The following is a 71,665-nucleotide window of genomic DNA, read 5'->3' on the forward strand; positions in this document are numbered from 1 at the left end:
GGCCCTGGGCAAGACACAGGGGGAAAATGCCATCTGTTATCCAAATAAATTTCAATGGGACAGGAAAGGGATCACTATGTCATCTGACCCCCTTCCCCATTTACTGGCCTTGTACCCAAAGCTGGACATGCTGTGGTGATGGGGAGTCAGAGGGGGAAGATTCAGGGGAGAGCCCTGCCAAGGGGGCACAAACAACCAGGCTGACCAGAGCAATGCCTGGCCTTGACTCATGGCCCATGTGTTATATCCTGGGTGTGTTGAATCATCTCTGTTTACTCTTATAAAAAAACCCCTTTCCTATGACAGAAAGATCCCTGGGTTTATTATTTTCAGTTTATGCAAAGTGGATAAGAGGGGTGAGGAGTTCATGTTGATTGTTCAGGAGGAAAAACCGAGGCAGACACCAGAGCTGGGGCTCATTCCCACAGTTGAGGGTGCATCACCCTAGTCTTTAGGCAGAGAGTGCTTCCCATCATGGCCTGGGCCCCAGCTCCCCTCACATGCTCGGTGCTGCTGGGGAGGCTTGGGAAGGGGTGTGGAGGCATACCGTCTGATCTTGGGGAGCTTGTGTCCTATTGAGAGAGAGGACATGCACACATCTGCCTGCACACCAAGAACTTCCAAACCTGGCTGCTTAACGTACTCCAGGGATATTTCAAGTGAGAAGTACAGGAATATGGAAGCAGGGACTCAAGCAGGAACCATGGGTGTTGGGGTGTCCATGAAGGGGTAGCCCTGACTAAAGGAAGATTTAAGGAAAAGCACCACTCTTTGTATCCAAAATAAAGCCAGTGCCTGTTGTTTCTTGTGTTATTACTGGAGAAAAGGTCAGGGCTGGGCTCTCGGGCTCCCCGCGTGTGAGGTTCTTGGGACTGAAGCCTTTGCCTCCAACAGTGGCTTGGGGTCAGAGGCTGTTTTGTTTTTTTTTCCTCATTTAAGCTGCAGTGGTAACAGGCCGACACACAGGAAATCATGTCAGGAGGGCCACTGCCACGCAGGAAGGACTCATCTGAACTGCTGCAAACGGCAAATTGGAAATCATTTACTTAGTCGTGACTTAAATGGCCAGACAGGAAGGCTCGTTTATCCAAGGAAAGATGAAGGCTTATGGGTTCTGTGTGTGTGTGTTGCTAAAACAGAAGTTTCAGCAATCAAAACATACACAATAAATATTTTATTGGTTTGATTCATTTAGATGTTTCTGGGGCTAGTTTTGAACATTAGGAAATGGAATCATTTGATCATTTGAATTTACCAACAATGTGGATATTTCTAAAGTAGCAGAAATAAAAGACTTCAGTATTGGAAGGGGCCTCAGTTTCTCCCTCTCTATAGATAGGGAAGGGCATCAAGACAGATGGCGTGACTTGCCCAGAACCACTCAGCCAGGCACAGAGGGAAGCTGGGTCTGACTCACCACCACCCACAGCTGGTCTCTGCATTTTGTAATGCTTTGCTACTGACAAAGTCTTTTGCATGCCTTATCTCTTTTGATCAGTGCATGTTACAGCTGTGGATAACTAGTCCTTGATTCCTCCTCAAAACACCACAAGCATCCTGTTGTATTTAGATGAGCCTGGTCTTTCCCTTCACCCATGTCCAATATGTGAATGTGCTGCACCATGCACATTAAAGGCCTCCCTGGACCATTACTAGTGAAGTGAGGCAGACAATAGCAGCTACTGTGGATCACACATCTTCTGTGTGACAAGGACACTGTCAGCCATTTCATATTTATTATTTTATTTTCTCCTTACGACATCACTAAGTACTGGTGATTATTATCCTTCTCTCTTTGCAGGGATATAAACCAGGCTTAGAGGAATTAAGTAACTTGCCCAGGTTCCTGTAAACAGGAAGGACAGCAAGTCCTCACTGAATGTCACTGATAGGTTCTTGGACACTGACTTTAAGTGAAACAATGTGCAGCAGGTCCTCAAATAATGTCATTTTGTAAAATGTTATTCATTTTCTTATATGTCATTTTGTTTAAAATTGTGGTTTCCAAGAACCTATTGACGACATTAATAGGCTCTTAGACGCCAGTGCTATTTCTAAGTCAGAAGTGCAAGAATGTGAAGTGGAGACTTGATAAGGGACTGTGGGTGTTGGGGCATCATCCATGTATTTAATCCAATATATTCAAAATGTTACTTACACAGTCAATATAAAAATTGTTAATGAGATATTTTACATTTTTTATTATGTGCCATTTCTTTGAAATTTGGTATGTGTTTTACACTTTACTCTTCAATTCTGACAAGCCAATTTCAAGTGCTCAACAGCCACATGTGGCAAGTGGTCACCATATAGGGCAGTGCCACTCTATAACAAAAGAAAGGGGAAAATATTTCTGGAAGGATGGTTGTTGGGAGTTGATGCCCTGGTTAGCTCTTAAGGAGCTGAGCTTTCAGTATTCCTGGCATGGAATATTGAAATATCAGCAAGAAATTAAATGACATAGTAGTCATTATGCCTAAATTATTGTTATTTTTTGATTGAAAAAAGTTGAATATTTCAAATATCAAGATAGTAGTGAGATATAATAAAGAGAGAGTCAGTTCTAAGTATAGAATTGCTGATTCAGTTAAGCTCTGTTCTCCACCATTTGGGCCACATTGAAGAGGCCATTTAACTGCTTTCAGCCTCAGTTTCCTCCTTTGCAAAATGGGGATTACACTACCTGCCTCACAGAGATGTAAACTTATGACGTGTTATCATGATTGCCGGGGCCCACCTGTTTTCTTTTAAACATTAAAATCACTGTGCCTGAAACAGGAATTTCCCTGCCCTTTGTGCAAGCTCCAGAAACAGGAGTCAGCCTGAGTCCCGCAGCTAAGAACATGGATTCTGGTCATTTTCTCATAGCGAACACACTTCACAGGTCCTTCAAGGCAGTACATTTTCCTATAACTCACCTTAATCTCAGTTGAAGCCTTGTTTCTTATTTTGCATTGTGGCCAAAAACTAAATCTCATTTCTTTCACGTAAACTTCAGCAATTCAATAATAGTACAGTCATTTTATGTTTCAACTGAACCAAGTCAGGGTTCCACTCCTGCCTCCCCTTTCTGCTCTGAGGACATCCATGAAGTGGAGGGGTCTATGTAGCCTGGAGCTATTGGTGAGGGGCGATGGGTCCGTGGTGGTCTTGGGGAACTGCGGGGCTGTGTCTGGCTGGTCTGGTGTCTGGTGATTGGCCTTGCTCCCCGCGGTTCACGCTGCAGGACAGTTCATGTCCTTCTTGTCCTGATGATCAGCTTTTAGGCTCACGGGCCTCTCTCTGCTGAGATATGGAATAGGACAGCCTCTAGATCTTCTTATAAACTCTCGTGGGGCCACAGGGGACTCTGTATGTGTCTGTGCCCACATAGGATGATTCTGCCCAGACCTTTGCTGCCATTTCTTGCTGTTCTGCTGTTTTTAGTCTCTGGAGGGCTTGCAGTTTCCTTGGGGTCCCTGTGGAAGCAAAGCAAAGTCCTCTCCACCCTCAGATGTCTAAATGTATCTGGGTTTTATCATCCACCCATCCCAGAGCTCAGTCTAGAGGAGGGGGCAGCCTTCGGGTTCTCTCCTTCCTCCCAGAGCCTCTTCCTTTGCACCAGGGCAGCCTCTTCCTATCTGTTGGAAAGGGCTGTCTGGTTCTTGAATATAGAGTTGCAGGTTTGAGGGGTGTAGGCTGAGGTAAGGCAAGCTATCACATGGAATAAAAATTACCCTGTATCAAGGAACAACCAGAGCTGGACAGTTTTTAAATGTGAAAACCAATTTTATTCAGGACTATGGTGAGAGATGAAGTGAGACCTCAGTATAGAACTGGGCTCAATTCCGAATGCAGCATGGGCAAATGGGCATGTATAGCCTAGGAGCAGGGTGGGAACCTGTGGATGAAGAATTACTAAAGGGCATATCAGGGGTGAGGGGGCGTCCTGGCTACACCCACTAACGTCTCTTGCTGAAGAAAGACCTGGTGATCAGACATCACTGGGGAATGGTGGGGGATGAAGAATCCAATCAGATGGATATTGAGGGTAAGGGGATCTTGATAAACTGGCTTAGGAGGGTTTTTGCTAAAACTGGTTTTCATAGGTAAGTCCACAGATAGGGCTTGGAGAAAGATCAGGGACCTACGGTTTGGTTGAGCAGATGCTTTGTCATCTGTCACACTGGCACTGTCACCTGGCTTTCCTTTAGTCCCTCCCCCTTTTTTTTTTCTGGAGTAGTTTTGGGAGACCAGAGGAGCAGGGAGTTAGGGAGAGTAGTCAGAAAAGGCCAGAGAAAATAAGGAGGTGTCTGTAGGGAAAATCCTTAAATCCTCTAATTAAATTCATTTAATTTATTTATTTAGGACAAGGTCTCACTCTGTTGCCCAGGCTGAAGTGCAGTGGTGTGATTTCGGCTCACTGCAGCCTCAACCTCAGGGCTCAAGCAGTCTTGCCACCTCAGCCTCCTGAGTAGCTGGGGCTTACAGGTGTGCACTACCATGCCCGGCTAATTTTTTGGGGTTTTTTTTTTTTTTTGTAGAGATGAGGTTTCGCCATGTTGCCCAGGCTTGGTCTCGAACTCCTAAGTGATCCATCCATGTTGACCTCCCAAAGTGTTGGGATTACAGGCATGAGCCACTGTGCCAGGCCTAAATTCTCCAATTTTTAAATGCTTCCCTGCTCCCTGTTCCAGATTTGGGATATTGACTGCCATTAAATCAGCGATTTCTCCCTGTGGAGAGGTAGCCAATAGGAAGCAACAAGAGTGAGGAGTCCTTATACTGAAATAGAGGGTAAGAGAAGAGACAGATGTTATCTTGGTGGTGATTTAAGAACAGCGAGTCTGTAAGCAAAGCAAAGCAAGGCTCCCAGGGGCTGAGAAACAATGGCTTTCTGGGGAAGTGTCTGTGTTCAGAACCTTAAGTTGGGAACATCTCTGAAGATGTTTGCCATGAAGGTTTTCTTCTGAAATTGAGTCTTCCATCACTAGGTAGGCGTGTTTTGGAGGCTTTATCAAACAGATCCTGTGTTTATTAGAAAGCCGTGGTTCATAAAGCCCCATGCTAATTCTGCAGGTAGCAGGGTGGCCCTGGCCTGACCCAGGGACAGAGTGGCTGTCCTCCGTCCAGGCAGGAAACTCTCTCCTGCCACTTAGTGGCTGCATACCCACATTTCAAGGGAGCTTCTGGGTGGTGAGTTTACCAGACTATGGTCTGAGGTAGAGTTAAGCAAAACAAAACTAAACTGAATAAAGAAATAGAAAATCAGGTGTTATAAAAACAATTTGGCATTTGTTTGTGTTTCAGCTCTGTGTTGATTTATTGCTTCCACAAATAGTGCCAATATGCACCAGGCACTGTTGTAAAACTGAAAATATGTTTTTGGATGTGCCCATCTGTGAGTATTAAACGATGGTGGATTTGAAATTTGCTATGATTCATATTTCTGGGGGTAAGATGCAGGATTTCTTTGGGGGAGCCTAGGATGTGGCATTCTAGAATTCTCAAAGAATCAACCCTGGTGGGACCAGGAAGAGCTGAGCTGAGGCCTCTCTGCTCATGTGTACTTACTGGAGATCATTGAGACAGGTGAGCCTGAGTGCACATTTCACCAAAACCACAGCAGAGGGGAGGAGGCGGAAAGAGAGCTATCTCCATTTCTGAGAAGTTAATGGTAAAATGGCATACATACCTACTTTACAGTTGAAATTGGAAACCACAGCATTAAGTGTTTCCAATGAAATTTGGCAATTTGGGAGTTTTCTGAGCTGCATTGGATGTGGTTTTGCATGCTATTAGGATGAGCAAGAGATGATGGAGAACATCTTCCTTTTGAGTTCCTCTTGGACGTGGGTCACTCCCACTCATGGAATTAGAAAGCTTAGACCTAGATTTGAATCTCATCTTCTCAAGGTGCTCCTGGGCAAATCACTTAAGATCCATCTTCTCCTCCTGCTCCTTCTCCTCCTTCTGAGTTTTTTTTTCTTTCCAAAATTCAAATGACATAGTACTTGTAGAAGAAAAGGTCCAAGTCTGCTTTTACAGCTCCCCTCATCCCCAAATGTACTCTGACCCCAAGATGACCATGTTATCATTTGATTGGCATCCTTCTAGTTTCAACTCATTTCTTTGCATGTATATGCACGTACATATACACTATTTTATTTTGCCAGGGGTCACGGTTAGCTGCATTAATTTCTTTTAAAATAATCTTTATTTAGGTATAGTTTACATTTAACAACATACTCATTTAAGTGTATAGCTTGATAAGTCTTCACTGTAAACCAAAAATAAAATTCTAAGCCCCCCCAACCATCTGAATGGACCCCTCCTCTTGGCCAAGAGCATTCCAAAGTTAACCTGAAAAAACTAGCTCAGGTCATGATGGAAGGGAAGGTTGGACATGCCCCAGTATACCCTTCTCCCTTTTGGAATTCAGGAAAAGCTGACCAGCATTAACATCAACACAGACCTTATGTCTGCTAGGAAACTTTGACAATCTATTCCCTCCGAAGCTTGCTACCTGGAGGCTTCATCTACAAGATAAAACCTTGGTCTCCACAACCGCTTATCATAACCCAGACATTCCTTTGTGTTGATAATAATCTACCTTGAAATCTGGAAGCTCCCTTCTTCAAGTTCCCCCACCTTTCCAGATTGAACCAATGTAAACCTTACATGTATTGATTAATGTATTATGTCTCCCTAAGATGTATAAAAGCAAGCTATATGTTGGCTACCTTCAGCACAGGTTGTCAGGATCTCCTGAGGCTGGGTCACAGATGCATCCTTAACCTTAGCAAAATAAACTGTCTAGATTGACTGAGACCTATCTCAGATACTGTTGGGTTCAAATATGTAACTTATGAAACTAATACACAAATCAAGTCATAGAATATTTCCATCACTCCTCATCTACCCCCAAATTTCCTTATGTGTCTTTGCAGTCAACCTCCCACCCCATCCCCAGGCAACCGCAGATCTACTTTTTGTCTCTGCACCTTCAACTGACCCTTTCTGTGATTTCATATGAACGGAATCATGCGCTGAACAGTCTTTTGTGTCTGGCTTCTTTTGCTCAGCATAATGTTTTTGAGGTTTGTCCATGTTTTTGTGTTTGTCAATGGTTAATTTCTCTCCATTGCAGAGTAGTTTTCTATTGTATATGTGTACCACAATTTGTATATCCATTCCATTGCTGATGGACATTTGATTTGTTTCCAGATTTTGGCAATTATGAACAGAGCTACCATGAACACCCAGGTACAAGTCTTTGTGTGGACTTATGTTTTCATTTCTCTTGGAATGGAACTGTCATATCAATAAGCATATGTTTAACTTAGTAAGAAACTGCCAACAAATTATCTGCGATGGTTATGCCATTTTGTTTTTTTACCAGCAATACACAAGAATTTCAGTTGCTCCACAACTTTGCCAAAACTTGTTTTCTTTAATTTGGACATTTAAGTGGTGTACACGGGCATCTCATTGTGGTTCTAGTTTTCTTTGCCCTGATGACCAAAGGTGTTGAACATCTTTTCATGTGCTTTTTGACCGTTTACATATCCTTTTTTGTGAAGTGTCTGTTCAAATATTTTTGCCCATTTAAAACATTTGGGGGTTTGTCTTATTATTGTGTTGGGAGAGTTCCATATTTATTTATTTATTGAGATGGAGTCTCACTCTGTTGCCCAGGCTGGAGTGCAGTGGCGTGATCTTGGCTCACTGCAACCTCCACCTCCTGGGTTCAAGCAATTCTCCTGCCTTAGCCTCCTGAGTAGCTGGGATTACAGGCGTGTGCCAGCACACTGGCTAAGTGTTTGTATTTTTAGTAGAGATGGGGTTTCACCATGTTGGGCAGACTGGTCGCAAATTCCTGACCTCAAGCAATCCACCTGCCTCGGCCTTACAAAGTGCTGGGATTACAGGCATGAGCCACTGTGCCTGGCCCATATTTATTTTTTATTCTTTATTTTGTGTACAAATTCTTGGTCAGATACAATAATACCTGGTCAGATGAGATAATGAGTTGGAAAATGCTTTGCAAATGGGGGAGAATAATTTAAATGTTATGTACTCATTAAGGGCAGAGGCCCTTCCTGTTGTGGTCACAGAAGCCGTTTGCTTCTTCTGCCTTTTATAAACCAGCAGAGTCGAGCTACACAGGCTGTCTGTGTTGTCTGCTATTAAGTTAATCAGAGTTTTTTTTTCTTGCCTTGTCATTCTAATTTGTGACACATAATTAGCCACAATATGTGTTTTCAGTTGTGACACTGGCCTGGGAAACCAAGGGATGTTTAAAGTGGATTTCCTTGATTTTGCAATAATTGTGTGTTTTTCTGCATCTTCTGTTAAACACAAATTCATGGAAGCAAAACATGGAAGCAAAGTACCCTGGAAATCCCCCCTTCTTTATGAAACTGATTTCTCTTAAATGTAATGTTTGCTTGTTCCCTTACTTTAAAAGCAATTTAAGAGTTTATTGAGAAAGTGAGCCCTGGAAACATGGATGCATAGAGAGAAGATTCCACCACCCTCAGGTCCCTATTGTCTTCTCTCATAAAGTATAGTTTCAGGGCCTTTTAGAAGTTTCTTTTCTGCTCTGATTTGCATGTTTGTGAGTGTTGCTATTTTAAGTATTTGGATTTGGTCTGCAAATCCTATGAGAGATGGCAACAGAGTAGGGGTCTCAAAGCCTGCAGGATGTATTAAGTCCAGCAGGACCTTGTATTTACAACAGAGGGTCCTTGAAGACATTCCATACATTATGCTAGGGGAGTGGCCAAGCAAACTTTAATGTGTCCCTATGGTGGGATATCTGGGGTTAATACCTGCCCTTCTCTTAATTTCTTTTTCTTTTTCTTTCTTTCTTTTTTTTGAAATGTAGTCTTGCTTTGTCACCCAGGCTGGATTGGAGTGCAGTGGTATGATCTCAGCTCACTACAACCTCCGCCTCCTGGGTTCAAGCAATTCTCCTGCCTCAGCCTCCCAAGTAGCTGGGACTATAGGCACACGACACCATGCCTGGCTAATTTTTTGTATTTTAGTAGAAACAGGGTTTCACCGTGTTGCCCAGGCTGGTCTGAAACTCCTGAGCTCAGGCAATCCACCTGCCTTGGCCTCCCAAAGTGCTAGGATTATAGGCATGAGCTGCTGTGCCCAGCCCTCTTAATTTCTTTATTTGATTTTTATTTTTCACTTCAATAGTCTGATAAAAAATGATAATCTAATTATCTTAGTCCATTTTGTGCCTCTAGAACAGAATACCTGAGACTGGGTAATTTATAATAAACAGAAATTTGTTTGGCTTACAGTTCTGGAGGCTGGAAAGTCCAAGATCAAGGAGCTGCATTTGGTGAGGGCCTTCTCGCTGCGTCATCCCATAGCAGAAGGTGGAAAGGCAAGAAAGCATGCACAAGAGGGCTGGGGGGAGGAGGCAGAGATCATCCTTTTATCAGGAACCTACTCTCATGATAATAGTATTAATTCATTTATGAGGGCAGAACCCTCATGACCTAATCACCTTTTAAAGGTCTCATCTCTCAACTCTGTTGCATTGGGGATCAAGTTTCCAACACATCACATTTTGGGGGACACATTTAAGCCATAACACAAGTGGACTTAATATGACAGCTAATTATTTCTAAGTAAGCACACCTAGCAAATTTTTGTTTGTTTTACATTTTTATGATTGCAGCCAGTGTTGGACTCTCTACTCCTAATTCCACATTCCTCCCAGATTTGTTCTAATTCCATTTCTATCTTATATTGTTTTCTGCCTACTCTTTTTGTCTTGGAGCAGATGGCTTATTCCAGTTTATATGTAATAAAATATATGTACCAGCTGCCTTGATTCTACCTACTTAAAACCTCGGGAAGCCATCTGCTTCTCTCTGGACCCTGCACCTGCCCCAGTGTTCAGGTGCTCCTCATTTTCCTTGGGTCACAGCTTAGTCTCCTAACTGGTCTTGCAGCCCTGCCCTTCTCTGCAAGGACCCATCTTCCACATTGTCGTGAATGGGAACATTACAAAAGGAAAAACTCAAAGCAATGCTGCCATGCCTAAGGACCCTAACCTCGAGGGACTATGTGACATCCGTGTCCAGAATGCTCTGTGACAGCTCCTCAGCCCCATCTCCAGTCCAACCTGGCACTGAGGCCCAGTTAGATGGAACCACTGTGTGTGCTCAGAACAGGCTGGCTTCTTCCTTGCCCTTGGGTATTTTCTCTGCCTAACAAGCTCTCCTTGATCCCTCCCCTTTGCTGGCTTTCCCTAGATGTGAATGTCACAGTAACAAAGCCATGGTAAATGGGTTCCCTGTCGTGTCTCCAGCACCCAGCTTAGCACCTGGTATGTACTAAATGAAGACCCTCTGGATGAAGGAACTGTAAGCCATTTGGGGTCCAGGTGGCTGTCCTGTAAATGATCTTAAGCACTTTCCCCTCCCACAGGTAGGGTCTAGAGATAGTTTTCTGTGGGTCTTTGCCCAGTTGTCAAGAGACCCAGAGGCCACAGATCCTCAGCACAATAGTGGTAACTGTGCCATTCAGCTTTCTGCGTCCTCAGACTCCAGCCTTCTTGCTGGATCTCTTGGATCTTGGAGTTTCTCTCTTCTTTCTCTTTCCTCCCACATGCAGGGAAGCTCAGGCCTGCACACCCGACAGTTGGCAGTGGGAACTGTGTATTACCTGGTTCCTTTTACCTCCCATGAAGCTGACTTTCCCAGCTAGGTCTTTACTTAGTGGGGGCAGGTTATCAGAGGTCCTGGTTATCAAAGTAATATTAAGGCCTTTGTAGAGAATTGGAAGGCATGGAAAAATGGAAGAAAATCATTACCAACTCCGCGTTTCAAAGGCAACCACTCTTCACACATTTCTAGCCTGTCATCTGACTTCTGTCTGCTAGCCATTTTAACAGGAATCCCCAGATTACAGCCATGTCTTTACATTTTAACATTTCTTAGGTAAAAATAGTCTTCACTTAGGTGATCCTCCTAAAGGGAATTGTAAAATAATATTTTAAAAGGAAGATTGGAAGATGACTAAAGAATCATTTTTATTCATATTGGAATTGGGCCTTGAGGCAATCTACTGTGTGGGGGTGAGATCACACTAAGGGATTAAGAAAATGAGGAGGCTGATGCTTGGAAAGAGGCCAGCTGGTGGTAGGTTTTCCAAGTGAAATCAAGGGATGAGTCGGCAGACAAGCAGCCGGCAAGTATCCTCCACACCTGGACGCCTGGGTGGAGGTGAGAGAGTGGAACACTTTGAGAGCTCCCTGGCTAGGAAGAAAAGAGAAAGCTTTTCCCAATAGCCGGTGGAGCAGGAAGGGTTGGCCTGCACAGTGCTATGATAAAATAGCAACCTGTAGAAACTTCTAGATTTCCCACAGCGACTTTCTGCACTGTCACTAGAGTGCAGTGTGGGACTCTTCTGGCCACATGGTCCACTTTGGGTCTCCCTAACCAAGCGTGTGGTCTCCCCACCCCTGGGATCTTAGATTGTGTCACACTCCTACCTGTATTCAATCTATCGGTCAATAGTTATTGAGCACCTACCACATGCTACTCACTGTATGTAGTGCAGGGTGCTCAGCAGAGGATTTGCAGGTTAAATCCTACTACGTATCTCTTCTCCCCTCTTGGGTTCCCTATAGAGGAAGATGTACGTAGCTAACTCTATATAACAAAGGGCTATTGGATGACTGGACAAGCATCCAATAGCATCCCAGTACAGGGCTCATCCAGTATCTGGGTTGGGTGGGGCCCATGGTTGGGCTCAAGGCTGGAGAAGAGTGTCAATCCAATACTAGATGGTTGGGTGTGTGAAATAGACTCTGCGTTTACCTGCACAGCCAGCCATGTGGATGACGGTTGGAACTGGGAATGTGTGGTGGATGTTTGGGTCTCCTTCCAGAAGGCTCTGACCAGGCACCTTTATTACTTGGGGGCAGGAGAAAGAAAGAAGGCAAGAGGATAGCTGGGCCTTCTCTTACGAGGGAGAGGTTGGCCAGATCTGTCCTAAGAAGCACGTCCTTCCTCTGAGTGCTGCCATAAGGGAAAGTGAGCCTACTCCGCTGGGGCTCAGGAAGTGAGCATGGACCTGGGCACAGCCACGGGCTATCAGCACACCACCAGTCTGCTCCCTGGCCCAAGGTGCCCCAGCACATATCAACACAGCAGATTAGCAACTTCTCCACCTCAGCAGGGTTGGAAAGCAGGCATGGAGGCATAGAGGAGGGATGGAGGGCGCTGAGGGGCAGAAAGAGGATAGCCTTCCTTGGAGAAGAGACATTTAAGCTGGGCCCTGAAGGATGAGTTAAGGATGAGACCAAAGAAGGGCGGTGCTGAGGTCTCAGCATAGGCCTGTCTGGTTGGAAGCTGGGTCTTAGCCATTTGGTGGGGGTTTAGGGACTGGGATTCAGCCTCTGGGGGAGGACACTAAGAGTAAGCATGTAGGTTAGGATTCTAGTCCAGCAAATCAGGACCATAGAACAGGAGTCACAGTGGGAGAGCTGTAGGTTCTTAGGAAACCACAACAGACATACTTACACAGACAAGGAAACACAGTTGGACTACCAGCACTTCATTCATCAAACACATTATTATTGAGCATCTAATGTGTATCAGGTTATGTCACAGCCACTGGGGTGACAAGATAGACAAGGCTCCTGTTCACATGCAGCTTATGTTCTTGTGGTGGAGACAGGCAACAGACCAGTTACAAAAAATAAGTTAGGGAAATACTGGGATGGTAACTCGCTCTGTGAAGAAACTGTTATGTGATTGGGGGAGGGTGGCAGGTATGGAACCTGGAGAGGTGGGGCAGGGAAAGTCTCTGAGGGGTGCTGATGAGAAGCAGCTAGGCGTGAGAAGATCTGGGGAGGAGCCGGGCAGAGACCGTAGCATGTGCAAAGTCCCTGAGCTATTGGAGGAATCTAAGAAGGAACCTGGGGAAGCCCTGTGAATGTGGCAGGGAGAGTGCAAGACTAAGAGTGGAGGGCGTGAGGTCAGAGGCGTAGATGGGGCCATGTCAGTCAGGGCGAGGAATTTTAACTAAGATGGGGGCCATTGAATGGTTTAGGCTGGGGAATGGCAAGATCTAATTGACACTGTAGAAGGGCCATTTTATTCTGGGCAGGGTTGAGGCAGGGGACTCTGTTAGGTCCACAGGAGAAGAGATGGTGGCTTGGAGCTGGGTAGTAGCAGAGGGCAAGGAGGGAAGTGAACAGATTTGGAATATTCTTGGAGGTGGGGCCAATAGGACTGGTTAATGGCTCCCGAGAAGGAAGACTAGAAAGGAAGCAGGTTTGGGCAGGAGAAAGGCAAAAGTTTGGCTTTGGCCATTTGAGGAAGAGATGCTAAGTGACAGTGTCAAGTTGGCAGTTAGGTAAGTCTCAATTCCATGGGAGAGGTGAGGACTAAAGAGGCAAATGTAGAAGGCATTAGTTAATAGGCGGTTTGAAGCCATGGGACTGGATGAGATACCCTGAGTATGCCGGTGCCTGGGCCTCAGCTGAGGGCAGTTAAGACCACTCCCAAATCCTACTGGCTGGTGGGGACTGGAGAGGGCAGGGCAGTGTTCAGCTTATAGGCTGTCAGTCTTTCATAACCATGTGTGGGTGTAGCTGGCTCGGGCTGAGACTGGCACTGCCCCCATGTCTTCTGCATTCCTCCCTGCTTATCTCCACTCAACATGGTTCCTGGAAGGCCCCATTTTCTTCACACCCCACCAACTGGCCACACCAGGTGGGCTGCAAAGGCCAGAGCATAAGTCTAAATGGTCTTTGTTTACACATGGCCTCCTTGGTTGCCATGTCTTGGTGTCTGCCCTCTGTCTTGGCTGGTTGATGGAGTAAAAACCCATATTTACATTACATGGCATCCTCTTCAGTTCCTTTAGGACCCTTCATCTCAAGAATTGCAAGAGATTTTAACAGTCATTCAATCTTCATTTTGAAGATAAAAAATTGAGGACCAGAGAAGAGAAGCAACTTGGCCAAGGTTTCAAAGAAAAGTCAATAGGAATTGTGAATTCCTGGAGGCCAGGGGCCATTAGTGCTGTTCTTGATCAGTATATGGAGATGTGAGTTTCAACAGTAACAGGGACATTTTAAAATTAAAATGATTTAACCTTTAGAAAATGTCCTATTTTGTAATAATGATGGATTCACAGGAAGGTACAAAGGAATGTCCAGAGAGTTCCTGAGCCCCCTTCAGCCAGCTTCTTCCAATGTTAACATCTTGCATTATTATAGCACACCATCGAAACTGGGAAATTGATATTGGTACTGTCCAGATAGCTTACTCAGATTTTGCCAGTTATACTTCCACTCATTTGTGTGTGTGTGTGTGTGTGTAGCTCGATGCAATTTTATTATGTGTGTAGCTTCATGTAACCACCACAATCACAATACTTAACTATGCCCTCATCACAAGACTCTCTCTTGCTATGCTTTACGGCTGTATCCTCTTCATCTCCAAACCCTAAGCCCACCTCACCGCCTCCACCGTCTCTAATCCCTGGCAACCACTATTCTGTTCTCCCCATCTCTGTAATTAATTATGTTAATTAATGTTATACAAATGGAATCATGAAGTATGTGTCCTTTGAGATTGGCTTGTTAATTTTTCACTCAGCACAGTTTCCTTGAGTTTAATCCAACTTGTGTGTAGCAGTAATTCTTTCCTTATTATTGCTGAGTAGTATCCCATGATATGGATGTATCACAGTGTGTTTAATCCTTTGCCCGTTCAAGGACATTTGGATAGTTTCCAGGTTTTGGCTATTATGAATAAAGTGACCATAATACATTTGTGTACAGATTTTTGTGTGATCATAAATCTTCATTTCTCTGGGATATATGCCCAGTAATGAAATTGCTGGGTTGTGTGGTAGATTGATTTTTAGTTTTAAAAGGAACTGCCAAATAATTTTCCACAGTGGCTATGCCATTTTACATTTCCACCAGCAATGTATGAGTGTTTCTCCACATCTTTACTAACAGTTGGTGTTATCACTATTTTTTTATAAGCCATTCTTATATGTGTGTAGCGATACATTATTGTGGTTTTAATTTGCATTTTTCTAATGGCTAGTGATGCTGAGCATCTTTTCAAGTGTTTTATTTGCTAATCTATAAGCCCCCTTTGGTAAAATGTTCACTTATTTTCTAATTAGATGTTTTTTTAATGTTGAGTTTTGAGAGTTCTTTAGATATTTTAGATACAAGTCCATTGTCAGATATGTGATTTACAAATATTTTCTCTCAGTCTGTAATTTAGTTTTCATCTTCTTAACAGGGTCTTTTGGAGAGCAAATATTTTGATTTTCATAAGGTTCAAATTATTAATTTTTTCTTGTATAGTTCACACTTTTAGTGTTAAGTCTAAAAACTGTGCCTTGTCACAGGTACCAAAGATTTTCTCCAATTTTTTTTCTAGAAGTTTAGAGTTTCATGTTTTACATTGGAGTCCATGATCCATTGTTAATTAATTTTTGTATATAGGTAGATGTTTAGGTTTAGGGTTTTTTAAAAAAAAAAATTACATATGTTTAATTGCTCCAGTTCCCTTTTATTGAAAAGGGTATCCTTCCTCCATTGAATTGCCTTTGTCAGAAATTAATTGGACATATTTGTGTGAGTCTATTTCTGGGCTCTTTATCATGTTACTTTTAAAAAATGCATCAGTTCCTCCACCAATGCCTCATTGTCTTGATTACTGCAGTTATATAGTAAGCCTTAGCATTAGGAAAAGTGTTTTTCCTGCTTTATTCTTTTTCAAAAAATTTTTGGATATTCTAGGGCCTTTACATATAAATTTTAAAATAACTTTGTCTATGTCTACAGAAAGCCTTATGAAGATTTTGATAAGAATTGCATTATGCCTATACATTAATTTAAAAAGAACTGATGTCTTTATTCAGTCGATTCTTCTAATCTATGAACATAGCATCTCTCTCAAAGCATTTAGGCCTTCTTTAATTTCTGTCATTAATTTTTTAAAATTTTCATCCTAAAGATTCTGTATATGTTTTGTTGAATTTGTGCTTAAGCATTTCACTTTCTTGGTAACAATTATAAATGATTTTGTGTTTTTTATTCCACTAGTTCATTTTCAGTGTGTAGAAAAGCAATGAATTTTTATGTGTTGATCTTTGTTCCTACATCTTGTAACATTATTGAACTCACTTATTAGTTCTAGGAGGTTTTTTCATTTTTCTTGTAGATTCCTTGAGATTTTCTAGATAGACAGTCATGTTGTCTGCAAACAGGCACAGTTTTATTTCTTCCTTTTCAATCTATATGCCTTTTTTTTTTTTTTGCCTTATTGCAGTGGCTAGAACTTCTAGCACTATGTCAAATAGCATTGGTGAAAGCAGACATCCTTGTTCCTTGTCTTAGAGGAACATTTGGTCTTTAATCCTGATTTAAAAAATTCCTTGCACTAAGTTATGGTGTTTTGGGGGAGGGAGAGGTGGGGTGAGGTGGGGGATTCCCCCTTATGTTTACAAGCTGGGATTTTTTTTTCCTGTGTCTAATTATTTTCCTCTTTGGCTTGAAAAATCTGATAAAACATTTTAGGATTGTGTATAAAATAGAATTAGCCAAGCGCAATGCCTTTATTCAGAAGAAATTTCATGAACGTTGTGCCTACTCTCTGGGCTTCCTGGCTTTCCAGATCCCAGCGTAAGCTCTGGATAGTAGAGGTTATAGTAAGACTGACTTCTAAATAAATGAAGTGACTTTAACCTTACTGATATGGCTTAAAGAAAAGGAGTGGCCGTTAAGATCCATGAACTTCTCAAACAAAAGTGATAACGTTATCTCCATGCATATATAATACTAAACATAATGCAACTGAGAGAAGTAGGCTGTAGTAAGAAAGGAGACCCAAGTGCCATCTGAAGGCAGCACTTACCACTCTGCTTCATCCCACTGAGGACAAAGCATGAGTATTGCCAGATTTTCTTCTGTTTCAAGAAAAGCCAGAAATCCAGGTTTTTGCATGAAATGTCCTGATTTTAATGTTGGGAACTAATTTATATTTTGAAATAACATTGTGTGGGACAAGTGAACTTGTATGTGGAACTGCTTTCTCCCAGTGACGACCAGTTTGGATGGCTGATACTCAGCAAGGTCAGCCAAGTGTGCCTTGCCATTGTCAGTCATCAAGGTGATGTGTGACTGGTCAAGCAATTAGTTTTGCTCAGCATCTCATGTGTTTTCAAAGGACCTGAGGGTTCATTTGCCCATGCAGATCTTGTAGTCCTGTTTATTCTATTAATTTATCTTGCAAATCTATAATGTTTTATTTTAAGCAGCGAGAGCCGTGGCAACCTTTGGTCTGGCCCCTTTCTAATGTTCATTTAGTATCAGGCTATGTGGGATTTGATTGTTTTGTATTGCCTGAAAGCCAATGGTATCACTCCTCCTCTAGGTGTGGCAGAGATTCGAGGGAGGGAGACTGACAGTCTGTGGGTGTGTATGCAGTGTTGGGGGAAGCGAGGCACAGGGGACAATACTGTGGTGTAGAAAACTAGTCTAAGGTAGCATCAGGAAGCCCATGAGGCCAAAATGATTTTCATAACAGCACAAGACATTATTTGTTTTTTTTCCCCCCCCTCATTTTTTTTTTTTTTTTTTTTTTTTTTTGAGACAGAGTCTTGCTCTGTCATCCATGCTCGTGTGCAGTGGCGCAATCTTGGCTCACTGCAACCTCCACCTCCAGGGTTCAAGCAGTTCTCATGCCTCAGCCTCCTGAGTAGCTGATTACAGGTCTGTACCACCCCGCCAGCTAGTTTTTGTATTTTTAGTAGAGACAGGGTTTTGTAATGTTGACCAGGCTGCCCTGTCATTTTTTTTTTTACTAGTGTCCAGTGGAGTTTTTCAGGGGCTACATAGCGTGATATTGTCATTAATCTAATGGCAAATGAAAGGGGTATGTATATGTTTTTGTGCTTAAAACAAACTTCTTTGGGGTCCTCAATAATTTTTAAGAGCATAAAGGGGTCCTGAGATCAAAGAGTTTGAGTTCTGTTGGACTGGGACAGTGGTTGTCAACCCAGATTGTACATTAGAGTAATCTGGGAAGCTTTAAAATAGTACTGATGCCCGACCTTACTGCAAGCCAATTAAGCCAGAATCTCTGTGGATAAGAAGTCTTCATTGTCACCATCACCGTGACCATCATCATTATCACCATCACTATCACCATTATCATCATCATCATATCATCTTCATTACCATTGTTAGTATCACCATCACCATCATCAGCATCACCATTATTATCATCATCACCATCATCATTGTCATCCCCACCATCATCTTCATCAGAACTTCACCAGCATGGAGGGCAATCCACTATGCATCAGGTGCTATGCTATTTGCTATACCCCTTATTCTCACAACTGCCCAGAGAGGCTGATATTGTCTCACTTTATAACAGGAGGAATCTGGATCAGAAAAGTTAAGGTAAGCTAATTCACAGAGCGAAAAGAGATGGAGCCAGGATTCGAAACCAGTTCTCTGCTACATCAGTGTTCCCAGTCTTTGCACTACTGAGAACCTCTTTAGTTATGCTTTCACCCCTCCAATACCACAGTAAATTTTTTCTTTTTTTTTTTAAATTATACTTTAAGTTCTAGGATACATGTGCATAATGTACAGGTTTGTTACATATGTATACATGTACCATGTTGGTGTGCTGTACCCATTAACTCATCACTTACATTAGGTATAACCTAATGCTATCCCTCCCCCTCCCCCCGCCCCACAACAGGCCCCAGTGTGTGATGTTCCCCACCCTGTGTCCAAGTATTCTCATTGTTCAATTCCCACCTATAAGTTAGAACATGTGGTGTTTGGTTTTCTGTCCTTGCAATAGTTTGCTCAGAATGATGGTTTCCAGCTTCATCCATGTCCCTACAAAGGGTGTGAACTCATCCTTTTTTATGGCTGCATAGTATTCCATGGTGTATATGTGCCACATTTTCTTAATCCAGTCTATCACTGATGGACATTTGGGTTGGTTCCAAGTCTTTGCTATTGTGAATAGTGCCACAATGAACATATGTGTGCATGTGTCTTTATAGCAGCATGATTTATAATCCTTTGGGTATATATCCAGTAATGGGATGGCTGGGTCAAATGGTATTTCTAGTTCTAGATCCTTGAGGAATCGCCACACTGTCTACCACAATGGTTGAACTAGTTTACAGTCCCACCAACAGTGTAAAGGTGTTCCTATTTCTCTACATCCTCTCCAGCACCTACTGTTTCCTGACTTTTTAATGATCACCATTCTAACTGGCACCACAGTAAATTTTTATAGATTTTATAAGCAAACTGTATTTACTGTGCAAGAATTAGTTTATTTTTTAAACCATGTGTTGCAAACATACAATGGTCAATTTTGATATTTGCTCAGTATAAGATCATCAGATCACAACACAGCCTTGAGGTAATTCCATCTAAAAGCAAAGAGACCTGATCCTACATTAACCGAGAAGGCTTTATTTATTTATTCCCTACACACAAGCCAATATGAAGAGAAGGCCTTAATGTGGTTAACTATGTAATTTTTCCTGACTTTTTGAAATACTGAGAAGAGCTCATGACTCTCCCATCTCCTAATTCGACCTTGGTGGATTTTAGACTGACCACAACTCATGGGTAAATGAGGGAAGAGGAATAAGAAACCCTGCTTTTTTCCCCCCCTTTTTTTTTGGCTGGCTGCAGTGGCTCACACCTGTAATCTCATCACTTTGGGAGGCCAAGGTGGGAAGATCACTTGAGCTCAGGATTTCAAAACTGGCCTGGGCAACATAGTGAGACCCCATCTCTAAAACAAACAAACAAAAAATGCTGGGCATGGCGGTGCATGCCTGTAATCCTACCTACTCAAGAAGCTGAGGTGGAAAGATCACTCCAGCATGGGAGGTCAAGGCTGCAGTGAGCCTGGATTGCACCACTTCATTCCAGCCTGGGTGACAAAGCAGGACGCTGCCTCAAGAAAACAAAAACAAAACCTTACTTTTTTGGCTATTCTTTTCTGGTAAGAATGGTATAGAGATGGGGATGAGGATGGCTATTGTATGAGAGAGCAAATAGGGTCCAAGCAATGCTCTGGGCTGTCTAAGGACCAGTAGTCAGCTTAACTTCTCAAATTTCCAGGGAAGGAGTTCAGAGTGGTAGGATGCCCTGGGTATGCCCAAAGCATCACCTTGCAAATAGCCTGTCATGAATAATTTGTTTCATTTGTTATGACTGGAAACTGGCTTTGTGTATGCTAGAGAATGGGGGCAGGAAAGAAAGATTGGTGTCTTAAGCTCTCTGTGCCTCTGGGGCAGTGATGCTTTTCCTCTCACATGGAAGCAGAGCATGACCGAAAAGGTGCACAAATAAGGTGTCTGTGAGAGAAATTAACCTTCCAGATACAGAGACACAGCCTTCCCCAAGAGGTCCTCATTGCTCTGCCTTTTTTCCTTTTTTTTTTTTGCTTGTTCTACCATTAATAACAGAAACTGATTATGACCTCAAAAGAGAGGAGAAAGCGACTCTCCCTACCCTAGAGCTAGTTAACCACCATAACCTCCTAGATCTCAGTTCAAGAGTCACTTCCATCCCCAGTAAAAGTCCTTGAGTGCTGAGCACCTCTCCCTCATAGCATTTGTCCTAGGGGTTTTTGTACATTTTCTTGTGTGAAACTTGGATTGACATCTGTATTTCCAACTAGATTACAGTTTCCTCAAGGGTAGGGATGTCTTGCTCACCATTTTCAGTTCCAGCATGTAGACAGTACCTCAAGCAAACAAGGCCAAGGCAGGCGGATCACGAGGTCAGGAGTTCAAGACCAGCCTGACAAACATGGTGAAACCCTGTCTCTACTAAAAATATAAAAATTTGCCAGGCGTGGTGGCAGATGCCTGTAATCCCAGCTACTCAGGAGGCTGAGGTAGGAGAATCGCTTGAACCCGGGAGGTGGAGGTTGCAGTGACCCGAGATCCACTGTACTCCAGCTTGGGCGACAGAGCAAGACTTCGTCTCAAAAAAAGAAAAAATAAAATAAAATGAATGAATGAGTGAATGAATGAGATGAATGAGTTAGCAGTGTTGGATTTAAATGTTGGATTCTTCCCAGCTTGACTTTTTTCTTTGGCTTAGTGATTTTGAGGTCTAAAGATTTATTTTTCTTTCACAAAGGTGATCACTACCATAAGATCTTCAGAAATGGAAATGTGGCAGGCCAGGTCTCACTAATGCAGATCTCTATGACAACTGTTTCAGTACTGACTAAGTGGTTAAGTTAAATATTAAAAGCCAGTACCCTTATACAAAGGCTGTAACAAAAGTCCATCAAGAGTTTTGCCTAGGCCTTTTCTGGGCCTTAAAATATGACAAAATAAAGAAGGAATTCTTAACAGGACCCATTTAGGATTAAACAAGTTTTATTGTGGGTCTGAAGAAACTCCCCAGGCCTCCACAAACAAGTTTATTGGTGCTCTGAAGGAACTCCCCAAACCTCCATGATTTAGCAGGGGACAAGATAAGGGTAGTTACCCCAGCACCTGGACCCATTTAGATTAAGTAAATTTATTGAGGCTCCAGGGGAAGATCTTCTGGACTCAGACCTTAGTTATAGATTAAAAGAAGTTAATCACTTATGTCTTTAGATGAATGCACACTTACACATAGACATATAGCTTAGAAGATATATAAGCTCTGGAAAACGTCATAATTTTGAGTTGGTTTGGTGATAATTTCCAGGCCTTCTCCCTGTAACTGGTTGCAGAAATAAAAACTCTCTTCCTCCCCAGCTCATCTGCATCTTGTTATTGGGCCATGAGAAATAGCAGCCCAACCCTCAGTTTGGTCCTGGAACAGAAACTCTGGATGAACACTATCAATAGAGCTCTTTGCCATGATGGAAATGTTCTGTATATTTGCTGTACAGTAGTCATTAGTCACATGTGGCTGCTGAGCCCTTGAAATGTGGCTAGTGAGATGGAGGAACTGAGTTTTTAATATTACTCAATTTTACTTAGTTTAAACTTCAATAGCTACATATGGCTAGTGGCTACTGTATTGAATAGTGTAGTTCTAAACTATGTACTTCAAGTAGAAGGAAAATGATCCCAGAGGGGAGTCATAAATAGAAGAAGAAACGAAGAGCAAAGAAAATTCTAAATATATGCAAAAATATAAATGAACACTCATGCTATAAAATAATGTTATTTTAGAAAGTTTTAAAAGTATATGGAATTAACATATATGACATTAAAAGCATATAAGTTGGGAGAGGATTGAGGTAAGTGAAGGTGTTCTGTGGGCCTTAAATTAGATGGGAGGAAAATAAAGCTACTCATTAACACTAGTTTTTTAAATAAATTAAGGATCCATGGATTACAGAGTAATTTTAGGTAAGTGCTAAAAAATAGAAAATAAATGCATAAGTTTCAAACTAGTAGGAAGAAAAATGAAATGATAGAAAATATTCAAACCAAAAGAAAGCAAGAAGGGGGAGAAGAAACAGAATGAGAATAATGAATGGAAAACACTATAACTGTCGTAGATTTTCAGTCCAAATGCTCTGTTTCATTGATTTAAGGGCAAACATTTATTCCTATTTTTACATCTCTGAAATGGGGAGGCATATGCCAAGCTGTGTGTATTACAAGCTCTGTCAGCCAGCTTGTGTCAACTTGGTTGGAACTCTTCATTTGGTCATCAGTTGAGTTTTGTGTGTCATTGTCATTACGTGTTTTGAGTTTAATTGCTGTTTAGAATGTCTTCAAAAAGATGCCCTCTGACTTGTCATAGAAACAGAGCAGCAGGATGAAAATTTAGCATTAGTGAAGCAATTCCAATCTTTTTTGCAAACACCAAGAGCTATAAAAAAGAAGCTACTCATGACTTGAAGAAGCTGTGTACTTTTTCTTTGCTTCTGGGAATGTAAAACCAGAGAAATTGCCATATCTCTGAGAATTGAGGAAAGAAATTTTGAGGTGCAGAGAAACTGATGTGATTGATTTATGCGCATCACAGAGATATTGTTAAGGTGTGTGTCTTAGGAACTAATTGGTGGTGTTTTTCTTTTTAATTCATACATAAAATAGGGCTGTGTTTTACAGTCCATGGTGTTTTAGATGTTTGATGTAAATGATTTACATTATAAAGCTGAATAAGGAAAGCAAACAGAACCCATGCTGTTTTTGAGATACAGCTAAAATCAGCTGGGCACGGTGGTTCACACCTGTAATACCAACACTTTGGGAGGCCAAGGCGGGTGGATGACCTGAGGTCAGGAGTTCGAGACCAGCCTGGCCAACATGGCGAAACTTCATCTGTACTAAAAATACAACAAATTAGCTGGGCTTGGTGGTGGGCTCCTGTAATCCCAGCTACTTGGGAGGCTGAGGCAGGAGAATTGCTTGAACCCGGGAGGTGGAGGTTGCAGTGAGCCGAGATCGCGCCATTGCACTACTCCAGCCTGGGCGAGAGAGTGAGACTCTCTCTCAAAAAAAAAAAAAAAAAAAAAAAGAAAAAAAAAAAGAAATACATCTAAAATGTAAGAATGGAGAAGGTTGAAAGAGAAAGGTTGGAAAGAGATATACCACACAAAAACTAATTAAAAGAAAGCAGCTGTATCTGACAAAGTGGAATTTAAGGCAATAAGCATTGGTAGACATAAAGAGGGTGTCTCCTTAAAGATAAAAGCTTCAGTTCACCAGGGAGATATAACGATTCTAAATTGGAATTGGCTCTGGAATTAGTCAGACTTGGGTGCAAATTTATTTTTTTATTTTTATTTTTTTCTTTTATTATTATTATTATTATTATCATTATTATACTTTAGGTTTTATGGTACATGTGCGCAATGTGCAGGTAAGTTACATATGTATACATGTGCCATGCTGGTGCGCTGCACCCACCAACTTGTCATCTAGCATTAGGTATATCTCCCAATGCTATCCCTCCCCCCTCCCCCCACCCCACAACAGTCCCCGAAGTGTGATGTTCCCCTTCCTGTGTCCATGTGTTCTCATTGTTCAATTCCCACCTATGAGTGAGAATATGCGGTGTTTGGTTTTTTGTTCTTGCGATAGTTTACTAAGAATGATGATTTCCAGTTTCATCCATGTCCCTACAAAGGACGTGAACTCATCATTTTTTATGGCTGCATAGTATTCCATGGTGTATATGTGCCACATTTTCTTAATCCAGTCTATCATTGTTGGACATTTGGGTTGGTTCCAAGTCTTTGCTATTGTGAATAATGCCGCAATAAACATACGTGTGCATGTGTCTTTATAGCAGCATGATTTATAGTCCTTTGGGTATATACCCAGTAATGGGATGGCTGGGTCGAATGGAATTTCTAGTTCTAGATCCCTGAGGAATCGCCACACTGACTTCCACAAGGGTTGAACTAGTTTACAGTCCCACCAACAGTGTAAAAGTGTTCCTATTTCTCCACATCCTCTCCAGCACCTGTTGTTTCCTGACTTTTTAATGATTGCCATTCTAACTGGTGTGAGATGGTATCTCATTGTGGTTTTGATTTGCATTTCTCTGATGGCCAGTGATGGTGAGCATTTTTTCATGTGTTTTTTGGCTGCATAAATGTCTTCTTTTGAGAAGTGTCTGTTCATGTCCTTCGCCCACTTTTTGATGGGGTTGTTTGTTTTTTTCTTGTAAATTTGTTGGAGTTCATTGTAGATTCTGGATATTAGCCCTTTGTCAGATGAGTAGGTTGCGAAAATGTTCTCCCATTTTGTAGGTTGCCTGTTCACTCTGATGGTAGTTTCCTTTGCTGTGCAGAAGCTCTTGAGTTTAATTAGATCCCATTTGTCAATTTTGGCTTTTGTTGCCATTGCTTTTGGTGTTTTAGACATGAAGTCCTTGCCCATGCCTATGTCCTGAATGGTAATGCCTAGGTTTTCTTCTAGGGTTTTTATGGTTTTAGGTCTAACATTTAAGTCTTTAATCCATCTTGAATTGATTTTTGTATAAGGTGTAAGGAAGGGATCCAGTTTCAGCTTTCTACATATGGCTAGCCAGTTTTCCCAGCACCATTTATTAAATAGGGAATCCTTTCCCCATTTCTTGTTTTTGTCAGGTTTGTCAAAGATCAGATAGTTGTAGATATGTGGCATTATTTCTGACGGCTCTGTTCTGTTCCATTGATCTATATCTCTGTTTTGGTACCAGTACCATGCTGTTTTGGTTACTGTAGCCTTGTAGTATAGTTTGAAGTCAGGTAGTGTGATGCCTCCAGCTTTGTTCTTTTGGCTTAGGATTGACTTGGCGATGCGGGCTCTTTTTTGGTTCCATATGAACTTTAAAGTAGTTTTTTCCAATTCTGTGAAGAAAGTCATTGGTAGCTTGATGGGGATGGCATTGAATCTGTAAATTACCTTGGGCAGTATGGCCATTTTCATGATATTGATTCTTCCTACCCATGAGCATGGAATGTTCTTCCATTTGTTTGTATCCTCTTTTATTTCCTTGAGCAGTGGTTTGTAGTTCTCCTTGAAGAGGTCTTTCACATCCCTTGTAAGTTGGATTCCTAGGTATTTTATTCTCTTTGAAGCAATTGTGAATGGGAGTTCACTCATGATTTGGCTCTCTGTTTGTCTGTTATTGATGTATAAGAATGCTTGTGATTTTTGCACATTGATTTTGTATCCTGAGACTTTGCTGAAGTTGCTTATCAGCTTAAGGAGATTTTGGGCTGAGACAATGGGGTTTTCTAGATATACTATCATGTCATCTGCAAACAAGGACAATTTGACTTCCTCTTTTCCTAATTGAATACCCTTGATTTCCTTCTCCTGCCTCATTGCCCTGGCCAGAACTTCCAACACTATGTTGAATAGAAGTGGCGAGAGAGGGCATCCCTGTCTTGTGCCAGTTTTCAAAGGGAATGCTTCCAGTTTTTGCCCATTCAGTACGATATTGGCTGTGGGTTTGTCATAAATAGCTCTTATTATTTTGAGATACGTCCCATCAATTCCTAATTTATTGAGAGTTTTTAGCATGAAGGGTTGTTGAATTTTGTCAAAGGCCTTTTCTGCATCTATTGAGATAATCATGTGGTTTTTGTCTTTGGTTCTGTTTATATGCTGGATTACATTTATTGATTTGCGTATATTGAACCAGCCTTGCATCCCAGGGATGAAGCCCACTTGATCATGGTGGATAAGCTTTTTGATGTGCTGCTGGATTCTGTTTGCCAGTATCTTATTGAGGATTTTTGCATCAATGTTCATCAAGGATATTGGTCTAAAATTCTCTTTTTTTGTTGTGTCTCTGCCAGGCTTTGGTATCAGGATGATGCTGGCCTCATAAAATGAGTTAGGGAGGATTCCCTCTTTTTCTATTGATTGGAATAGTTTCAGAAGGAATGGTACCAGCTCCTCCTTGTACCTCTGGTAGAATTCGGCTGTGAACCCATCTGGTCCTGGACTTTTTTTGGTTGGTAGGCTATTGATTATTGCCACAATTTTCATTTATAGCACTAAATGCCCACAAGAGAAAGCAGGAAAGATCCAAAATTGACACCCTAACATCACAATTAAAAGAACTAGAAAAGCAAGAGCAAACACATTCAAAAGCTAGCAGAAGGCAAGAAATAACTAAAATCAGAGCAGAACTGAAGGAAATAGAGACACAAAAAACCCTTCAAAAAATAAATGAATCCAGGAGCTGGTTTTTTGAAAGGATCAACAAAATTGATAGACCGCTAGCAAGATTAATAAAGAAAAAAAGAGAGAAGAATCAAATAGATGCAATAAAAAATGATAAAGGGGATATCACCACCGATCCCACGGAAATACAAACTGCCATCAGAGAATATTACAAACACCTCTATGCAAATAAACTAGAAAATCTAGAAGAAATGGATAAATTCCTCAACACATACACCCTCCCAAGACTAAACCAGGAAGAAGTTGAATCTCTGAATAGACCAAATTTATTTTTTTTGAGACGGAGTCTCACGCTCTGTCCCCCAGGCTGGAGTGCAGTGGCGCGATCTCGGCTCACTGAAAGCTCCACCTCCCGGGTTCACGCCATTCTCCCGCCTCAGCCTCCCGAGTAGCTGCGACTACAGGTGCCCGCCACTATGCCCGGTTAATTTTTTTTGTATTTTTAGTAGAGACGGGATTTCACTGTGTTATCCAGGGTGGTCTTAATCTCCTGACCTTGTGATCTGCCTGCCTCGGCCTCCCAAAGTGCTGGGATTACAGGCGTGAGCACTTCGCCCAGCCTTGGGTGCAAATTTGAGCTTTCTCACTCATTAGTGTAAGACATACAGCTAATTTCTAAATCTTCCAAACCTCAGATTTTTCATCCATGAAGTGAGGATTATTATAGAGCTCACTAATAACATGGCTTCAAAAATATATAATGCCAAAATTGAGATAAAAAAATAAATCTATATTACATGGGAGATCTTAATGTACCTCTTATATTGTTGATAGAATAAGATGATCAAAAAAATAAAAAGAGAGCAGTAAGGAGAGCAAGCATTTAATCAATAGGACCAATACATTTTAATCAATAGGATCCTCATGAATATATACAGAATACCAAACCTAACAACTGCAGAAAACACGCCAAACATTTAGGTACAGACATTGTGGGAAAATACAATCTTGAAACGAGTGGACTGACATTCAGAAGATGTTAATAAGAGCACTAATGATGGGGATTGCAACCATGTCTTTACTGACTTCCAGAAGCTTCTTACAGTAAACATGAAATCACATAATTTCTTCCACTTTCCTACTGTTTCTTGTTCTGGGCTGTGTCCTGCTTACTGTCTAATATCTTGGCCCCTTAAAAGTTGCTAATCTTCCAAACCTCATTCCTGTGACTGGGCCCCTGGTCTTTGTTCATGGGCCTTGCAGATACTGACTGTACACTTATCTGGAGCATCCACTGACTGTACACTTATCTGGAGCATCCAGTGCCTACCACCTGACCCAGATTCCTCATTGCGCTCCTCCCTCCTCCACCTAATGGGATTTGCTCATACCTGTGTGGGACCCCTCCCATTTTCCCCAACTGAATACTTATCAAGACAATGCATTGCCATACTCCTTTGGACTCTGCTCTGGGCATCAGACTGAATGTTTCCATTGAGCATCTGCAGCTGGATCAGTTTCCCCAGCACCACCCAACCCCTTGAGCATGGTTAGTCCTAAAGCAGAGAATTAGCCTTTCTATCCCTGCTGCTATACATACTGGGACAAATAATAAGAAATGACAGCATCTTATGATAATGCAGGCTGCAGGAGGCAGGAGGCAGGAATCAAATTCGTGCTTATCAAATAGTGCTCCAATTCTTCGAATATTGGACTATAGAATATGTCATGGATCTATGCTCAGGTGAGTTCCCTATTACTCACTCCACTGAGGCCAGATTGTGGGATTAGCTGTCCAAGAGGGAGTTTCAGTCTCACAGCATAGGGTCATTCTGAGAATTACTGGCCCACACTTGTGTGGAGACCTCCAGAGAACAGAATCTGGGTTGGTGCCAGGTACTTCCAGGAGGAGAGAAGTGGCAGGAGGTGACACACTCGTCCTCAGGATGCCCAGCCCCACAGTCAGAGGGGAAGGGGCAAGCCACGTGCATGAAGATCCTCTCCCCAGTATGTGCCAATCACAGGGCTTCCTAGCTTTTGGGCCAAGGAAACAATGCAGGAAGCAAAAAAGGACAATTTTCTCCTCCCTTTGCATGAAGACTGAGCAGTTTTACCAGATTCCCAGGGAAACACTCTTCCACTCTGGGTTGAATGTGAGTGAGAGACATTCAGCTAGAACACTAGAAAAACTGTTTCCTGAGCCACTCGCCTTTAGCTCTATAAGTGTTGGATTTGTCCTTCGTCTTTGTCACAGTAGAGACTGCTGACAGCATCAGAACGTGGGCTCTGGAATTAGACAGATATGGGTACAAATCTGAGCTCTCTCACTTATTAGTGCGGGACGTAGAGCAACTTTTAAAATCCTTCCAAACCTCAGACTTCTCATGCATGATGTGAGGATTGTAATAGGGCCCACCTAATAGGGATTTTTGAGAAGTAAAAAAGTTATTCAAAGAACAGCATTTAGCAAGATGCCTGACCATTGAGAAAATAACAAATTGTTTATTATTGTTGTTATTATTAAACATCTTTCCTGCACCTTCTGACTGGGGGCATCATATCATCAGAAATACCTAGGATGGGATGGATTCCTGCATCGGCTGAGCCAAGGGTGCAATAATGGAGGAGTGAAGAAGGAAGAAATTGAGGCAGAAATCCCCAGGAGCCCAGCATGGTACAAGGCTGAGCTAGTGCTGCAGAGCCTCCTTGGAACAACCACAGAGCTTGCATCTGGCCCTGGAGGAACCTCTTCCAGCTGGCAGGACCAGTCACAACAGTGGCCAGAGGATTTCCCAGGGCGTGGGCTCCTAGGAGTTCATTTGGACCAGGCCTTCCTGGAGAGGGGTTATAACAGGGATCCTTCCCTACTGGAAGGTGATTTACCCCTCGGTGAGAAGCTCAGGCATTTGTTTGATGGAAGGTGGAAGGCCCTGTGCTGGGCCAGTGACTGTCAGGGATGGGCGGGTGGCTGGAAAATAGCAAATAAGACAATATGATAACACAGTTCACCACCACACTATGTGAAGCTATAATGTGGGTATCTGTGATAGACAATTCCAATGTAGAGAATAATTCTAAGGTGTCATTCTCCCCCCAAGCCATAAGCACACGGCCTCTGCCTGGGTTTCTCACTGTAGAATATCCTTCTGGTCTCCTCATGCCCAGAGAGTGGGAAGGACTCCTCCTGTAACACCGGCTTTCCTGTCATCTCCTCCCTGCAGTCCTCCTCAGCCCCCTCTGCACAGGGAGGTTTCCTCCCTGCTGCTGCAGCGCTTTGTACTTGTTAGTGGTACCTGCACACAGGTATTGGTGTCCTTGTCTCACCCCCCTACATCACTGTAAGCTCCCCAGGAGCAGGCTTCCTGTTTGACTCACCTGTGATCCTCCACCTCCCACCCTGTAGTGCCTCAAGCATTGAGGACAATCACTGGCTGCCCCTTAACCCAGAAATGCTGCTGAGACAGGAGGCCATGGCCCAAGCTCCTGGAATGGGGTATTACTACGTCAGCACAAAGGCCTTTGCACAAATGAAGGCTTTAAAAATGCAGTCCTAGTCAGGTGGAGGAGGGCTTATAGGATTCCCAGGAATCTGGATCATTCTCTTGAGAGTTTTCCCTCGTCTCTGTTAAAACTCACATCCTACGGCCCAAATAACAACAACAAAAAATGGATGTAAATTCTTGAAATAACTTGTGGATGGGGGAACAAGGCCTACCTCCCAGAGCTGCCAGAAGCTTCAGGTGAGGGTCCCAAATGCCAAAATGTCTGGTATCAGAGAGGATGGCCAGTGGCCTGGGGACACATGCCCTTTGCTGTGTCACTCAAGGAGCAGCAGCCTCAGCCCCGCACAGTGACCAGGACCCCGGCTTCCCACGCTGGGCAGGAGCTGGTGTCTGATGAAGGGAATGCCTGGCAGCACGTGCTGTCTGTCTCCTCGTGTCAGCTTACCTGGCTTTGCTGCGAAGAGGCCACTTGAATTTCTTTAAAGGTGGAATCTCTCAGTGGGGTCTAATCTGTTCAGAAATATCAAAAGAGTATCCTTGGGAATGACTGGAATTCCAGAGTCATCTGGTAATCCTCATAAAACAACTCCTGGATGTCTCTCAGCACATCTGCCACCTTGAACGCAGAAGGCTGGTTCAAATGGAGGAGCATCGCTGTACTGCACCTTTTTGTTTTTTTTTGGCCTAAAGTGCAAAAGGGGATACCTTTCATGTAAATAAATCAACTGCAAATCTCTAGTCATGCTGAGCCCTGTCCCGTGCTGTGGATACAAAGGAACCAAAGGCCTTTCTCCCCACCCAACATACACATAACACACACACAAAATCATAAAAACATACATACCCCCAACACATACAACACACAACACACACACAAAATATATGCACAAAACACACACCAAACATGCCCACAAACCTGTGTCCACAGATAGATCCTGCTGGTGGGTTTGTGGTCTCACTGACTTCAAGAATGAAGCCGTGGACCTTCACAGTGAGTGTTACAGCTCTTAAAGATGGCATGGACCCAAAGAGTGAGCAGTAGCAAGGTTTATTGTGAAGAGCAAAAGGACAAAGCTTCCACAACCCAGAAGGGGACCCCAGCAGGGCTGCTGCTGCTGGCTGGGGTGGCCAGCTTTTACTTCCTTATTGGCCCCTCCCATGTTCTGTTTCCATCCTATCAGAGTGCCCTTTTTTGAATCCTCCCTGTGATTGGCTACTTTTAGAATCCTGCTGATTGGTGCATTTTACAGAGTGCTGATTGGTGCATTTTACAATCCCCTTGTAAGACAGAAAATTTCCTGATTGGTGTGTTTTACAATCCTCTTGTAAGACAGAAAAGTTCCCCAAGTCCCCACTGGACCCAGGAAGTTCACCTGGCCTCACCTTTCAACTCCATACATGGCATGAAAATACATATGTACAAAACATACAACAAAGTATACATGCATCTCCCCAAATATACACATACCACAGAAACATACACACAGGAACTCAGCTACCTGTCAAAAGTCTGCGTGGTGATTACCTCTGCAGTGAGTAGTTAGAAAAGTGAATTTGTTTTTCAATAAATTGGAGTCCTTAAAAATCGTCGTAAGATAGAAAATTTTAAAAAGAATGTAAAATAAAATATGTATGTCCTTTGGCCTAGCATTTACACATGTAGGAATTTATCCTAGTGGAGTAATCAATGATATATGCAAAGATTTGGACAAGCATATTAAGCACAGAATTATGTATGCATATGTGTGTATATATATATATATATCTCATAATAGTGTAAAAGTGAAAATAACTCAAATGTTCAAAATTGAGGATTGGTTAAACTATGATCTGTCCATATGTGACATACAAGTTAGCTGCCCCTTATTCTTTCGAGCTTCAACCTCCTACAAACAAACAGTGTCCCTTGTATATCAGTATTGGTACAGATAATCGAACTTATTGAGGTTTTATATGGGGCAATAAAGGCAAGAGTTTATGAATACTCCATACTACACTATGTAGCACCCCCTATTAAAGACAAACTCTTCTCTCTCATTTCCCTTCCTTTCCGGAACCACTTGGGTGAATCTCTACAAGTCTCTATTGCAACTACCTCAACATGGCACCCTCCCTGCATCTCCATCTTCTCTGTCCTGAGAGCAATGGCCTGCTGCCCCCACACTCACATCCTCATTTATTCCAGAAGTCAGCACCACAGAAGTGCCTACAGTTACCTGAACCACCTTCTTAGAAGATAAGTTAGTGTTTGTTTTGACTTTTTAAAATTTTTACTTCCTCTTTTCCTTCACAATCTCATCCCATCCCAAGAGGTTTATCAAGAAGTTCTCTAAAGATATGTGTCTCCTTATTGGGAACTTAACAGACAAATCAGGGATTTTTATTCTAGCCATCAAGGGGATAACATTTTTCCAGGTCTTTAGACAAATAATGGAATACCTTGCAGTAATTAGATATACTATTGTAGAAAAGTATTGATGAAATGGAACGATGTTTGAGATATCATATTGAGTAGAAAAGGCAAGATACATTAAGTAGGAAATGTATCTTACAAAATAATTTGTCAGACACACTCCTATATTTGTATGTTATATAAATGTGTATGTGAAGAAAGGCTAGAGGATGAGACCACAGTCTTCAGTGAAGTTTAAGAGATGAGGCTGCAGCATGCTCATTCCAGTAATTAAGGATGTGATCTTGGGTAAATTGTACATCCTCTCTAAGCTGCGCTATCTTTTGTCTGTAAAACAGGAAGGATGGTATTTACCCCCAGGGTCATCAAAGGATTTGGTTGGAGAAAAATAAATAAATGGGCTGAGCCCAGACCTGGCACGGTGAGAGCACAGTTGTTGACTATTGTGCTGGCCTGTTGTTCCTGTGTTATTGACATGCTGCTGGTGGTGGTCCAGAAGCTATTACCTTAATTGGTTATGTGGATTTCCCCTCATACTGACCAGCTGTGTGTGGTGTTGTAAAACATAGCCATACACAGTAACTGGCAAGGGCAAATGTGATGGAAAAATGCAAGGAAGTGCAGGTAAATAGCTAATGGGCTGTAGAAGGAAGCTAGTCATTGGAGGGCTTGATCAAGGAAGGTCCCTTTGCATGTCATCTTTGAAGAAGAGGGGACATAGAAGAGGTGTAGTGCATCCCGGAGTGTACCTGGAAGGGGACATGAAAAGAGGACATTTTTCTCTGGGACATGGGGACTCCACTTGCATGAACTCTGGAATTGGGGCAAAGAACCATCATGAGAATAAGGGCTTCCTTGAACTTCCCAGGCTCATTGGCTGATCTAAATCCTGTGTCCCCTCTTTCCTTCACTCTCCTCTGTTTTCTATACCTGTATTATTGGACTGGACTGGAAGCCACCTGATCTATCACAAGTGCCTTGAATTGTGTTGAATGGGTGTGGCACAGTCCTTAGCAGAGTGGCACTACCCCCACAGGAATTTGTTTATACCCTTGGCATGGAAAATAGCAGGAAATGAGTGATGACTGATAACTGAGGATGCTATTTATTATTGGCTAAAGGAATACTGTGTTGTATTTGCATAGCCACTCACAAACTGTTGATTACAAATGAGTACCAGACCTAACTCCTTCAGGTAAAGGATCCTGAGAACTGAAGGTAAACAGAGCTCCAGGAGTCCAAGACAGAGCCACAGACCATGAGGATCCCTGGCCCAGGTAGGTGGTCCTCCTGCACTGGCTTTCAAGGCCAACAGGCATGGATGGGGAAGTAGAGTAGCATCTGGCCATCTAGACCCTTGCTTTTTATCCCCACTGGAAGCACATCTGAATTTATAAATATGATCTCTGAGACCTGCCCAGAACACCTTGCTCTCAGCCCCAGTAGCAGCCGGCTCTCTCCCAGGAAGGCTTCCACTAACAAGTAGGGCATTGCTGGAGGGCCAGGCAGACACTAGCTTAGGAAACCCGCAAACCCTGGAAATGCTAGTCCCTTCTCTGAAGGCTCAGAAGACTGACTTTAGAGTCCAGAAAATATTGGTCCTTGGGAACAGATTTTGAGTGCAAAGAGATGGACTTCAGATGGCCATATGCACTGCTTCTTTAGGGAATTCTGTGAAAGCTCCCTGCATTTATCTTAATACAGGCAGCAGATTTCATGAGTACCCCCGAGGGATGGCCCCAGGTCCTCCAGCCTGTGAGCATCCTTCTCTCCTTCAGCAGCACCACAGTATCTTTATATGTCTTTGGATACCTACATTTCTGCCAGACGTCTCTTGCTCTGATGTTCTGGCTGCCAAATTCTCTGTCAAGTGCCTCTAATTTTTTGTGTCCTTTGATTTACCCCAACATGACAAAGGCAGTTGTGCTTCATGTATTCAGGGATACTGCCAAACCACAAACAGGTTAAAATCAAATAGCAGATATCCCTGTTCTTAAAGACCCATCAGCTCTACCCACCTGCTCCTGCTCACTGTCCTTATTATTGAGTCCTGAAGCCCTTCCTTGTCATTTTTATTTTTTGCATGAACAATTTAGTTCCCTTTGTCTCACTCCTAAACCTTTCTCAAAGGATTGGATTTGTATACAAACTGCCTATCTCTGCAGTCTTAGAAGTGATATGATTCTGAACAAGTCACTTAACTTTAGTTTTTTATCTGTGAGATGGGAATACCAATTTTTGCTCCACTTCTGTCCTATGTTGGCCTGGGCTGATGTTGTCGAAAGCTCTTGGTCAACTGAGATAGGGTGTGCAGAATTTATATACATGAATATATCTCCTCCAACCCCTCCAAATGAAGCAAGTCACGTGAGTCAATCCTACCCTAAGATATTAGGGATTGAGCCTCCTGGGACATTTGGTGGCTTAGGTTTTCATGAAAAGAGGTTGCAGAGCAACTGCTTTTTGTTAGGCAAAGATTAGGCTACTACAGAGACTCAGCAAACTTTTATAGAAGGTGTCAGATGATAAGTATTTTAGGCTTTGCTTGTCAGATGATTTCTCAACTAGTTAACCATGCTGTTGTAGCCTCAAAGCAGCCAGAGACAATATGTAAACAAGAGCATGGCTGTGTTTCAATAAAACTTTATTTAAAAAAACAGTCAGGGACCAGATTTGGCCAAAGGCCATAGTGTGCCAGCCCCAAGACTAGAGCAATGCACTTTTAACTTTTTTATTTTATTTTTGTAAAATGCCAAGATCCACAAAAATGCTGTTGCACCCCGTGTGTTAGCACTGTGACTCAAGGTTTGGGAAATTCTGCTTTGAAGGCGTGATAGACAGGAGAGCATGGTCTGGCCCCTTGGTGCCTTTCTGGTTGCAGTGAGCATTTCTAACTACAGAGCAAGGCCAGTGGTCTGTTCAGCACTAAGGACATCCAGCAAGGTGTCCTTGGGTGAGAAGATGCCATAACTGGTCCCCTTTCTATCTCCTTAGGTCTTGGACTTCATTCCATTTTCTGTTGAGTAATAACTCAACGTTGAAAATGTCCTTTGTGGGGGAGAACTCAGGAGTGAAAATGGGCTCTGAAGACTGGGAAAAAGATGAACCCCAGTGCTGCTTAGAAGGTAAGGTTCTTGTAGAAATCTACCTCAGGGCCAAAGTGTAATTCCTAGAGCAGGACTTTGCTAGGTGCTGTGCACAGACCCAGTTGTTTCCTGCTGACTTGCACAGTAAGTGAGCTTTCAAATTTCCCTGGACAAATAACTAGACAAGAGAAATTCTGGAAGGGAAAAGGAAGCTTTGCTTTAGTGTCCAAGCACATCAGGTGGTAGATAAAAGTATCGTCCTCACCTACAGATTTGGGGCTTTAGCATCCTGTTTGCCAACTGGATGGTTGCATATCCTTCAAAATGCACCTCTTCCCTCCCAACCTTCCCAAGTGGAAGAGAAGCCTCCGATGAGAAGCGACTCTCTAAGGCTGGGTTGAAAAAATGACCCAGGCACAGGGCATCTGAGTATTCCATGAGGAACACATTTGGGTGTTGCCCATGGGGGACGATAGGAGGAGGCTTTTGACCCAAATGATTGTCTACTGAGGTGTGAAGGGAGAGGCCTATAACATGCCAGAGGCCAAACCCATGAGCCAGTTCATCTCTATTCTATGTTTTTGAAGAGGGAAGCTATGATTTAGTGTCATTACTATCATGCTGCTCTAGTGTTTCTCAGTACATACACAGAAGAGGGAATTAAATGGTCCTTGATACCCCTAAATCCTTGGAAAATCCTAATTGCATATGCTAACCTCACTGCGTCTGACTGCAGACCTGGCTGGAAGCCCCCTGGAACCAGGCCCAAGCCTCCCCGCCATGAATTTTGTTCGCACAAGTAAGGCCTCGGGGTGAGGTGACGGGGGTGGCTGAGGTGAGAGGGTGGGGATGTGGGATGGAGCCATTGGGCCCTCTTAGAGGGCGGGAGAATTGTACACTGGGGACACCTAAGGGTGCTGGATGGGGCTGAAGTCTTTCCTTTGTGGAAGCAAATCCCATTAGGAGATAACTCTGGGAAAGATGAGCCCGGGGAGGGGCAGGTGATGCTCACCTGCTAAGAGGCACATGGCAAGGAAGAGTTTGTGCCTGGGAAACTTCCAGGTGCCTCTTCTGACCATAGTCAAGAGACTGGAGACACAGACCTCCTCCCAGCACTGAGGACAAACAGCCATGTGGCCAGTGGGGGTGCAGGGACACCCACACCACTAAGGGCTCAGGGTGGTGCCTTCAAAGCCTGAACCTTCCTCTCATGCTGCCATTTGAACACCACAACACCCTAACAGGAAACTGTTAACATTACCACTGTTCAGGTGTGGAAACCGAGACAGACAGTGGAGATTCCCTGCCCTAGGTGATACAGGTACTAAGTGACAGATGTGGAAATTTAAAGATACTATAACGCCTGTCTGCCTGACTCAGGCTTAAGGCTCCCATCACCTCCTCTTCTCAGGACAGAGTCAGGAGACCTCAGCCTGAGCCCCAGCTCTAGTGCAGGTTAATGTGTGAATACTGAGCCTCACTGGTAAAATGGCAGAGAGGACCAAATGGGACCAGGTGTGTAAGGGTGCCTGGCACAGCAGGGGGAGGCTGCTGTCACTGCTCCACCGTTGCTGATGCAGTTACCTTTGATGTTTTAGTTTTGTTGTAGTTACACCATTGCTGGCTTTGGATCTGCACTGTGTCCACTCCAGGTGGAAGCAAGCACACAAGCCTCTCTGTCGGGCCTGTCCTGACTTCTCCTTGTCAGGGCTGGGATCTCCTTCAAATCTGGGGGAAGTGGTTCTCCAAGCCTGGTCCTCAAACGTCAGCAGCATCAGCTTCTAGAAGTGTTAGGAATACAGATTCCCAGGCCCCACCACAGACCTCCTGCATCAGAAACTCAGGGGGCTGAGGCTCTAGGGGCTGCTTTAACAAGCCTTCCAGGTTATTGTGATGCACCTTGAAAGTCTGAGAGCTACTGCCCTACAGAAAGTTACTAGTGCCCTAAAGCTAGCGCTGGCACTGATGTTACTGCTGCTGTGGAGTACACATTCCCTATAGAAAACAACTGCCAGCACCTTAAGACCACTCACACCTTCAGAGTGGCCTTGAGAAAGATTTGGGGTCAAGGATGATGAGCGAGAACACCACTTAAGAGGATAGTGAACTAGTCTGCATGTGAGACGCTGAGGTCCTATGTCAGGCTGTGATAGGAGGGAAACAGAAACAAAAGGAAAGAACAGCTTTAAGAAGCACTTAAGAGGTACAAAGTAAAATGATGGTGCTAGAAAAGTAGCTTCTTAAAAATAGCATTTTCCAGTCTCACCCTGGACTAACTGAATGAGAATCTCAGGAGTGTGAGGCCCAGCTATCCATGGTCTTAAAATGCCACCCACCAGGTGATTCCCAGTGTGCACCAGGGTTGAGAGTCACAGCCTTAGGCCATGCCACTCAAAGGGTGTCTTCAGACCAGCAGCACCCACAGCTCTAGGAGTGCATCAGAAAGACAGAGCCTTGGCACCACCCATACCTACCGAACCATAGTTTGCAGGTGATTTCTTGCACATTAAAGTGTGGGAAATGGAAAGGCTTAGAGTTCAGCTAGCTCAGTGACTCTCAGTCAACCTGTACCCACTCCATGTACTCAGACTGTCTGGGATGGGCCCAGAAAAGCTCCTGAGGAGATTCTGATGTAAGGCAGGGCTGAGAACCATGGTTCTCTTCTGACCCCATATCATAGGAGAGTTACTTAGGATCTTGCCTGGGGCCAGTCATCTCTTCCATAGACACTGAGAGTGTCCACGATGCTTGGGGCACTACAGGGTGGGAGGTAGAGGATCACAGGTGAGTCAGATAGGAAGCCTGCTCCTGGGGAGCTTACAGTGCTATAGGGCAGTGAGACAAGGATGCCAATACCTGTGTGCAGGTACCACTGACGAGTGCAGAGTGCTGCAGCACCAGAGAGGAAGCTACTCTGTGCAGAGGGGGGCTGAGGAGGGCTGCAGAGAGGAGGTGGCAGGAAAGCCGGTGTTACAGGAGGAGTCCTCCCCACTCTTTGGGCATGAGGAGACCAGGAGGACATTCTACAGTGAGAAACCCAGGCAGAGGCCGTGTGCTTATGGCATGGGAAGAGAATGACACCTTAGAATTATTCTCTACATTAGAATTGCCTATCACAGATACCCATATTATAGCTTCACATAGTGCGGTGATTACCCTGTTTTCATATTGTCACATTTGCCATTTTCCAGCCACCCACCCATTCTTGACAGTCACTGGCCCAGCCTGGGGGCCCCTGCCCTTTATCAAACAAGTGCCCGAGCTTTTTGCAGAGGTGAGGGTCACCTGTCCAATCAGAGGCCAGGAGGGAAAGCTCCCTTTTAAGACCCTACTCTAGGCAGGCCTGGCCCAAGTGAGTTGCTAGGAGCCCACGCCCTAAGAACCCTCTGAACACGGTTGTGGCTTGTCCTGCTGCTAGAAGTTGTTCCTCCAGGGCCAGGTGCAAGATTTGTGGCTTTTCAAAGGAGCCACTAAAGCTCCAGCTCAGCCTTGCACCATGCTGGGCTCCTGGGGGCTTCCTGCCTCCATCCCTCCCAACTCTTCCATCACGGCTCCCTTAGCCTGGCCAGTGCAGGGATCTGTCCCACTCTAGGCACTGCTGATGGAATGATGCCTCCAGTCAGAGGGTGCAAAAAAGAGAGTTAAGAAAAACAATGATTATAAAAAGTCCTTTTTATATGCCAGACATTTTCTTTGCTCAGGCTAAGTGCTACTTATTTGAGTAAGCATTTTAGTTCTCATAACTCCTCTCTCAAGTAGGTGCTGCTATTACTTTCATTTCACAGATGTGGACACTGAGGTTTGGAGAGATTTAGTAACTTGTCCTCTGTCCTACAGCAGAGCTGGGATTTGAATCTATCTGTCCAAATCTGGAACCCATTTGCTTGCACAGAATGCTTAATTGCTTGTCCCAGCAAGATAGAAAGCCTGGGAGTGGAAGAAATATTCAGTGGTTGTGATGTCTAAACCCACAGGCAGGGTGGAGAGCTAGGGCTGGGGCCCTTGGATGTGGGGAAGAAAGGGCTGAGTCTTCCATTTTCAATGTGAAGTGTTGATATCTGGTGATATTGATCTAGGTCCAAAGGTGAAGAACTTAAACCCGAAGAAATTCAGCATTCATGACCAGGATCACAAAGTACTGGTCCTGGACTCTGGGAATCTCATAGCAGTTCCAGATAAAAACTACATATGCCCAGGTGACTCTTAGTTTTGGCTGTGTTTTCTGTCTCCACCCAGCAGGGGTAAGGCCTCCCGCTAGGTGGGCTCAACTCCATGCTATACCATGCCCCATCTCCAGCAGGTGGTGGAAGCAGGGAGGAGAGGCCCCAGGGACTAGGGCATCAGATGAAGGGTCTCTAGCAATGACCAGATCTGAAAGGAGTCTTTCTGGAAGGGCAGGAAAAAAAGAAGGAGGCAGACACTTAGATTGGAATAAGAGGAGGCTTAAACTGGTGTGATGGAGGGAGAAGTGGACCACAGAGTCAAGGGGAGAGGGACTGCGCATCAGGCCTGAAACCCCAGCAGACAGGAGAGACCTTTCCCTGCTCTCAGAACCCACACATGTCCTGACTGTCTTTTTCCAGAGATCTTCTTTGCATTAGCCTCATCCTTGAGCTCAGCCTCTGTGGAGAAAGGAAGTCCGATTCTCTTGGGGGTCTCTGAAGGGGAGTTTTGTCTCTACTGTGACAAGGATAAAGGACAAAGTCATCCATCCCTTCAGTTGAAGGTGAGGGTTCTAGCTCAATTTCCTGTGCCTTTGGCTACCCCAAAGTAAAAGGCCAAGATCCTCAATGCCTCTCGCTTTCCTGCAAATTCTTATCTTGGCTAATATAACAGGGACATCCACCTTTCTGGAAGCACCACACAGAAGAGCCCCATACCTTCTTCTCTGGTTCCTTGCCCCTTCTAGGGAAGGAGGAGAGACTCCTCACAGTAGGGAGACAACAAGGAGCTGAGCACCCGTTCTTCTCTCCTGGGCTCACTGGTCCTGGCCCTGGGCGGGCGGCACTCCCCTCCTGCTGTGGCCCTCCATGTGGCAAGCAACACAATTGGGCCAGGACCCTGGCATGCTGCTGCAGGGTAGGAGGGTGTGAGGGAGCACTCGGAGGGCAGTGTGTCTGCCCTGCAAATTTAATCCTGGATGGAGCATCCTTTCACTTGAGGGGAGAAATCTTAGGAAGCTCAATTAGATACAGATCTAAGCCATATTCTCTAATGTTAGAAACCACAGAGCTGAGATTTTGGTATCCATCTGACTCTTACATCTCTCTCTCTCTCTCTCAATTTATTTTTAATTTGGGAGAGAAGAAGGCCTGGAAAAGAGGGCATGATTGCTTATCATCCCTTAAATACCAGTACCAAGGCTGACACGTCATCTTCCCCAAGGACCATCTGCCTTCTCTCTTTTCCTCCTCTACTGTGTAAAGGCCTGGAGGATGAGCACATGTGCTGTGTTTTCCTCCCTCTCAAAGCCTGTGCTATCTAATTAATCCCTTTTACCTCACAGAAGAAGAAACTGATGAAGCTGGCTGCCGAAAAGGAATCAGCACGCCGGCCGTTCATCTTTTATAGGGCTCAGGTGGGCTCCCGGAACATGCTGGAGTCGGCGGCTCACCCCGGATGGTTCATCTGCACCTCCTGCAATTGTAATGAGCCCGTTGGAGTGACAGATAAATGTGAGAACAGGAAACACGTTGAATTTTCATTTCAACCAGTTTGCAAAGTTGAAGTGAGCCCCAGTGAGGTCAGTGATTAGGAAACTGCCCCATCGAATGCCTTCCTTGCTAATTTGAACTAGTTGTATAAAAACAGAAAACCTGCTCACTAACCTTTCTGTCAGTGGGTTTCATTTCTCATTCATACTTTAAGGATTTGTGTTTTTAGGATATAGCAAGAAGCTTGTTTAATTACAAAGTTCTGGGTTGGAAAGAGACTGGCTTCTGCTTGTGTACTGCTACTCTGAACCATCAGACATCCATGTGTGTGTCATGTGCTATGATGTGGCCAGTCTGAGTGCAATACTTGCAGCGGGAAGGAGCATCTGGGTGCATGCTGTGCCCTAGAATTAGTCTTTCCTACTGGGGTTTGGTAGATTCTGAGGGCATTGATCGTGGGGCAGAAGTGGCTGAGTCTGTGTCTAGGGTACAGTGTGTGAGAAAGAAATGTAACAGCAAGTCATGATCCAGCCAAGTGATAATGGAAAAGGGGTAGTTGGGTCCCAGATAAGGAGCAGGGTGACTTGACCTGTGAGAAGGGCACAGAGACAAGGAATCTGGGTCAGATGATAGCCAGGAGACCAGGTGAGGAGCCAGGTACTGTCTGGGAGGCTTGTCAACAAGGGCATGGTCCTATCACTAAGCAGGGCTCAGATCCTCATAATGGGGGAGCAGAAGGCTGGCTGAACAGAAATCAGGGCCTGGAAACAGAGTGAGGGGGTGGAGACAGGAGACTGAGGCTTGGAAATTAGTTTATTAGTTTTAGCTCTTCAGTTACAAGCAATAATAATGGCTTCTAGCTTATTTAAGCAAAAAGAATACTACAAAAAGAGCTTTCTAGAAGGATATTGGGTATATTCATTTCTTACTGCTGCTGTAACAAATTACCACCAACTTAGTGGTTTAAACAATGCAATGTATTATCTTGCAGTTATGGAGGTCAGTCTGGAATGTGTCTCACTGGGCCAAAATCAAAGTATCAGCAGGATTGCATTGCTTTGGGAGGCTCTAGGGGAGAGTCAATTTCCTTGCCTTTTCCAGCTTCCAGAGGCCACCTGCATTCCTTGGCTAGTGGCCCACTCCCATCTTCGCTGCTTGGGTTTTTCTCACACTGCTTTACTCTGACCCTCCTGCCTTCCTCTTTCACATATAAGAACGCTTGCAATTTACATCGGGCCCACGTCAATATCCAGGATACTCTCTCATCTCAAAGAGGTTTAACTTTAATCACAGATGCAAAGTCCCTTTTGCTATGTCATGTAACATATACACGGGGTCTGGGGATTAGAATGTGGACATTTTCGGGGTGCCATTATTCTGCCTATCATGTGAAGTAACTTTCAAAATGGAAAGACAGGCTGAAGAACAAGTGAGGGACTTCTGGCAGACCAGAAATGACAGAAGGCAGAAAACGTTGGTCCTGTCACTCAGATGGGTAAGAGCCAATCATGCTTTTTGTCAGTTAGCAAAAGATTGAGATTCCAAGCAAAGCATGTGACTGCCCTAGTTTGGGTCATGTGTCGACTCCTTGGTCAGTGAAGGGCAGCACAGCTTGATCAACACTCCCTCCAAGACTGTATCCAACGAGGCCAGTGATGTTCCTCAAAGCAGAGCTAGAGAGCTAATCCCAGGAGAGAGGCATGTGCGTGGTGGGCAGGAAGGCAAAGCTCAGTCGTAAAGGAGGAGTAGGGACAGCACCCCAGGCACGGAGGCTCAAGTGAGATGACACCCATGGGAAAAGCTCTGATAAGGTCGGCTGCGTGTGTTTCTGATCCTGATGGTGATGGTGATCAACACCAGCCCAGTGACAAAAAAGTACATAGTATATTTAGTAGATGTTCCCCACACAGAGAAATGGTAAATATTCAAGGCAAGGAATACTCCAAACATTCTGCCTTGATCATTACACATTCCGTGCATGTAATGAGTACTTGCATGTATGCCATAAATATGGGAAATATTATGTATCACTATATAAAAGAAAAATAATGTGGCCTGGTGACACCGATATTTTGGGGAGGAAGGCATGTCTTCTTCATAATATCACAAAACTATTGTCACAACAAAGACACAGCTGTTCAAATTAGTATCCGAGCCGGGGCTGTCTCATGGCAGTGAGGACTCTGGTTCCCTTACAGACTAGCAGAAAGGAGATGGGGCTTACTGACCATGGCCTTGAGGAGGCCGAACATACAGGCCAAATGGAGACACAGACAACCTGGGCTTGGTCCTGCTCCATCCCCTTCTAACCTGGTGAGATATAGTGAGTCACTATGGCGTGGGTCACTCATGCTTCCTGTGAGCCTCCGCCAAGATAGCAAATGCATCAACACCTTACGGAAGCACAAGGCCTTGTGTATTGTTGACTTCATGAAAGGCATTGTTGTGGTGATCACATTGAGTAGGCTTTTGGGTGAGAGGTGGAAACCCAAACTATCATGCATTGCAGCCCTCTGGTGGAAAATGTGCTTCAGGCTCTAAATTTCAGGCTCCAGACTGACTCAGGGATGAATGTTTGGAAGCTGAAGACAATCTATGGTCTCTTCTCCCATAGAGCAGGAGTCAGCACTTTTCATAGAGTGCGAGATTCTATATATCCTGCCACGTGCTCTGTTGTTACAGCACAAAGAAGGCCATACACAGCATGGCTGTGTTGGCAAATACACAAAACAGGCAATAAGCTGTATTTGGCCTTTAGGCTGCAGTTTGTCAACCCTGCACTAACACAGGAGCTTAAAAGTGGCGGTGGTGGTGTGCTGGAGCTAGCTTATATCAGTTTGCAATAGCCAATTGCTAACATCTCTTCCAAACTCTGTGTCTGTGCCTGCATGTTGATAGTTTGAAATTGGCTACCCCATTTAATGCTGCAACCTTTTCTCACCCCAGCACTACTGACTCCCCTTTGCCCTGTCTTATTTTTCTCACTCTAACATGCTATATAGTTTGCTTCTTACATTTATTGTTTGTGTCTTCCATTAGCACGTATGTCCCACAAGTTCTTTCCTCTGTGGTGTATCCCAAGAATCCACTGCAGTGCTTGGCACTTGTAGGAACTCCGTAAGATTTTTATAAATGAAGAAAGGAAGAAAAAAGAGAGGGAGGGAGAAAGGAAAGGAAGCCTTCTATTTAAATGATGGCCTTCTCCTTATTTCTACGGTAATATGACTTCCCTTGCAAAGAAGATGCATTTTGGAAAATGTGTATAAATAAACTCAGGTGGTTTTGAATTTCATTTTCCTAACTGTAATTGTAATCATTGGTCTTTATGTTTAGTGAAAAAGTTTTGGCCCTTATGCATCACACCTGAGAATCCCAAAGTATTGATTTGTTAGGGCTCCCATAAAGAACCATAAACTGCGTGGCTTAAAACAACAGAAATTTATCGTTTCCTGGTTCAGGAGGCCAAAATCTGAACTCCAGGTGTTGGTTCATTCTGAGAGCTCTGAGAGAGAATCTGTTCCAGGCCTCCCTTCAGTCTGTGGTAGTTCCAGGGTTCCTTGGCCGGTGGCAGCAAAACTCCAGTCTCTGCCCCCATCTTCACATGACTGTCTTCTCTCTGTGTTTCTGTGTCCAGATTGTCCTATAAGGACAGAGTCATACTGAATTAGGGCTCACTCGAATGACTTCATCTTAAGTTGACCTGTATCTGTAAAGACCTTATTTCCAAGTAAGGTCACATTCACAGCTACTGGGGGGTAGGACCTCAGCATATCTTGTTGGGGGACATAATTCAACTCATAATACCCAACATGATAACTGTTCATCTCATGAAATTTAATGTCTCTCAAAAGGTGATCTCAGGGCATTTAATCTGTGACAGAAACTCCCACAGGAAACATTCCAACCAGAAGCTCCTTTCACAGCTGGTCACTCCTCCTACCCCATCTGAGGTCCTGGGGCAGGGTGAGCCAGGTGGGGACAAGAGGAAGGCTGTCTTGGGAGTAGAAAGAGAAGACCCTTATTCACCCAGCACTCTGGTCATGAATGAGCTATCCAGCATAGGATATAATAAATCGCTTTAGGAGTGGTAGACTCCAAACATTTTTTTGGTCCCAGTTATCCTAATCAGTTAAACAAAGTCTAGAACACATCTTGAAATGCAGGCATTGGTACATTATGAAACTTACACAGAATTCAAAAATTTACAAGGGCTAAATAAAATAGGGACTGACATCTAATATTTTCTTCCCACATTCCCATGTACTGTCTGGCTCAACCAACCCCAACCCTCACTCTCATCCTGGTGGACACATGCCTAGTGATGTGATCAGCTGGTTCTCAGGGGCCTGGGGATGGTGGATATACAGCTTTTGCCAATTTCCATGGCATAACTACTCCAAATATGGGCAATTTAAAACTACCAACGTGAAGGCACAGACACAGAGTTTGGAAGAGATGTTAGCAATTGGCTATTGCAAACTGATATAAGCTAGCTCCAGCACACCACCACCACCACTTTTAAGCTCCTATGTTAGTGCAGGGGTTGGCAAACTGCAGCCTAAAGGCCAAATACAGCTTGTTGCCTGTTTTGTGTATTTGCCAACACAGTCATGCTGTGTATGGCCTTCTTTGTGCTGTAACAACAGAGCATGTGGCAGGATATATAGAATCTGGCACTCTATGAAAAGTGCTGACTCCTGCTCTATGGGAGAAGAGACCACAGATTGTCTTCAGCTTCCAAACATTCATCCCTGAGTCAGTCTGGAGCCTGAAATTTAGAGCCTGAAGCACATTTTCCACCAGAGGGCTGCAATGCATGATAGTTTGGGTTTTCACCTCTCACCCAAAAGCCTACTCAATTTTTTAGTGCAAAAACATGTTATCATCATTATTTTTTACTTAGCCCACCTTTCCTTGGCAATTTTCCATTGGAAAATGCATTCTAAATTTCAACTAATCAGGGGACTTGCAGCCTCTGGACACCCCCTTCTTCCTTGCCCACAGTCCCTGGCAGAAAGTGCCTTATCAGAGAGGCTCCATGCAGGGGCTCAGTACAGGATCAGAGGTCAGTTGCACCAAGAGGGCAGGGACAGATCCTCTCTGCTGACCATGCAGAGGGGACTTTTCGGCACACTGTCATGATCCTGGTGATTTCTGGTCCATAAGGGAATTTTCACATGCATCGGGTGATTGTCACATCAGCACAACACTGTGAGGAAGGCAGGGTGAGAATTTGTGTGCCCATTTTATAGGTGAGAAAACAGATGCAGAGACATCAAGTAACTTTACCACAGTCATGCAGGTTTTAAGTGGCAGACTTTCAGGTGTTGTGACTCCTAGTCCAGAGTTCTTTGCACTGCCCCTGAGGTGCTAAAACTCTACTGTGCTTTAAGACTCACTTGGGGAGCTTCCTAAAAAGAGATTGCATAACCTGAGATTCTTGTTTAACTGTTTTGGGATGTAGCTCAGGGATCTGGCTGCCTTAAAAAAAAAAAAAACTTCCAAGTAATTCTGATGCAAGTGGTTCTTTCTTGTCCACCCTTTGAAGAAACACTGCCTCCTCCCCATACATTTCATTAGAAAATGGTAACATGTTTTCCAGCCTGAGAGCCATTTCTGGGTGACTGGACATTGGCAGCCCGCTGTACTAGCTTTCAGTCTAGGCTTAAACACACATGATAGGAGATGTCCTACTCCAGATGATATAAGTCTGAACCATGGAAAAATTCCATTGTGTGGCCCATCTGGTGGTTGTGCACTGTCCCCAGCAGTGAGGCACCCAGTGAAGACAGCAGCTGGGAGAGGCTTAGTTACATGCAGTGGGACAATGTGGGCTAGACTGCTGAGCTCTCTGCAGTTTACTCTGTGTCAGGCAATGAGGATGAAAGGCTGAGCAGACCCACATGCAGACCATACCCTCCAGGGAGACAGATATCAGTCAGGCCAACCCCAAGTGTAGCTGGAGAAGCAGTGCCCAGGTATGACCAGATGTGTATCCAACCAGGAAATCTGCATATAAATATAAGAGGAGAAAATGAACAGATGTTGCTCTTATATTTATATGTAGATATTTATGAAGAGCATATAATTTTGTTTTGTGTGTTTTAAGAAGTTTATAAGTATGCCTTAAAAATGTATAGTATATACTATACGTATTGTTTCCATTAGATATTTTGTTTTTCATACTTATCCACGGTGACATTGTAGCAACAGTATAATATAACAACCTCCTCTACAAAAGCAGAAGGAAGTGAAGCTTTGGAAGGAAGCACCCAGTGAGCTTGCCTCTTTCAGGTGGGTGCAGTGAGCAGGAGTCAGTGAGGTTGAGATCCTTTGAGAGGAGGCAGTCATTAACCAGGAAAACTGCACAGCATCCTGGCCACACCTGACCCTCGGACAATGGTGCTTGGAGTGCCTTCCAGCTCTTAAGGCTTGCGATTTCTTTCTCTTGCTCTTCACTCACGATGATTAAATCTTCTCCTACAGAGTTGGACAACAAAGCATTGAGTTCCTGCCTCCCCTGGTGTGATCACGAGGCATAGACATGGCCAGGAACATGTAGGTGTCTTTGAAAGCTGAACAAGTTAGTAAATTTCAAACCTCATTTCACCCACCAGTAAAATGGGGATAATAATAAACCTATTTTACATAGGGTTGACAAGAGGAGTAAAGAGGGATTCAATGAAAGTTCGTTATTATCATTTGTAGTAGCAGTGTTGATAATATCAACTGAAAGTTCATTATCATTATTAGTAGCAGTATTGATAACCCTCTTTTCTGCGCCTTCTCACTGGTGGGCCCAGGCCATCAGCAATGCCCAGGGTGTCATGGATCTCTGCTGCATCGGGCACCAGCTGTGTCAATGGTGAGAACAGTACAAGGGTGGGCAGGGCAAGGCAGGAAGCACCCAAGAGCAGCAGCTTCATGGGGTGAAGATGTCAGGAGCTTAGGGACAGTCAGAGGGGGTGTGCCTCCTCTTGTGGAGCCTTTCTGCGTGGGTAGGACCTGCTGCAGCTGTGGCCATGGATTCACCTGAATATGGGTGGAATTAGGCATTCAGCTGGGTTAGCTGTGCCTAGAAGGAGGAACTCTAAACTGAGAACTTGTCCCTATCACCACCTCTGATAGACAGATGATCCATCCATCAGTGGCTGAGCTGAGGTGTGCATGGGGATGGGTAAGAGCCCACACACAGGGCTGATGACTGAGTTTATTTAGCACAATAGATATAAAATTTGATAATGTAAAATATGATAGATTATTTTGTCAATTAGCAATGATACCATATAATTATATACATACATAAACATAAACACACACAGTATTGTCCCCTACTCATTCCATAAACCTGATGCCTTTAGCTGGGATTCCCAGCTTTCACTCTCCTCTCTGTCATCTGCTGTCTATATCCTCCCCATCCTGTAATTCTGGCTTATATGCCACTTCCTCCCTAAAGCCCTCCCTCAATCCCTTGCTGGAAGTGACATTTTCCTCTTTGAGCTGCTCCTGCTTGTGCTTTGGTGAGGTCAGCTGTATTGCAGTACCTTGTATTGTGGTTGTCACATCATTGTATAGAATTAATTTCTGACACATTCCATATTTTTCAAAGGGCCTAGTGTGGGGCTTTAACAGTAACTACACCACCATGCCCAGTTAATTTTTTGTATTTTTGGTGGAGACAAGGTTTCACCATGTTGGCCGGGCTGGTTTCGAACTCCTGACTTCAGGTGATCTGTCCGCCTCAGCCTCCCAGAGTGCTGGGATTGCAGGCATGAGCAACTGCACCCAGCCACCTATCAAAATTTTAAGTGCCATTTTTATTTTTTATTTTTTGTAGAAATGGACAAGTTGATTGCAAAATTCACATGGAATTGCAAGAGGTTCCAAATAGCCAAAACAATCTTGAAAAAGAAGAACAAAGTTGGAGGATTTACACTTTCCAGTTTCAAGACTTAGCTCTTAGCTACAAAGCTACAGTAATCAGAACACTATGGTCCTGGCATAAGTGATGCTGGATGCTGGACAGGTGAGCCCCAAAGTGGGACTTAACCCGTGAGGGTTCTTGGCCTTGCCCAGGAAAGAATTCAAGGGCAAGCCAATGGGAGAAGAAAACAGCTTTATTGAAGGGGCAGTATTACAGCTCCAGCCCTGTTACAACTCTGACTACTCCTGCACAGTAGGGCTACCCTGTAGGCAGAAAGTAGCAGCTCAGGGCAGTTTTGCAGTCATTTATATCCACTTTTAACACATGCAGATTAAGGGACAATTTATGCAGAAATTTCTACGGAATTGGTAATAACTTTTGGGTCATGGAGTTGTCATGGAAGGGGGGCGGGGAACTCCCTGGTATTGCCATGACAACAGTAAACTGATATGGCGAACTGGTGGGTATGTCTTATGAAAAGCTCCTTCCACCCCAGCCCTGTTTCAATTAGTCCTTGGTTTGGTCCAGTGTCCAAGTCCTGCCTCCAGAGTCAAGTCCCACCCCCTACCTCTTAAGGAGAGATGTAAATACATGGAATAGAATTGAGAGTCCAGAAATAATCTCATACATCTATGATCAATTGATTTTCAGCAAAGGTGCCAAGACCATTCAATGAGGGAAAGAATCATATTTTCAACAAATGGTGCTGGATAACCACATGTGAAAGAATGCAACTGGGCCCTTATCTCACACCATATACAGAAATTAACTCAAAATGGCTCAAACACTTAAATATAAGAGATAAAACTATAATATTCTTAGAAGAAAACAGGGATATATCTTTATGACCTTGGATTTGCTGGTTGATTCTTAGATGACACTAAAAGCACAAGTAACAAAAGAAAAAAAATAGGTGAATTGGACCTCATCAAAATTTAAAACTTTTAGGCTGGGTGCACACCTGTAATCCCAGCACTTTGGGAGGCTGAGGCAGGAGGATCTCTTGAGCCCAAGAGTTTGAGACCAGCCTGAGCAACATGGTGAGACCTTGTCTCTACAAAGAAAAAAAACTACCTGGGTGTGATGCACACTTGTAGTCCCCGCTACTTGGGAGGCTGAGGTGGGAGGATTCTTTGAGCCCAAGAAGCTGAGGCTACAGTGAGCCGAAATTGCGCCACTGCACTCCAGCCTGGGTGACAGAGCAAGACCCTGTCTCGAATAAACAAACAAACAAACAAACAAACAAATATATAATTATAGATCTCTGGATCTTGCCTTTGGAGACTGACTCAACTAACTGGTCTGGGTGGGAGCCCAGCCGTTTGTATTTTTTGAAAACTCTCCAAATGATTTTATTGTGCAGCCAAGGTTGAGAATCACTGTATCATAGGGTTGGACTCCTAACTGGAAACAGTTTGCACCATCAGGTGTCACCAGCATTCTGATAATAGTTAAGCTTTCCTCCTAGATTAAAAGGAGTTTGTCTCTTGGTAAAAACAGTTTACGAGTTTTTACCAAGAGACAAACTATCTTTCTGCCCTTGCTTTCTCTCTTGTACTATTCTAATCCCAGAACCCTTTGGAACTTCCACTGGGAGATGAATCTAGAAAGTGACTCTCTTGGCTACAACAGAGAGTAATGCTGGCCTGTTTGTGCCAGATCCAGTTGGTGCTAGTGGTGGGACAGCACCTCCCTGAAATCTCCCCCTCTCCTGTCAGATTCAGTCCCCCATTTGCATCACATAAAATCATCACTATGGGTTTCTATTACCTTGCTAGGGCATTTGGAGGTCACATATATACCAACTATTAGTTTTGAACCGTGGTTCCCAAAGGGTGGACTGTAGGGCACCTCAGCACACTCACGAGGTGTCATGGGATATTTAAATATTCTGAAGAAAACACAGTGACATCTGTCAGGCCCATGAAAACCATTGGCATTAAATTGTTTCAACCCAATTACTTAAGAAGCAGAACTGGCCAGGCACAGTGGCTCACACCTGTAATCCCAGCACTTTGGGAGGCCGAGGTGGGCGGATCACGAGGTCAGGAGTTCGAGACCAGCCTGACCAACATAGTGAAACCCTGTCTCTACTAAAAATACAAAAGTTAGCCGGGCATGGTGGCATGCACCTGTAATCCCAGCTACTCAGGAGGCTGAGGCAGGAGAATAGCTTGAACCTGGGAGGCGGAGGTTGCAGTGAGCCGAAATTGTGCCACTGCACTCCAGCCTGGGCGATAGTGAGACTACATCTAAAAAAAAAAAAAAAAATGAGAGAGAGAGAGAAGTAGAGAGAGAGAGAAGCAGAACCATCAGATGTTTCTTTTGGCTTAAAGTACTCTGTGAAGAAATTCTTGGGACACTAAGGATACCATGATACCATGAACTGAGAGATTTTGGGAACCTCTGCTTTAGAAGCTGGAGGTAGCATTCCTTGGGCACAGTACTGCCTTGGGATTGGCAAATCCTTTTGATGGTGCATTTAGGTGTGGCAAGACAGCTCTTAGAGTGGGATCGGGATGTGCTTGGAGACAGAGGGAACTAGATCGAGCTGCCCGATAAACACATGCCAGCCTGGCAGAGTGTAGTGACTCATGTCTGTAATCCTAGTGCTTTGGGAGGCTGAAGTGGGAGGATTGCTTGAGGCCAGGGGTTTGAGATCAGCCTGGGAAACAACAAGACCTCTACAAAAAAAAAAAAGAAAAAAAAATTAACCACATGTGGTGGCATGCACCTGTAGTCCCAGCTACCTGGCAGGCTGAGGTAGGAGGATCACTTGAGCCCAGGAAGGTAAGGCTACATTGAGCCATGACTGTGCCACTGCACTCCAGCCTGGGTGACAGAAAGAGACTCTGTCTCAAAAATAAATTAAATAAATAAATAAATATATAGTGGCCATGACATTCCTAGAAAGACAAGGGCCTGGGAATAGGTAGAAGCCAAGGGAAATGAGAAATGAGAGGGGGCCCTGGAGCTGGAACTGGGGGAGCAAGATGGCCTCTGAGAAGTTCCTGATAGTGGTGTCACTGATGTGTCTGATGTTTAGTTGTACTTATTTGCTGGGCCCTTGTCATCCTTCATATCTGCTAGCTCCTTGCTAGTCAAAGTGTGGTCTGGGGATCAGCAGCATCAGCATCACTTGAGACCTTGTTAGAGATGCAGAATCTAGAGCCCCACCTGGGACCCAGAAACAGAACCTGCATTTTAACAAGCTCCCCAGGTGATTCTCACACACGCTCGCATTTGAGAAGCACTGGGCTAGTTGACATATTCTCAAGCGTGGCTGACATTGAAATATCCAGGGAGCAGGCTTGGCATTAGGATGTTTAAAAGTCCTCCAGGTGTTTCTAAAGCCAGGTTTCAGGAATTACTTGGCTGATACAAATGTTTTGTGATGGTGCTTTGTGTGTGTGTGTGTGTGTGTGGTGGGGAGTTCTGGGTCAGTTGGCACCAACACAGGAAACAATTGAAATATGTGAGTCATGAGAGAGAGGCCAGGAGATAAAAGAAATTAGTGACATGAGAGGTACTCCTCAGGTGTTAGGAAATAGGGTAGAGTAAACCAGGTTTTCCACCATATGTTGGATAGGGGTTCAAGTAAATTTCTATTTAAAAATTACAAACGGGCTGGGCGCAGTGGCTCACGCCTGTAATCCCAGCACTTTGGGAGGCTGAGGAGGGCGGATCACAAGGTCAAGAGATCGAGAGAATCCTGGCCAACATGGTGAAACCGTGTCTCTACTAAAAATACAAAAATTAGCTGGGCATGGTGGTGTGTGCCTTTAGTCCCAGCCACTCGGGAGGCTGAGGCAGGAGAATCGCTTGAACCTGGGAGGCAGAAGTTGCAGTGGGCCGAGATCGCGCCACTGCACTCCAGAGCGAGACTGTGTCAAAAAAGAAAATTCCAAACAGGATGACCCCAAGCCTGCAGGACTTGGAGACATCTAGGTGGCTGATACTCAGTCACAAACATAATTGGTCACAAGCCTGATGAAATTCACAACAGACCTTCAGATGGTATGCACTCAAGTGATATCCACAAATCCACCTAAAGAAATGCTATATTCAGACATTTGGCATCAATCTCCATCAAACAAAGATAGTCCAAGACAATGGGTTCCAAAAACACTTTCCTAAGACAAATTCTCCATTTGCCTTTAATATCAGTCATCCCAGCCCTTGGAATAGAGGAGCAAATGATACCAGTGGTACCCTACCACAATGCACTAAGGTATTACTCTCACACTCCATTTTCTCCCTCTGTCTACATCACTAATAACTCATTGATTTCTGGTGCAAGCCCTCCTGGGAGAAAAAGTCTACTCTTGTACCTTGGAGCAAGTTACTTAGAGTAGGTATTGAGGATAAAATTTGGAGAGTTAGAAAAGCTATTAGAAGGAGATCCTTCTAGTTGAAAACACAGCCTGGCCAAGTCAATGATGCTATTTCATCTCCCCAACCTTGCAGGTCCATAGCTAAGGAAGACAATTTAGGCTTGGGCTAGAGGATGGGAAGGGGCAAAATTACTGATGCCACAGCCCAGAGAGGTATTCCAGTAATCTGAGGGTGAGGACCACATACCTGGTTCAGGGATGTACAGTGTTGACAGCTGTGAGTGGATGCCTGGAGTTCTGGTGTGTCTTCTAGCACAATGATACCTGAGACTCTTGCATCATTGGGAATAATAAAATGGGGGTGGATAGATATGAAATTATGATGGCAATAAGCAATCAGCTAATAGCTTCATTGATGGGACAGATTAAAGATGACCGCAAATCCTTTGGTCCAGGGTTGGGATATAGGCAGCATGTGTATTGGAATGCTGATAGTCTGAGGCCATGAAAAGTCCACCTGCAGTAGTGGTAGGAGGAACAAGCCTCACTTTCTTCAATGTGTGTGACTGCTCTTGATTCCCTGGGTGGCCAGTTCCATTCGCGTGGTTCTTTGGTCCACTTGACTCTGGGGTGGCTCTGTGATTGCTTGACCAATAGAATGTAGTGGAAATGATGCTGTAATCATTTCCAGCGTCTTCCAGCCTTAAGGAACTGGCAACTTTTATTAATACTTTCTGTCCCTTGGAATACTTGTTCTTGCAACCCATCCATCATACAGTGAGAAATTCTAAGCTGCCCCATTAAGAGGCCCACATGGTGATAAATTGGGGTCTTACATACAGCCCTGGCTGTGCTCCTAGCTGACAAACAGTAGCAACTTGTCACCAGGTGAGTGAACCACTTAGGACTGCATCCTGCAGCCTCAGTTGAGCAATGTGGAACAGAGTAAACCATCTCAGCTTAGCCCTGCCCAAATTGCAGAATTATGAGCAAAATAATCCACTAGGCTTTGGGCTGATTTGTTCCAGATTACTGGAACAGAATTTGGTACCAGGGGTGAGGTGCTACAGCAATGAAAGCTTAAGACATGTGACTTTGGTTTTGGGTCTGAGTGGCAGGGGGAACTTGGCAGGCCTCAAGGAAACTTTTAGGGAGGGTTGAAGGATAGTGAGGAAAACAGTAGGGGAAGCTAGAGGAAAAAATTATGCTTGGTATGTAGTGGTGGGAAGTTCAGCAAAAGTCACGTGAAGTAATGCGGGAAATTGTAAGAACTCAGAACAATTTAAGGGCATGTTTTATAGGTCCTTTAAGAAACTTCTAGGGCTGGTCCCATGGAAGCCTCACACATGGTAGACAAAGGCTGCCTTGAAAAGAAACATAAGTGTGTTTTTTGGTCTAATAAAATTGATTATAAATGGATAATGCAAAACATTTTAAAGAATTTTACCAGCTTACATTAGCAGATTTGGATCCAGTGATTGTTACATTCTGGTACTGAGCCCCTGAATTACTTCTTTGAGTAAGGCATTATACCAAAGCGATTGATATTTGGGCTTATAAGGTGTATGTTTGAAGAACTACTAATGTCAAAACCAATATTTCACGGTCGACAAGAGGACATCAAAACTGGTAATCCTTATTACCATGACTGGCTGGACAGAATACTCAATGTAATGGGATTTCCTGCAAATAAAGATTGGGCAGATGTAAAAAAGATGCCTGAACATTCAACATTAATGAAAGATTTCAGAAGAAATATGTATACCAACTGCAGCCTTATCAAGTATATGTAAACCATATATAAACCATATGTAAACCATATACTTAAAGTAAGTTAAACCAGATAGTAAAGCATTCCACTTGCTTCAGAAGTTTCTTACTATGGACCCAATAAAGTGAATTACCTCAGAAAAGGATCCCTGTTTCTTAGAAGACCCACTTCCTACATCAGACGTTTTCACCAGTTGTCAAATCCCTTACCCAAAATGAGAATTTTTAACAGAAGAAGAACCTGATGACAAAGGAGACAAAAAGAACCACCACCAGCAGCAGGGCAATAACCACACGAATGGAACTGGCCACCCAGGAATCAAGACAACGGTCACACACAGGGACCCCCGTTGAAGAAAGTGAGGCTTGTTCTTCCTACCATTACCTCAGGTGGACTTTTCATGGCCTCAGACTATCGGCATTCCAATCCACATGCTGCCTATATCCCAACCCTGGACCAAGCACATCCCAGCCGAAGAGCAGCATAGGATACTCAGCTACCTCCCAGCAGGCTCCACAGTACTCACGTCGGACACACGGGTACTGAGCTGCATCGGAATCTTGTCCATGCACTGTTGTGAATGCTGCAGGGCTGACAGTGCAGCTCTCCGTGGGAACCTGGTATGGGCCATGAGAATGTATTGTACAACCACACCTGCCCAGTAGCCAAGTTCCTCCACCACTTTTCACAGATTGGGGTAGTGGCTTCCAGGTTGTACCTATTTTGGAATTAGACCTGAAAAGAAAGTTCTAGCACAGTTTGTATTGTGGATTTGCTACTTCCATAGTTAACTTGACATGGCTCAGACTGACCAATACATTTTTTTTCAGTGACAGTCTGTAGCAGTTGAAGCTGAGAATGTGCTAGGGGCAAGCATTTGTCTTCGTGGGTCATGAATTCTTTCAGTGTAACAACATTATCTGACCAATAGTACACACACAGACACAAGGTTTAACTGGTACTTGAAAACATACAGTAGGTGTTAACTCAGTGAAATAACCAAGACTCAAAATGAGATTATTTTGGTACGCCTTTCTTGTTAGTGTCTTATCAGTGAGTTGATTCATTTTCTACATTATTCAGTGATTTCTGACCAAGAATATTGCTTGAATTTTTCTGAAAGTACAAAAAGCCACATAGTTTTTTTCAGAAAGGTTTCAAAATTCCTAAAGATTAATTTCCAAATATAAGTTTGTTTTTATTTTCAATCTATGACTTGACTGGTATTAAAGCTGCTATTTGATAGTAATTAAATATATTCTCATTGATATAAACCTGTTTGGTTCAGCAAACAAACTAAAATGATTGTCATAGACAGTGCTTTATTTTTCCTGTTGGTGTTGCTGATTTGTGAGCATGCTTTAAGGTGAAAAAAGCATGAATGTTAACTTCCTTAAAAAGGTGCAGCATCTAATTCAAATATTTTTGTCCTAATTTTAATGCTAGTTGATGTAGTGCTATTAAAATTTTGTTCAACGTGGACACAGACAGGGCAACAACATACACCAGGGCCTGTTGGGGGGTGGGAACTTAGAGGACAGGTTAATAGGTGCAGCAGACCACCATGGCCCACATACACCTATTTAACAAACCTGCACGTTCTGCACACGTATCCCATTTCTTTTTTTTTTAAGAAATAGAAAAAAATAAAATAAAATTTTGTTCACTGATTCTTCCTTTTTAAAACTTGTTTGCATGTTGTTTAGGGTGCCCTTACTTCAGCAAAGGAGAAGGAATAGGAGGGCCTTAGAATTTTTGAGGAAAAAAAAAACCTATAACATACAAACAATGTACTGTATCAAACTATTTTACATGAATGACACAAGTATTCTGAATAAAAAAATAATTGAACATTGTTAAAAACAAGGTGTCATGTAATTTATTTTTCATAAATAAAAAAATTATAGTGGCTTAGACTGAAAGGAACAGAGAATTTAAAAAATTAAAAAGAAGCCTCAGTATATTATTCTATATATTTGATATGTGCCATATTTGCCATAATTGGATGAGGCTTTTGGGACCCTTGGGAGGTTGTGAGTATATTTTGCATAATGGAGGAATAGAAATAATTTGTACCCAAAAGACAGATTGTGATAGATGCAAATTTGTCGACATTTATCCCATCGAGAGATGTCCTCTATATGTTCTACTCTTGAATCGGTGCAGGTTCTGTGAATGATCGATAGAATATGGCAGAAATGAAGCTTTTGCCAGTTTCTGGGCCAACGTCTTAAGAGACTGTGAAGTGTCACTATTCCTCCACTCTTCTGTAGGTTGGGATACTTGCTCTTGGGATCCAGCTGCCATTCTGTAAAGAAGCCCATGCAGCCCGAGAAGTGGCCATAGGGAGAGGAATTGGGGCCCTTGGTCAAGAGCTCCCTGTCAATTGTAAGCACCAATTTGCTGGCCACTTGAGGGAGCCATCTTCCGTGTGACCCTCTGGTCTCAGTTACACTTCCTGACACTGCGGGAACGCAGAGAGATGTCCTCATTGAGCCCTGCCCAAACCACAGATCTTGAACAAAATACACGAGTGCTTTTTTTTTTTTTTTTTGAGACGGAGTCTCACTGTGTCACCCAGGCTGGAGTGCAGTGGCATGATCTTGACTCACTGCAACCTCCACCTTCCGGGTTCAAGTGATTCTCTTGCCTCAGCCTCCGGAGTATCTGGGATTAAAAGCATGAGTCACCACGCTCGACCACGAGTGCTGTTTTCAGCTACTGTTTTGGGATGGTTAGAAATGCAACAGTAGATAGCAGAGATATTTTGATTTTTGTAATTTTTTGCTGTAACCATCTTCTACTGCATGAAATTATCTAAAACATTTGAAGGAGGTAGAAAAAGATGAGGTGGCTGCACATCCACTTCTACAACAAGCTGACCACAGAAAGTAGCCATGAGTGAGAGGGAAGGGCCAAAGACTAGGTTAAGTCAGGGAGTGAAGTTGGACTCAGGGAAGACTTCTGCTCTTTTTCATTCTTCTTAACAATCAGGGAGTCCAGGCAGAAGTGGCCTGTCCCATCTCTTCTTTCGGGTGCTCATTTAGACTCAGCTAACATCTCTCCCCACCTCCTCCCTGTACCCCTCTTCTTTAACACATGAAGGACCTTCTGGAGACTTCTCTCAACTAAGCCCCACCAAGGGCTTACGTCTGTCTATGGCCCCTTGGTTACTTGATGATTTCATGTTCTTTTTTTGGGCAAATATTCCTTAATGTTTTTAATTTTTAATTTGTTAGGATCATTATGTTTCATAATGCCAAAACAGATGGTCAACTTAGGGAAAAAAATGTATAAAGTAGTTAGGAACATATGTAACAATGAGTACTATGATGCATATTTACTGAGCACATAATACATGTTAGGTACTCTCTCTCTCTCTCTGTGTATTGCACTTAACTCTTACAACAACCCTAGCACACAGATAAAGGAACAGGGGCTTTGAGGCTGAGTAAATTGCCCAAGGTCCCATGGCTGATAAGTGGGAGAGAGGCTGTAGTTTTCTGTCCCAAAGGCCATGGTCCTAACTATTATACTATGCATCATCTTAAGCACTATGAATGTTTAATGTCTGTCCTTCCTGTCTTTTATGTGTGTGTATTTATAAATATAGAGGCATGCATGGAAAAATTCATTTATAACCTATTTTTGTCACTAACAGTATATCTCCAATGCCTTTCTGTCACAAGATAGCCTTCTACAGATTATTTTTAACAGCTGCATGACGTTCTATTGAATGTGTAAAGATATGCAGAAAACCTCATGCTCTTTTCAGCCATTACAGGAGTTTTTAGTAAGGGGAGACCCATCTTTATTAGGAGAACTTCTTGTTAGTCTTCCCTGGGGATTGGGACTCCTCAAATTGTACCAAAATAACAAAATATGGTCATTAAAATGTGTTTGAAAGAGAGTTTGTCCTGTTTATTATCCTGGCCTTTGTTTTGGTGAAGTCTGATATAGGTAAGGAATAAAGATTGGGCAGGAGTGGGGGAGGAGGGCTGAGTAAAATAGTTTTCAATAAGGAGGGATGAGACTGGAGCTAGTCAAGTTTTGGTTGGAAGTAAGGAGTGGGTGATGGAGGAAGGTGGAGCAAGGGAGGGAGAGGAGAAGAGAAAGAAGGGGAAGGGAGAAGAAGCCATCTAGGATCTAGCGGTTTCCTGACTAGACTGAGGCATGGAAAAAAGGGACAAGTGAGTGACGGGGTCATAAGTTGTTTTCTGTGGGGCCACACTGTAAACCCTCTCCACCTCTCCTACAAGTCTCCAGCATCTTCTATATTTCTAAGACGTATTTGAGTCCAAGAGGTCCCTCTTTGGCATGGGAAGCTCGAAGGTGAGGAAAGAGGACAGCTTCCATGTGGGTTATATATGGACGTGCTGCAATTCATTGAAGAGATTTCATATAGTTGGACATTAGGTATACCCTGTAAGCTCAGCAGTGAGGTGAATATTTCTTTAGAATATAGCCTGTAAAGAGGATTCTAGGTTAAAGAGTAGGCACAGGACAAGGCTTTTAGTATATTTGAAAACTTTAGAAATGGAAGCGTTTTTGGGGGGCAAGTTGTTGTCTTAATATGTCATTTTTCTAGCTTGTGTGACATCCTTTTGAAAGCAGCAATTCTGGCCTTTGTGAGAGATTGTGAACGCCTGCAGGTGTGTGGACTGGTGCATCCCTTCCTTACTATATGCATGGCCCCAGCTGGGCCCAGCAGAGTGCTGTTACAGAATAATTTTCAAGGGCTGTGTCTCTAACCTTTGGTCTTGTCCCCCATTGTTGTAGATTTGGCCAATTGACTTCATAAGTGCCTCTTATGAACATAGATGTTGGCAATGGAAGTTGAGGACCAGTCAGTGGTTGTTTTATTGAACACACAGGGTAACTCCCAACACAATGCTGACCTAAGAGAATTCCAGCCACTCTGATTCTCAGTCTCTTTATATCTGAAAGGGTTCTGTTCCACTTTTTCCCAGATCAAAATGTCCCTGCAGCTACTCAGCAGAGCTGTCACAACTTATAGGTAGAAGAGGTGACAGTCCACAAACAAAGGCACAGGACGAGAGTGGTCTGGGTGATGCTTCCTGTGGGGGAAAAGGTGATGATGGTGCATCTGCACACCTCTGTTCATAGGTAAGTCTGGGAGGAGGTGATCTCCCCTTTGGTTGAGGTGTTGAGGCGTCTTGTTAGAATGGCACTATTCCATGATCTGATGCATTCTGTGGGTATTTTGTGGTATGGCCACTGCAGGTACCATGCTAGGAACAATGCCAGACACTGCCTGCTTAGCCACAGCATGAGTCACATGAGCATTTGTGGGCTTTGTGAACTAAAGTTATTGAACTGAAGTTATCTGAAAAGGAATTTAGGGAAAGGGGACTTTATTCCAGTGAACAGTTTGCAAACCAGGGGGAGACAGCCTTCAGTGTAAAATGAAGATGTGTATGCCCCAAATAACAAACGGAGAGTTTGTCTTTTACAGAGAAAGTTTCCACCCAGGTTCCACTTATGCAAATGAAGGATGCAAACTTGCTTAGTTCTGATTTGTTTACACTTGCTGAATTCGGATTGGTCCGTGCAGGGTTTTCTGGGAACTCCAAATACATGTATGACCTCTAGTCATACATGGCGAATGGCCTCTTGGCTCTAATTTGAATTTAGGCCCAGTTAGTCACCAGGATTAACCTTTTTCAGGGTTCACAGCTCTGAACAATGGACTTAGACCTGCAGGACATAGTCTGTTCCTAACTCTGGGACTACCTGTGCCTTTTGACTGTGCCCAGTGAGCAGCTGTGGCTCTGGGCCCGGACCCACAGGGCAATGAGGCACAGAGGTATGCATGGAGCAGGTGGTCCTTGCTGAGTGATCATGAAGATACACTTACATAGAGCAGCACCTTTCCTTCCAGTCTTTGTGATTTAACTCATTAGATCCTTATAACAAGAGTCAGTCCTCCATTTAACCCATGAAGCACAGGTGGAGTCCAAGCTTAGTTTGCGAAGGATGAGCCAAAAGGATTCTTCTTTGTAGAGCCAAAAAGGATTCTTCTCTTGTAGACCTCAAGCTCAGCTCTCTCCATGGGCCCTGGAGTAGGTGAGAAGGACTCTGTCTTCCAGAGCCCACTGCCAATCATCTACATTTTCCGTTAGCCCAATTCTAGGACATTGCTTTACCAACTGAAGGGTGAGACCCATCATAAGTTATAAAAATCAATTGAAAAACAAAAAGGTACAGAACAGAAAATGAAAGATGAGAATCTATTAAACATAGTGATGTTACTGGAAAAGGGGGTCTCAAACCAGACCCCAAGAGAGGGTCCTTGGATTTCACACAGGAAAGAACTCAAGGTGAGTTGCAGGGTGCAGTGAATTGAGATAGTTTATTGAAAGCTATTCCATTACAAAGTAGAGCATCGTCAGAAAGCAAGTGGAGGAACATGCCATCATTAAATTCTTCTTATATAGGAATCTTGTCTATATAAAGACTAAACTAAGCTGTGCCTATGTGTGGGTGGGCTGACAGCATGAAAAAATTTATTCTCCTATTGATTTAAAGAAAACTATCCTTGACATTTTAGTGTGTTTAAGTACATCAAAGTATAACTATAATTATCTTGAAAGCATATATTTTTATGGGTATTGGGACATCTGGGCTTTCTGTTGTTGCAGAAGTTTGTCCTTGCAGGAATTACCAAGCCGCTTCCTTAGCTGTAAACATCTTAGGGCCATGGGTCGTGACTGGCAAGGAATGTGTCTTGCTAGTTTTAAGATGGGCTTGATTTGAAAATGGTGTCCATCTGGCTCTCCTAGGCTCCTGCTTTCCTAACAGTAAGGGTAAGTGCTATGTTACGAAATGTCATTTCTGCCTTTAGCTTGCAAACTCTTGATGGTGAAATTCTCCTGTCTCTTTTCAGTGGGGTATTCTGCATCCATCCACGTCTTCACAAGGAGCTGAAAACAAATTGGATGGAAGCAGCTGAGTTTTATGGGACATGCTAATGTTTTAATGTCATTTGGTGTGGAATTCAGATGTCCAAGCAACATTTTACACTACAAATCTGCAACTTTAATAATCACTCAAAGTACCTGAACCTCAGTGCTTTCAGACAGACTTGGTATAAAGCCACCACCTCTTTCTATTATGGCAGCCCTATCCTGAGGACACAAATTTCTGCAGTGCTTCTGGCATATCTCTGATTAAACAAATGTCAACAAGGTTAAAACAAACGTCATCTCTGATTTGTTTGTTTTAAAGCCTGGATTTACTCATTGAATATTTCACTCCTACTAGCATGTCTTGTAGTAGTTTTCTTCAGGGACCCTAATTATTGCTAATAAAAATGTACAGTGTGCAGCTACATTTTTTTTATCAATTTGCAATGAAAACTTTAATTGAATAATCTATTAGTGTTATTATTTGAAAGTGAAATCTTTTCTTTTTGCTTTCTTGTTCTCACACATAGTGCAGACAGTTTCCACACGGGCTCATAAAGGGAATGATTCTGCCTTGTGTGAATGTTTTGCCTTTATTGTTAATTGCACCATATTGTGACTGGCTTCTTGACCCTGTTGTAACCAAGCTCATAATGTACATTATTTCTTATTTTGCACTTGTAGACACTTGAGGAAGTTCCCATTCTTTGTTTCTTCTTGCTTTTGTTCCCTGTGATAACTTTTTCATGCAGACTTTTTTTTTTTTTGAGACCGAGCCTTGCTCTGTCATCCAGGCTGGAGTGCAGTGGCATGATCTTGGCTCACTGCAACCTCTGCCTCCCGGGTTCTAGAGATTCTCCTGCTTCAGCCTCTCTAGTAGCTAGGATTGCAGGCGTGCACTACCACGCCCAGCTAAATTTTTCAAATTAGCCACCCCACCTGGCTAATTTTTGTATTTTTAGTAGTGACAGGGTTTCAGCCATGTTGGCCAGGCTGGTCTCGACCAGGTGATCCACCCGCCTTAGCCTCCCATAGTTGCAGGTGCTATTCTGAGCTCAGGGCTCTGGCAGCCACAAGCCCAAGATGTGGTCCTCAACATGTGGCCATTCAATGTCATGGCGCCCTCTACTGGTCCTGGGAAGCGCAGCTCTGCCAGTAGCTCCAGCATGGCACAGCTGTTAAGTCGTGATGTTCTACAGGTGACCAAAGGGCAATCCCTGGACTCCTTAGCAGCTAGGTCCTCTCTGTAGCAGGACCCAGGAGAAGGCAGGGGCTAAGGATGGCTCTCTTAGACATTTGTGATGAACCAAACGTGTGCATTCGTGAAACTTCTGTGAGCAAGCAGGTGAGTAGAGTTGGGTTATAAAAAGTCTTAGGGTCTCACTACAGAGCTGGACTTGCTGCGTAGGCGGCGCAGAGCCACTGAAGAGTTCGACTGGGGTAATGGTGTGATTAGGTTTGCGTTTTAGGAGGATTTCCTGGCCAGAATGAGGCGGGCAACCCAGAGCAGGGAGTGGCTAGAGGTGGGTGTGCAGTTATGGGCCAGTAATCCAGGTGATCAATGGTGTCTCTGAGCTTCAGGTGGGGGTGCCACGTGTCTCCATCTGCTCTGTACCTTTGAGACTGGCCTTATGGGCTGCCTTAGTGGTCTATTGTCCTCTATCTCCTGGTTGGGCTCAGGCAATGGGAGATCAGAGAGAGGAAAGACAGCTTGGTTAGAGTGCACCCGCACCCCTTCAGGTTGGCAGTGGCCACATTCCTGTATACAGAAGCTTCTGTCAGTGGCCCTCCCACAGCCCCAGCTTTCTCAGTGGGCCAGCCACCTCCCCATCCCTTGCTCCTCCTCCTCCAGAGAGGGTTGTGGATTTCCACTGTCAGCAGTGCCTGGAGCTCCACCATCTCCTGCTGCTTCCTCTGGACCTGCCTGCAGTTTTATAAATAACCTTTCCTTACATTACCTCCAGCATGCACCTTTTGTGTGTATACTCTGCCCCCTGTCAGCACCTGACTCATGTCAAAGAGTTTGAATTTTTTTTCTCCAGGCAACGGGAGGTCATTGGAGGGTTTTAGACATTGAGAACAGATGTGTATTGTGGAAATATCTGTCTGACTGAAGTGACCAGGATGGTCCAAAAGAGCAAGAATTTGAGGCAAGCAAACCATCAGCAGGCCAGCAGCAGAAATCCAGGTCATAAACAGGGAAGCTGAGGCTCACAGGGTTGGATCAGGGAATGGGAGAGGGAAGCCAAACAATTCCATGAGCATGTCAGTTGCACATATTACTTGGTAACTATTTTTATTTTTATGTTTTGAGACAGAGTCTCGCTCTGTCACCCAGGCTGGAGTGTAGTGGCATGATCACAGCTCTCTGCAACCTCTGCCTCCTAGGTTCAAACAATTCTCCTGCCTCAGCCTTCTGAGTAGCTAGGACTACAGGTGCGCACCACTACACCCAACTGATTTTTGTATTTTTAGTAGAGATGAGGTTTCACTGTGTTGGCCAGGCTAGTCTCAAACTCCTGACCTCAGGTGATCCACCCACCTCGGCCTCCCAGAGTGCTGGGATTACAGATGTGAGCTACTGCGCCTGGCCGGTAGCTAATTTAAAAAAGCTGTAAATTTAATGTTTTGGGTTTTTTTCAGGCCACAAAATGATTATGTTTCAAAAATGTCAATAGCATCAAAATGTTCTGCTTTTTCCTGTCTTAAACCACTCCCCAACATTTCCCACACAAGCTGGGCTAAGCCAGCTGGCCCCTTCATTGGTATTAAACCTGGATCTTTCTGGAACCACTGTTAAATCTCTTAGACTAGTCTAAGAGATATATGGTCACTAGCCTGTATAGTGTCATCAAAGTATAATGTGACCACCTACATGAGCCACATAGGTAATTTTAATTTTTTTTTGTAGCTATGTTAACAAAAATGGAAAGAAATAGGTGAAGTTAATTTTTCACATATATTTTATTTAACCTAATATTCAAAGTATTATCACTTCAAAATGCAATTCATATAACATTGTTGAGACATTTTGCATTCTTTTGTTGGTACTAGGTATTTTTTATTCTTAAAATATTTAATTGACAATTAGATTATATATATTCAATGTGATGATTTGATTTAACAAGCATCTCATTTTCTCTACTCTCAGGCTCTGGCAACTACCATTCTACTCTGTTTCCATAAATTTAACATTTTCAGATTTCATATGTAAGTGAGATTATGTGGTATTTGTCTTTCTCTGTCAGGCTTTGATTTTACTTAGCATAATGTCCTCCAGGTTTATCCAGGTTATCACAGATGTCAGGATTTTGCTGAATAATATTCCATTGTATATATATATATATGTACCTCATTTTCTTTATCCATTTATCTGTTGATGGACATTTAACTTGTTTCTGTATCTTGGCTATCGTGAATAATGCTGCAATGAACATAGGAGTGCAAGTATCTTATTGAGATACTGATATTATTTGAATGTATTCCTTGAAGTGGAATTTCTGGGTCATATGGTAATTCTATTTTTAATTTTGTTAGGGAATCTCCATACTGTTCTACATAATGGCTGTACAAATTTACATTCCTATGAATAATGTACAAGGGTTTCCTTTCCTCCACACCTGGCCAACACTTATCTCATTTTTTAATAATAGCCATTCTAACAGGTGTGAGATGATAACTTGTTTTGATTTGTGTATTTCTCCGATGATTAGTTATGTTAAGCAGCTTTTCATACATCTCTTGGCCATTTGTATGTCTTCTTTTGAGGAATACCTATTCAGGTCCTTTGCCCATTTTAAGAAAAAGTCAGGTTATTTGGTTCTTGTTACTGAGTTGTGTGAATTACTTACATATTTTGGATATTAACCCTTTATCAGATGTCAATATTTTCTCTCATTCCATACGTCGTGTCTTCACTCTGTTGATTGTTTATGCTGTGCAGAAACTTTTCAGTTTGATATACTCTCACTTGTTTTTGCTTTCATTGCCTGTACTTTTGATGTTATATCTGAAAACTTACTGCTAATGCCAGTGTCAAAGAGCTCTTTCCCTATGTTTTCTTCTAGGAGTTTTATGGTTTTAGATCTTACATGTAAGTCTTTTTTTATTTTGAATTAATTTTAGATTTTGTGTAACATAAGGGTCTAATTTCTTTCTTTTGCATGTGGATATCTAGTTTTCCCAACACTATTTATTGAAGAGACTTTCCCCATTGTGTATTCTTAGTACTCTTGTCAAAGATTAGTTGACTATACATGCAGGGGTTTATTTCTGGGCTGTCTATTCTGTCACATTGACCAATGTGTCTATTTTTTTCCCAATGCCATACTGTTTTGATTATTACAGCTTTATAATAAGCTTGAAATCAGGGCATGTACTAGGTCTTTGAAATCTGCTGTGTGTTTTATTCTCAGAGCACATCTGAGTTTGGACCAGTCTCATTTAAAGTGCTTGATACTCACCTGTGGCAAATGGCTGCAATGTTGGGAAGCACAGTGTTAGACTTTTGCAGAGACTGCAGACAGACAATTTTCTGTTTTTTTTTTCCACCTTAGTTAGAGAGACAAATGAAAATATAAACTCACACAGTCCTCGCGTTACCACTGCAGTCCTAAAACTGGCCCAGGGCAGACACTTGGATGTTGTCATTTCTTTCCTCAGCTCTGCAAAGCCCAGCAAAGAAAAGCTTTCAGTCTTCAATTGTCCCCATTCCTCACCTAGTGGCTTGTGTTTTCACAGCCAGAGTGGAGGGACTGGGGAAGACAGATAAGAGAGCAGCTTGGCCAGCTCTTGGAAGATGGAATATGCAAGTGGAAAATGGTCAGACTGTTTATATAAAATAACTCTGATCCACAATCTGCAGGAATCAGCTCAGGAAACCCACTCATTATCCATAATAGCCAACCCAGGAAGCCTACTACCAGAAAGTCAGACTTGCAGGAAGTGAAGACCACTGTTTCTAGCAAACAATCCAGGGAGCCAGTCACTCCTGGAACAGTCAGTCAAAAACGGCCAACACTTGATTAATAACTGATAACTGCCCTAAATTTTTTGTTCCCTCTTCCAATGCAGGACCAACCAGAGAAAGCCGAACATGCTCCTAATCAATCACACAGGAGTCCCCATTTCTAGTTAGCCATCTGCAACTCACCCACATCTACAGCTGCCAATCAGGGCATACATGAAGACTTCTCTTCTTTCTGCTATGAGGCTTTCTACCCTGCTTACTTCTGAGTCTCTGCCAAGCAAGTAATGGTGGCTGACTCCCTTGTCAGAGCAAGCTCTGGATAAATAGTCTTTGTTTGTTCTCATTTGGGTGGTCTTTGTTTATTTCCACACCCAGCAGAGGGTAGAGTTGAAACCTTTACCCAACTTTAGGCATCCATCCATCTCTACAACACAGGCCTCACCCCTTCTGCAGCCAACAGCCTGATGTTTTTCAGCAGGTGGGTTCCCCTTCCGTTGACAGCCCCACCTGTGGTCTCAGCCTCCCAGAAGACTCACAGTCAACTTGAGACCATTTGTTCTTGGACTTCACTTTCCCTAGTCATATTCATCTCCTGGGTTGGAGCCATAATTACCCTAAACACAGGCTAAGCTGGAGCTGCTCCATGCCTCAGACTGCCATTTCATCGCATGGCATGGCCTTCATCAAATGATTCCATCTGATATTTTAAAGAGAAAATTGAAGCCAGCAGGTGGGCACAGCCTCACATTTACCACCAAACCTTCTGCCTGAACCATCTTGGCATCTGTCCCTCCTCCCTCCCTCTTGTTACACTGGGGGAGGTCCCTCTTCTGTTCACAGTTTCTGCTCTGGATTCTGAGTCCCAATCATCTCAGCCTTCCCAGGACCTTTACACCATGTTCTCTTCTGAATATTGGGTGCTCCTGTCTGAACTGGATCCTTCCTGTAGAAATTTAAAGCTCCATGCTTCTCATAGTTAAAAACAACACAACAACAATATCTCTTTACCTATGTTCTTACCTGAGCTGTGGTCCTGGCTCCCCACCCCTTTCAACCCAGGTGTGAAGAGTGGTTTCTGCTGTCTCAGTTCCTTGTTGCTGCTCACTACTGGCCTGCCCTGTGCCCTCCTTTTCACTTGTTCAGCCTTGGTGAGGGGAACCAGCTGAGGGAGAAGAAAAGGAAAAATCTGATAGGTAGACAGTTAAGGCTAGTCTTCAGAGAAGCAGCCTGCCTGAAAAATCATAGCTACAGGCAAAGATAGAGCAGCCTGGGGAAAACTCAGGCTGCACCTGAATAGAAAAGCAGCACAGAAGCCTTTTGTTCTTTGTATGATTAGTGAGCTTCCAAAAAAAAAGTTTCCTCCTCTTCTCAGATATGTACATGGTGGGCTCCATGGGAGCTTACACAGGGAGGGGATGGGGGCTTGCCTAAAACAAACCCATAGTTATACAAACAAGAGAAGCTACACTTTATGCTTACCCGGAGACATCCCACAGCTGCATAGATAAGGGAGAGTTATACAGACAGTTTTACAGGTAAGAGAAGTTACTCAAACAGCTGCAGAGATGAGAGGAGTTTCTTATAAAAGCTTTTGGATTCAGCTGTCAAAGTGGCAACCCACTTAGTCTCCCCTCTCCACTGCAGAGAGCCTTCTTCTTTCACTTATTAAATTTTTGCTTCAACCTAACCCTTTGTGTCCATGCTCCTTAATTTTCTTGGTCTTGAGACAATGCACGCAGACAACATCTGAGACGATGAGACCATTGACCCTGACCTGTTTCACAGCCACTCTCTTTAGATACACACAGTGGATGTTTTCAAATGGACATTCTAACATGACTCAACCTCCTGGCAGCATTTATAACAGATCTCCCTCTCTCCCACTGAGCCTGCCCTGGGCAGGGTGAGGGTCACTCTCCCGGATTCCTTCCACCTTCTTTGGTAGCTCCTCCATTTTCCTTGTCAGCCCATGGGCTGAGCCACTAAAGGGTGCAGCTTGTCCAGCTCAGTTCTGGGCATCTCTCCACTCTGCCCTTTGTTCCTAAGTAATTACATTCATGCCCTTTCTTAAAAGATTATTTATAGGCTGTTGGCTTCCCTGTTTGTATCCCTACCAGTGCTTGTCTGAGTTCCAAACAGCTATATGATCTTCACAAAGCTCATTCTGGGAAGAACATGTTATTATTACACCCATTTTCAGTTGAGAATTTACATGCCCACAATCATACAGCTGGCAGCATGGATTGCTGGCCAGGCTCTGTCCCTATCAGGGTCCTCTGGAGTCTCTGAGAAAGCCCTGAGATGCTCAGCATGGAGGTTCTGTCTCCTTGCTGCTGCTCCTCGCAGGTCAGGCAGGATCCTGATGAGAGTGTGAGATGGTATGAGGGCTGCTGTGCAGGTAGCACAGTTGGACTGGCTGGTGGCTGAGTGAGGGAGGGAGTTTGGTAAGAGAAAACTAAGAGAAAGATCAGTTGTATAAACTTGGAAATCATCAAATATGTATATTTTTCATTCGTGGAAAGAGAAGGAAAATCGGGAAAAATTGGAATATGTACTTTACATTTTTAGCACCTCTTAGAGATCTAATATCACTGCATTCATTTGCAAACATAAAATATATTACCTATGAATTATAATAAGGAAGAATAAAGCAGAACATTTTAGGCTTTGGGCTGGTAGAAGCTAGATTTTAATTCGTTATAGTTGTTAAACTTCCCTACAGATTCTACTTTTTTGAGAACGTAAGTCTCATGTGTCTAACCTCCATTTTAAATCTCTTTTTGGGCAATATAACATTTATTTAAGTTTTTTTTTTGCTTTCTCTCATTTCACTTAGTTTGTGAAATTTTAAGGACACAAAAGCCATGAGACTATTATTCTCACCTCTCGGCTTTAACTGTCAATATATTTTTAATTAAAGAAAGGAAACATTACAAGGGTCTCTTCTGGCTCTCATCCTCTTTTCCATCTCTTGTCTCCAACACCCTTCCCAGAAACAGCCTCTATCATGAGTTTAATCAGTCCTTTCTGCTTGTTAAAACATCCAAATACATATTCAGTTGCATTTATGTATATAACTATGTGAGATTTTGAATATTTAAAAATGTATGTAGGCATATATTATTTTTTAGTCTTGTTGATGAATAACTGATGCACAATGAAATGCATACATTTAAAGTGTACAATTAGATGAGCTTTGATCTATATATATATACGCATTAAACTATCCCCACAATCAAGATAATGAATATATTTGTCATCCCTCCAATATTTTTGTGCTATTTTGCAATCCATCCTTTCCTCCCTTCTGCCCCATCCCTAGGTAACCACTAATCTGCTTTTCTGTCTGTAGATTAGTTTGCCTTTTCTGTAATTTTATGTAGATGTGATCATACGGTATGTAACTTTTGTGTGGCTGCTTTCACTTAGCGTAATTGTTTTCAGATTCATCCATGTGGTTGCATATATTAATAGCTCTTTCTTTTTTATTACTAAGTAGTATTTCATTGTATCAGTATACCACAATTTTTACGTTCCAGTCATCTGGTAATGGACATTTGGCTTGTTTAAACTTGGGGCTAGTATAATTAAGGCTGCTATGAACATTTGTGTATACGTCTTTGTGTAGACATTGCTTTTATTTCTCTTGTTTGATTGTTGAGAAGTGGATCATACAGTTTGGGTATATTTAACTTGAAAAACTGCCAAATTGTTTTCCAAAGTGGCTGTGCCATTTACACAAAAGCGCTTAAAAGATTTATTTGTGTCACATCCTGATCAACACTCAGTATGGTCAGTCTTTTAAATTTTAGCTGTTCTAGTGGGTATGGAACACACATTCCAAAGTGCATGTTAGGTTCATTGCATGGTCCCAGTCTGAGTGAATGTGGGTGTGTAAGTTCTCCCTGCGGTAGGATGGTGTCCTGTCCAGGGCTGGTTTCTGACTTGTGCGTGAACTGCGATAGGTTCTGGTCACCCAAGATCCTGAACTGGAACAAGTGGGTTGTAAAATGAATGAAGGAATGACTTGTAATTATTATGAAATAAAATTTTGGGCAAGGTGCTGCTGGCTCATGTCTGAAATCCCAGCATTTTGGGAGGCTGAGGCAGGAGGATTGCTTGAGCCCAGGAGTTGAAGACTAGCCTGGGCAACAAAGCACAACTCGTGTCTCTACAAAAAATAAAAAAAAAAGATAGATGGGCATGGTGGCACACACCTGTAGTCCCAGCTACACTGGAGGCTGAAGTGGGAGGATCTCTTGAGTCCAGGAGGTTGAGACTGCAGTGAGCTATGATTGCACCACGGCACTCCAGCCTGAGAAACAGAGTGAGATCCTGTCTCTAAAAAATATCATAAAGCATTTATGATAATCATACAAATGCATAAGATATGATGTGGTACAAAAGTGCTTAGCGAGCCCACCGTGTTTTCTTGTTTGCTGTGTGGTGGT

At 43.3% G+C, this 71,665-nt stretch overlaps 1 protein-coding gene, 1 long non-coding RNA gene and 1 pseudogene across 6 annotated transcripts in view; 2 read left to right on the forward strand and 1 right to left on the reverse strand.

Moving 5' to 3' along the window:
- Nucleotides 1–29,117: 29,117 nt before the first annotated feature.
- On the forward strand, nt 29,118–41,461 carry IL37 (interleukin 37). Of its 3 annotated transcripts, XM_054547940.2 has the most exons (6): nt 29,118–33,827; nt 35,545–35,675; nt 36,373–36,435; nt 39,713–39,832; nt 40,220–40,362; nt 41,143–41,461. In XM_054547940.2, exons 2-6 carry the CDS (start codon nt 35,594–35,596, stop codon nt 41,389–41,391), a joined length of 657 nt encoding a protein of 218 aa, XP_054403915.1. In that variant the 5' UTR covers nt 29,118–33,827; nt 35,545–35,593; the 3' UTR covers nt 41,392–41,461. The 3 variants fall into 3 exon arrangements, with proteins under 3 accessions (XP_054403915.1, XP_003775916.3, XP_024098346.2); XM_003775868.5 differs by having other exon boundaries at nt 29,118–35,675; XM_024242578.3 differs by lacking the exons at nt 29,118–33,827; nt 35,545–35,675; nt 36,373–36,435 and adding an exon at nt 36,453–37,839.
- Nucleotides 41,462–54,101: 12,640 nt separating this feature from the next.
- Nucleotides 54,102–57,779, forward strand: LOC100456202 (cyclin-dependent kinase 8-like; annotated as a pseudogene).
- Nucleotides 57,780–61,673: 3,894 nt separating this feature from the next.
- Nucleotides 61,674–71,665, reverse strand: part of LOC129056137 (uncharacterized) — a 19,522-nt gene continuing 9,530 nt past the window's right edge. The window contains exons 2-4 of one of the 3 annotated variants that reach the window (XR_010136261.1): nt 68,235–68,376; nt 66,709–66,796; nt 61,674–62,263 (exon numbers count right to left, since the gene is read on the reverse strand). This is a non-coding gene — a long non-coding RNA (uncharacterized LOC129056137). Of the gene's footprint in view, nt 62,264–65,981; nt 66,910–68,234; nt 68,377–71,665 lie in introns of those variants that run through there. The other 2 variants (XR_010136260.1, XR_010136259.1) reach the window with 2 other exon arrangements.

Source organism: Pongo abelii, chromosome 12 (assembly GCF_028885655.2).
Source record: "Pongo abelii isolate AG06213 chromosome 12, NHGRI_mPonAbe1-v2.0_pri, whole genome shotgun sequence".
In the NCBI taxonomy this organism is placed as follows: domain Eukaryota; kingdom Metazoa; phylum Chordata; class Mammalia; order Primates; family Hominidae; genus Pongo; species Pongo abelii.

What these genes read in the sequence shown, in the direction of transcription:
- IL37 (XM_003775868.5), top strand. Translation starts at nt 35,594, where the DNA reads ATGTCCTTTGTGGGGGAGAACTCAGGAGTGAAAATGGGCTCTGAAGAC. An exon ending in ACCCCAGTGCTGCTTAGAAG is followed by an intron (nt 35,676 to 36,372) that starts GTAAGGTTCTTG and finishes GTCTGACTGCAG; the next exon opens with ACCTGGCTGGAAGCCCCCTG. An exon ending in CATGAATTTTGTTCGCACAA is followed by an intron (nt 36,436 to 39,712) that starts GTAAGGCCTCGG and finishes ATATTGATCTAG; the next exon opens with GTCCAAAGGTGAAGAACTTA.